At 51.0% G+C, this 70,687-nt stretch overlaps 1 protein-coding gene across 4 annotated transcripts; it reads right to left on the bottom strand.

Moving 5' to 3' along the window:
* Window positions 1–15,684: 15,684 nt before the first annotated feature.
* Window positions 15,685–47,754, bottom strand: AXIN2 (axin 2). 4 transcript variants are annotated; one of them, XM_046676187.1, is made up of 11 exons: window positions 47,707–47,754; window positions 44,071–45,000; window positions 35,294–35,434; window positions 27,496–27,598; window positions 24,684–24,824; window positions 24,056–24,567; window positions 23,603–23,797; window positions 23,063–23,296; window positions 22,394–22,489; window positions 20,701–20,868; window positions 15,685–17,174 (listed from the first exon to the last, which is right to left on the bottom strand). In XM_046676187.1, exons 2-11 carry the CDS (start codon window positions 44,883–44,885, stop codon window positions 17,048–17,050), a joined length of 2,532 nt encoding a protein of 843 aa, XP_046532143.1. In that variant the 5' UTR covers window positions 44,886–45,000; window positions 47,707–47,754; the 3' UTR covers window positions 15,685–17,047. The 4 variants fall into 4 exon arrangements, with proteins under 4 accessions (XP_046532143.1, XP_046532139.1, XP_046532142.1 ...); XM_046676183.1 differs by lacking the exon at window positions 47,707–47,754 and adding an exon at window positions 47,048–47,415; XM_046676186.1 differs by lacking the exon at window positions 47,707–47,754 and adding an exon at window positions 46,745–47,015.
* Between the last annotated feature and the right edge of the window lie 22,933 nt (window positions 47,755–70,687).

The following is a 70,687-nucleotide window of genomic DNA, read 5'->3' as shown; positions in this document are numbered from 1 at the left end:
GACTAACCAAGGGGATAAAAAGAGAGAAAACACAAATTATCATTATCAGAAATGAAAGAGGGGCATCATTACAAATCCTACAGATAATGGAAAGATAATAAGGAAATATCATAAACAACTTTATGTTGATAAATTCAACAATTCAGATAAAATGAACAAATTACTTGAAGGACAAACATGACCAAAACTGACCCAAGAAGGAATAGGAAATCAGAAACAGCCCTAATCTATTAAGGAAATTGAATTTGTAATTGAAAATCTCCAAAGGAAAACTCCAGGCCAAGTGGCTGGACTGGTAAATTCAATCAAACACAAAAGGAAGACGTATGCCAACCTTTCATAAATTCTTTCAGGAAACAGAGCAGAAGGTCCACTTCTCAACTCATCCTCTGAGGCCAGCCACACCTGATACCAAAACCAGACTGACATTACAAGAAAAGAAAACTGTGCGTTAATATTCCTCATGGATGTGGATGTAAAATTACTTAACAAAGTATTAGCATTTCAAATCCAGCAATAATTAAAGTAGATAATACATCATGACTGAGTGGAGTTCATCCCAGGAATAGTGGGATGGCTTAGCATTTAAAAACCAACCAGTGTAAACCATCATTTTAACACAATAAAGGGGGAAAAATCATGTGGTCAAATCTATAGATGTAGAAGAAGTATTTGACAAAGGAAAACTTGCATTCATGATAAAAACTCTGAGGAAATAGAAGGGAACATCTTCATCCTGATATATAGTATCTACAACAAACCTACTATTAGCATCAAAGTTAACGAGGGAAGACTGAGCCCTTTCCGCCAAGACTGGAAATGAGCAAGGAGATCTGATGTCATAACCTTTGTTTAACATTTTACAGCAGGTCCCAGTCAGTGCATAAAATGATTGCGTACATAGAAAATCTTTATGAAACTATTTTAAAAAGCTAATAGAAACGAATTCAGCAAGGGCATATGATACAGGGTCAAAATAAAAAATCAATTATATATCTGTACATTGCCAAAGAACAACTGGAAAATTCCATTGAAAAATGCCATTTATAACAGCATCAAAAAAAAAAAAAACCCATGAAATACTTAGGAATACATTTAACCAAATATATCCAAAATACGTACACTGAAAAAGACAAAGCATTGCTGGGAGAAATTAAAGAAGACCCAAATAAATGGTAAGGTAAGCTGTTTATGGGTTGGAAGACTTGGTGTTGTTAATTTGTTAGTTTTACTCAAATTGATCTGCGGATTCAACTCAGTCCCAATCAAAATCTCAGAGTTTTTTGGTAGAAATTGACAGGCTGGTTATAAAATTTCTAGAAACGCAAAGGCCCTAAACCAGTCAAAAACACTTTTTTAAAGAAGAATAAATTGGGAAGACATACTCTTTGATTCCAAGACTTATTATAAAGCTACAGTAATCAAGACAGTGTGGTACTGGCATAAAGAAAGATAAATTTATCAATGGAACAGATAAAGTCAGGAATAGACCCACACATATATGGTTGATTGATTTTTAGTGAGGGTACTGAAATAATTCAGCAGGGAGAGGATAGTCCTTTCAAAAATGTGGCTGCACAGATAGAGAAGGACAATGTCTGTATGACTCCACTCATATGAGGAATTTAAACATGTGGACAAAGAGAACAGATTAGTGGCTACCAGGGGAAAAGGGGGGTGGGGGTGGGCACAAACGGTGAAGGGGTGCACCTACAACACAACTGACAAACAATAATGTACAACTGAAATTTCACCAGACTGTAAACTATCATAAACTCAATTTAAAAAATGTGGCTGCAAAAACCGGATACGCATATGAGAAAAAAAATGAACCTTAAGTCCTACCTTACACCATAGACAAAAAATAACCCAACATCAATCATAGAGTTAAGCTTTATAGAGGCTAAAACCATTAAAAATTTTGGAGGGAAAACAGAAAAAAATCTTTCTGACCTTGGCATAGGCAATGCTTTTTTGTAGAAAAAACATGAAACACATTATCGGAAAAGAAAAAATGGATAAATTGGATTTCATCAAAATTAAAAATATCTGTTCTTCAAAGACACCATTAAAGAACTGAAAAAGAAAGCCACGGACTGGTGGAAAACGTTTGAAATACAAACATCTGACAAAGAATTTGTATCCAGAACCCATGAAGAACTCTTCTATCTCAACAATAAGAAAAGGAAAGACCAGGGCCAGCCTGGTGGCACAGCAGTTAAGTTCACATGTTCCCCTTCTTGGCGGCCTAGGGTTCGCTGGTTCGGATCCCAGGTGCGGACATGGCACCACTTGGCAAAAGCCATGCTGTGGTAGGTGTCCCACGTATAAAGTAGAGGAAGATGGGCATGGATGTTAGCTCAGGGCCAGTCTTCCTCAGCAAAAAGAGGAGGATTGGCAGTAGTTAGCTCAGGGCTAATCTTCCTCAAAAAAAACCAAAAGACAAAGAAAACAAAAGACTCAATTTTAAAAGTAGGTAAAAGATGTGGTCAGATGTTTCTCAGAAGAAGATATGTTAATGACCAATAAGCACACAAAAAGATGATCAATGTCCTTAGTGGTCAGAGAAATGCAATAAGATCTACTACACAGGCACTGGAAGGCTTAGAACTAAAAACACTAATCATGCCAAATGTTAGAAAGGATGTGGAGCCACTGGAACCCTCATACATTGTTAATGGCAATATAAAATGATAAAACCACTTGGGTAGACAGTTTGGCAGTTTCTTATAAAATTTAAAATATGCTTACATACAACCCAATGATTTCACTCCTTACTTAACAAAAGTGACATTATATGTTCACACAGACTTCTAAACGGATGTTCACAGCAGACTTATTTATAAAGTCCCCATGTTGAAAACAACCCAAATGTCCATCAACAGGTGAATGGATAAACAATTATGGTACATCCATACAATGGACTAATACTCTGCAATAAAAAGGAACAAACTGCTTAGACACACAACCACAGGCGTGAATCCCAAGAACAGTACTAGCAAAAGAAGCTAGACACAAAAGAGTACATGTTGTATGATTCATATGTATAAAATTCTGGAATTCTCAACTGTGGATGATTTTGTCCCTCAGGGGACATTTGGAAATATCTGGAAACATTTTGGGCTTGTCACAAGTTGGTGTATGCTAGTGGCATCTAGTGAGTAGAGACTGGGGATGCTGCTAAACATCCTACACCTCTCAGGTCATCCCTCACAGCACAGAATTATCTGATCCCAAGTGTCCATGGCGCCGAGACTGAGAAACCTGAGCTGACCTAATCTATAGTGACACAAAGGAGATCAGCGATTGCAACTAGTTGGAGGTGGGAAAGCCAGGGTCGACTGCAAAGAAGCACGAGAGTGAAAAATAATGTTTCGTATCTTGATTGCGGTAAAATGAAGCATTTTACTTTATGCTTCAGTCAAATCAAATCAAATTGATTTTTTTAAAAAAGGACTCTGAACATTACCTTGAAATACTTTTTTGTTGTTCCCACGCATCAGGTAACTAAAAGTGCGCGGTTCTAACTGTAAATTACCCTGAGCAAATCTCTCAGTACTGAAACTATTCTTTTTACTGGATGGGACCTGAGATACAGCAATTGGGAAACCTCTCACATCCTACAAAATTGAACCCATATTTACTAATTAGTATCTGTGGAAGGTAGAACCAGGAGGGGAGCAAGAACAAAGAAGTCCCCTTGTCGATCAATCGTGTTATAGTATTATACAATTACATTCTTACATGAACGCATACACACAGCCATTTGCACACATTCCATTTGCATGGTGCCTGACCCAAAGAAAGAATAGAGGAAGTGTTCACAGCCTTTGCCCTAACCCCCCATTATGTATGCTTTTATCTTTGATGTTTTAATAAAGCCAGAAGACTCTTTAACCTTTTAGCTAGGGTGCAGTCTTTTGGAATGGAGGCATTGTAAAGAAAAAGGCAGCTCCTCCTGGGATCATCTCTGAAACCGTACATTTTGGGGCCCTTTGCTGCAATGTCCTAGAGCTAGCTCACACAGGCTTGTGGCAGCTGACCTCAGGTTTCAGTGTGAAGTCGGCCGTGGTGGGAGCATTTACACCATGGAAATTGGCAAACACCGCAACGCACGGCCTATTCCCTGGAGAGCTGCTTGTTAAACGTTTGCTAGCACACCACTGCCTCTGACTCAGAAAGAAATGAAATTCATACCGAAAAGAGAATGCACATGGGTGTGAACATGGACATTGTGGTTTGGAATGTATGAATTTTCCTCTTAGGTCATAAAGACAGTTGCAACTGCCCTGAAGATCCGTCTTCTCATAAAACCAGGGGGGGAGGCGGAGCCTGGATACATTCCACACAGTGGTTTAAGAGAAAATCGCAGTTGGTAGCACAGGGGGCTAAACAAAACAAAATGTTTGTTTTAAAACCCCGTACTTTGTATTGGATTCAAGCTAAATTGGAGTACAGAGTTGAGTGAGATCTTAGCTGTGTCCTCAAAGGAAGGACAGAGAAGCCCCAGTTTAAGGATGGTCAGACCACAGCCACGGGTTGCTGTATTTTCTGATGGTCCCCATCCTGCAGACAGCCCGAGAAGATGGAAGCGCTCCAGGGCCCCAAAGCAAGCTCCAGGCAGAGCTGAAGTGTCCTGCAGGGCCTTGGCTCCTTTGGCTGCTTTTCCAAGCAAGTAAGGACAGGGCGGAAGGAAGGAAAGATCCCCAGAGCAGACATCAGAGTTTCTGGTGAGTTGTGGCTCTACCCTGAGCTGTCTCTAGCTTTCTGGGTGCCAGCCTGGCCCAGGAGGCAAAGTTCCTTTGCTCCTGGCCTGGGGAACATGAGACAGAGGACCAGGTACCCCAAATGCAGCTCAGTCAAGATCAGCAAAACTGAGGCCTTGGAGCGGGGAGCCACAGTGAGTCCTACGGCTTGAGGGCTCTCCTAGAATTTATTTAAATCACCTTTAAAAGGTATTTCTTTTTCCTTATAAGAGAACAGTGTAGGGTCACCAGTAGATACCAGCCCATGTCCCTGGGCTTGGAGATCAGACCTGGAAAGCTGAAGGCCTTCTCTGAGCCCTTTCTGAGGGCAGATGCTGGTGACAGTCCCCCTCCATTACCCTGGGAAACCCGGAGCAGCAGGGAGAGGTGGAAAACCCCACTCCCAGAGCCCCGCTGGGCTGGCCAGAATCTAGGCTGCCGCCCTGGCCTCCCAAAGAACCTTCAGCAACCAGGGTTCCCATGGGAACCTTGAGGGGGTGGGATCATCAGCTGGGGGTGAGGAGGAGTGGGGAGAGGGGGCAGCTTCCCAGCGGGACAGGAGGGCAGGGCAAACTCTCTTCTGGGTGGAACTGGGGGTGGAGACCTCTCTCTCTCTCTCTCTCTCTCTCTCTCTGCTTCCATTTCCCTCTGATAGTGGGATTTTTAAAAACTTGATCAAAAAAATAAAGGAAAAAAAGAAAGCCAGCACAAAAGAGGAGGATGGGGAGGACCCTAGGTAGAAATCAATGAAGGCTTTAAATCTTCCACACTGAAAAAGCCTGCATTTCTCTGTTGTCTTTGGGAACCCACTGAACGGCTGGGAAACTGTTTTTAATAAACAAGAGTTCAAACGCTGAGGCTCCATAGCCAACAGTCACGCCTTAAACTCTAAACTTTACATGAAAACTCTCCCAGTCCCTTTGAACTCGCCTTCCCTCTCCGGCAGAGCATTCCAGTGTTTATGCATTTTTCGAGATTGCTGGCAGGATCCGAGGCGCTTTGAATACTTTCCCTCTCTTTAGCAATCTCCTGCCTTCAGAACCCATTAATGCCCCACTCAGCAACATCAAGGTATTGCTTTGAAGTCCCTTCTGGCTACAGGCCTCTCACACTCTGGTTACTGTGCAATCAAATAATTAAATGGATTCTCAGGGAAAAAAAAATCATTCTTTTCCTTGGTAATTAAACACTCCAGGTTGGACAGGAGTGCTGGGTTGCCAAGGGAGTGAGGATCTATAAAGACTCCGGGCCCAGAAGTCTTTGCTCGTGGCCCCCAGGGGAGAAAAATAATAACAACAGAGTCAGCTTAGTCCTCATTTCCTCTATTCACTTCCCTGGGCCCCAGGCTCTCCTGTCTCAGGACCTCCCTTCTGAAGGGTGGGGGTGAGGGCATCCCCACCACGAGAGCCCCTTTTTGGGGTGGGGGGTGGCCAGAGTTGTAGGAGGGGCATATCTTGGCCAAAGTAGGCCTATGAGAGATGGCAGCTGCTGGAGCAGGGACCAGGGCTCGCCCCAGTCCCAACGTGATTAGGGTCCTAATTTGGCTGAGAGGGGAAGACGGGAAGAGGAGGGCAAGAGAGTGGTGGGAGGGCGTGTAAGAAAGGGGAGGAAGAGGGATAGGAGGAAGGAGAAAGAAGGGGAAAAGAGGGATGAGGAAGAGGAGGAAGAGATTGACAGAAGCAAGGGGGAGATGGACAAAGAAGGGGAGGAGGAAGGGGAGGAGAAGCGATGGAGAGAAAGAGGGAGGTGAAGTGGGGCAGCAGGGGCAGAGGATTGCTTAGGCTTCCGTCTTCCACATCCATCTTCTGTCTTCCACACCTGCACCAGGGTTAACTTCTCCCAAAACAATCGAGGTCAGGGTATAGCCCCAACCTGGAAGAGCCCAAGGTACCTCTCACCACCTGCTCCATCTTTATAGCCTCTACTCCTACCTCTTCTTTCCCACCTTCTTGCCTTGGCCAAAGCAGTTCCCTCTCCCAGGATTGCCCTTCCACTATTCTCTTGATCAATTCCTGGGACCCCTTACGTCTCAGTCCGGAAGGGACCTTCCTCTGGGGAGCCCAAGCAGACGTGGCCCACCTCTGGGTCTCTGGACAATCTTTATTCAGGCAACTTCTAATGCTGAATTATTATCTCTCAACCGGTGTGCCTCTAGGGCGGGGACCATGTCTCCGTCATCTGTGGTCCCCACCCCCACCCCCCAGTACAGGCACATAGTAGCTCTCAGTAGGTGTTGCTGATGTTGGTGATGAGGATGTTCAGCAGAGAAGAGCAAAAGTGGCTTAGGTCCCAAGAGTCACTTTAAATAAAGGCTATTATATACCCTAGGCCTTTGGTTTCAAGCATCTAAACATGGCATTCCCCATAACTTGAACTTGAGGTTTCTCTTCATCACTCCGTCCTGTATTTCAAGAGTCCAGTTTCCATTCTTGAACCTCTCTCCCCATGTGAGACCATGTAATATGTGTACCTGAACCTCCTGGAACTTGGGTTATCTGACATCCAAACTGGTCTGGAGAACAGATCTCCCAACCCTGGGGACAAGAGCTGCATTATTAGTCAGAGTTCTTTTGGTTGAGTATGACAAAAATTCAAGTCAAAATGACTGAAGGAAAAAAGATGAGAGGATTTATTGATTCACAAGGCTGGGCTTCTGGGCAGTTGAATCTAAGGATCCAAGTGACGTCATCAGAACTTGGTCACTCTTTCTCTCTGTTCCCACCCCTCCATCTTGTGGCTCTGAATTCCTCTCTGTTGACTTCAACCCCAGGCAGGTGCTCTCCACACCATGGCCCCCAAAAGCTCCAGGATTTTGTGCTATTATTTTAGGAGTTTCAATAGAAAGAAAACACCTCCTTCTCTGAATTCCTGGCACACGTCCCACAGCTGACTCTCATTGGACCAGCTTAAGTCACATGTCAATCCCTGAACCAATCCTCGTAGCCAAAGTGATAGAATATACAAATTGGCCAGAGCATGTGCCATTTTTGTAGCTGAGGGGTGTTCCCTGAAGGAAAACCAAACTCCTGTTAGCAGCAGATGAGGACGCGGATGCTGGGCCAGCTAAAATAACAGATGACCCCTGTAAGAACAAACCTCACTAGTGTCATTTATGCAGATTCTCAGAGGGAGGTGGCTGAGAAGACACAGTGTGTTGGGGATGAAAGAGTGGAGATAAACCAGAACAAGAAACAAGACCTCATCTGATGTTGTACAAGGGTGGGAGGCGGGGAGCAATGGAACCAGGCAAGTAGCAGATGAATCAAGAGGATGTGATCAAGGAGCAGGACCTCCCAACAGGTAGGGGGCAAGGGGAGGGCAGGCAAGAACTCCAAACTATTCCTTCTTAGTCCAGAAGTGCATTCTATAATTCCTGGGGAGTCAGGAGCCTATCCTGGGCCTAGCCTGCCCCCTGCCTCCAAGTAGCAGATGCTGTGCTATGGCTCCTGTTGAAAAAGGAGGTACCGGTGGAGGAATCGAGGCAGTTCTGCACGATGAACAGGGAAGTTTGCAGAAATGGCCACAAAGTCTGCTTGAAATAATGGAAGTCTTCACACACGTAGGGATTTATCTTAAAAAATTACAAGATGCTCAGGACACTTTACTGAGCAAGAGAGTATGCCTTATATTGGAAGGAAATACACCAAAATACTATCCATTGGTATTTCTGGGTAGTGGGATTATAGATAGATTTCATTGTCTTTTGTGTCATTCTGTGTATTTTTCAAATTTTTTACTGTGAGTATTTATTTGTGTGGTCAGGAAAAGAATCCAAATTAAAGGGAAAAAATCACTAAGCTGCTCACGTCAAACGCTCTACAAGCCAACCTTTTACTGTCATAATCCACTCTTCTATTTAATTCATTTTCTTGCCATCCCTCTGTCCCTTACCCTGGGGACCTGGCTGTCCCTCAGTCCGGATAATTGGCCTCTGGCCGACTGGGAAGCAGGTGGCCCAGGCTGCCCTGTTCCCTAAAGTGAGGTTGGGAGGGTCTCTGCTTCTCAGTGGGGCGGGGCGGAGGGGGGAGGCAGGGTCGGGGGGAGGTTGGGGGGCTGGGTCTGGAAGCCAAAGCCATGGTTCCCACTGAGCCTGGAGCTGCTGAGGGAATCGGGCTCAGATGGACGGCAGCTGTGACCCTCCTCCAGCCTGCCCCCTCCTCCTTCTCTCACCCCCGGGATTTTTCGGGCAGGATGAATGAACAACAAAGGCCTGTGGCCATCTCAGGCATGCCAAGAAGTGGGTGTCATCTGGAGGACGCTTCAGCCCAAACCTTTTATGTTGACAAACCATGCTGATCAGAAGACTAATTGCTTCTTGCTGTCTTCAGCCTGACAAGTGCTCGACAGTGATTCACAAATCATTTATACAATTGATTATCACAAAAGACTTTATCCTCGTGGAAATAGACATCCAGGCACCCACTGCCTGGTTGAGGATGGGAGCTGAGGCTCAGTTTACCAATGAAGGTCCCTGCCAGGACAGAAACCCTACCCTAAAAGTCAGTAAGACGCCCCAGCGACCAGGTAGCTGGACCCTTCCCTTGGGAAAATATGGCGGAATAACCCTCCCAGGCCTGTGCCAAACTCCAAATGGCAAGGGGGAAGAGATTTGGACAGCTTATCTAGCCTGGGATGCAGCCTCCGGGCCAGAAGAGGTCTAAAAGCTACGGGAGGTACATTGGCTTTATATTCTTGACCTGCAAATCCTTGGAGACAGAAATTCCACAGTTTTTCCCCATGACCTATTTCAGGGTTTTATCTCCTGGCAGCCAAGATAGTTTGGGGAGAGACAATTGCATCTCCAGCTTTTCATCCTGTTTTGCCATGAGCGTATAGGGAAAAGGCTCAGATCCCGTCTTCAGCTTCAGATGGGCAAAGACTGGGGCAACCTGGATTTTCAGTTTGACCCAGGCTGGGTGGAAATGAAAACTAGAGATGTGTGGAGAAGTCAGCATAGAGTGTGCCCAGGAAAGACTAGCTTAGTCCATGTGGGTCTGGGAAGGGAGGCTAGCGGGGAGTGGGTAGTTAACTGAGGTGACTGGAGGGCTGGCGGAGTATGGAGGTCTTGCACGTGGTCATTGTAAGTTTCTCCTTGAGGTGATGCTTAAAGTCTTTCTCTTTGAAAGATTGTGCTTTTCTTTTTTTGTTAGGACAGACAAAGGATAGGTGTCCCAATTTTTTCAGTCAGGAGACACACACCACTCTAGTTTTTCGTTATGGGGTTAAATTGTGTCCCCTTCAAAAGTTATGGTGAAATCCTAACACCCAGTACCTCGGAATATGACCTGATTTGGAAATCGGGTCTTTGCAGCTGTAATCAAGTTAAGACCAATCAAGGTCATTAAGGTGGGCCCTAATCCAATTGGACTAGTGTCCTTATAAAAAGGGGGAATTTGGGCAGTCACAGACATGGACAGAGGCAGGACTGTGTGAAAAGACACAGTGAAAAGAACACCCTGGGTAAGCAGCCACAAGCCAAGGACCCCCTGGGGCCACCAAAAGTCAAGAGGCAAGGAAAGTTCCTTCCCCTACAAGTTTCGTGGAGGGAGCATGGCCCTGCCGACATCTTGATTTCAGACTTCCAGCCTCCAGAACTGTGAGATGATAAATTTCTGTTGTTCTAAGCTGGTTTACAGCAGCCCCAAATGAATACAGTTTAACAGAAAGCAAATTAATCCAGGGTATGAGGTGCTTAGCAATTTGTTTAAGGAGTTAACAAATGGAATAGATTGAGCCTTTGGTCATGCCTTCCAAAACCCTACAGAGCTCACCTGCCCAGGGAGTGTATACGGATGCGCTGCCATAGGCATGACCCTGTTATCAGGAAGCAGCCACAGCCACTGCAGATCCAGGAGCTGGTGGCTGGACACCATAATGGGGAGTCTGGCCATCTCTCTCAGCTCCCCGCCCCTCGCAGCCAGGGAGCTAGGAGCGATGCCCACGTGGGTGCACTAAAGCCCTGGGTATCCATGACTTTGCTTGTCGGCAGACAAGAGTCAAAGGAAGACACCTCTGCCTCCCAGTGAGCAAACCTCCATGGTGGAACCCACTTCGCATCTAAACCCAAAGCAGTTGAGGAAATGTAGTGTTTGGCTTTCAATCTCTGCAGAATAAGAGAGCACGTGAGAGGGAAAGAAGGAAGGTTGAGCGGCAATTTACAGCATCCCCCAGAACTAGAGTTGCCAGATTCAACCAGATGCCCAGTTAAGTCTGAATTCCAGATAAACAACAGGTATGTTTCTAGCATAAGTATGCCCCAACTACTGCATGGGACATACTTATACTAAAAAAGTATTCATTGTTTATATGAAATTCACATTTCACTGGGCGTCCTGTATTTTAATTTGCTAAATCTGGCAATCCCAACCACAACACCGTCCAGAGCTGATTTCTAGTTTTTTCTTGTTGAGATCCCTGAGAGAGAGAAGGAGAGAAAGTCAACCCTGAACCCCCATGACCATCAGCTCATCCCCGATCCTCTCCATGTACTGTGTCTGATACGAACAGCATGAAAGGCTCAGTAACAGGGGTTCACAGCAACATCATTTGGACCAAAGTTGAGTTTGGGAAAATGGAGCGAAGTCAGATATTGGGTTACTGAGGGTGGTGTGGTCACGATGTCTGGATGAACTTTACCTGGCACTCCATCATTCAGGGTGATGTTCTATCTGCAATGCTCTTATACATCGAGGTCTGAGCCACAGGCCTTGCTCTCAAAGTGGCTCACAACTCAGGGGAGGAAAAAAAAAGCAGATGTGAGCACAGGCTGAATGCCCAAGAAATGCCAGAGTCCGAGTGAGTTCGGGGGTTCTGAGCAGGAAGCCTGGAGGAGGACAGGGAGGAGAATGGGCGGGGGTAAGCAGGGCCTGGTGTAACTCAGGTGAGGGAGAGGAAGGGACAAGGGCTAGCAAAGTCAGACACGAAGACCAGATGGTGGGGATCAGTGGGCGATAATAGCAGCTGACATGTACAAGGCCCTTGTCATGGGCCAGACTCTCTTCTGAGAACTGTGTGCACTGAGCAACTTTCATCAGCACTGTGAAGGACGTTTATGACTCACCTCATTTTACAAAGAGGCCAAGCCAGGTAGAGCAAAGTTCATTGCTCAAGGATATGCAGCTCGGAAGTGGAGATCGTAACAGAAAGGCTGGATTGGCTCAGATTGAGGAGAACCTTGAATATCCAGGACTGACATTCAAATTGGTGATACAGACATGGCTTGAGTGTCAACCACGGGCAAGGCGCTGGATTCAAAGACAGGTAAGCCGCTGCCTCAGACAGTCAGACAGGATGTGGCCAAAGCTCTAGAAAGGACCTTCGACCCAGAAATTCTACACAAAAAACCTCCATCCTAGTATTAAAGACTCTTTAGCTATGAATACTGAGGGAGTGGTTAGCTATGAAGATTTCATTCCAATGTGACTTAGAACTGAAGAATTTGGAAACTATATAAATGTCCAACCATACGTGATTAGTTAAATAAATGATAGTTCAGCCATCCATTTAAGTCATATTGTAGAAGAATATAGAAAAATATTTATTGATATGGAAATAAGCCAATGATATGTTACTGAGTGAAAAATGCAGATTACAAAATAGTGGATACTTTATGGTCCTATGCAAATATGTGTGTGTGTGTGTATTTTAACTTGGAAAGATAGTGCAAAGTTTTAATAGTGGTTATCTTAATCTTAGGTGATACTACTGTAAATAATTTTTATTTTCCTTTTTTGCTTCTACTGTATGAATATTGAGTGCCTCCTAGGTGCCAAGCACTATGCTGGGTATCACATACACAATGGTGAACAAAAGCATATTTACTCCCCGCCTCATGGATGAATAAGGGGACAATTAAATAATTATGGTATAGTTACAAATTAGAATGTACAATGAAAGAATAAACGAAGTTCTGTGATGGAGAGGATCAGATGAGGACATATGTGGATCCGATGGTCAGGGAAGACTTCTGACATTTAAGTCAAGACCTGAAGGCTGGAAAAGAGACAATCTCAGGAAGGGCTGAGGAAGGAGGTGTGCCCAGCAGAGGGAACAGCATATGCAAAGGCCCTGAGTAGCAGAGCACCTTAGGGAACTAAAAGGTCAGAGAGAATGGAGCACGGGGAATTTGTTTTCAGAACTGGGCCTTGTTGAGCTGGAGGAGCCCTTGTTCAGGGGACACTGTTCTTTCTGTGGCAGATCCCTTCTAAAGCACCACTCCCCCCCCCACAACACACACTCACACACCCAACTGTGTGTGTGTGGTGGTGATGTTTGTGTGTGTGTGGTTTTTTTGTTTGTTTAAACCAACTCAGGACTACCCACTTCCTGGTGCAAGTCATAGAAGACAGCAGAGGCCCGCTCTCATGTCAGATTTTTACAAAATCTGCTTGATAAAGTGAGATAATAATTACTAAGGAAGATATAAACCGCTCTTTTGGATTGTCTATGTAATTTTGGGAGTTTCTGTCTAACCAAATGATTTACTAAAGGTAAAAAAGGAGGAACACTTTTCCAAACACCAACAAGGAAAACAACCAATCTAATTGTTCAAATACACTGGACTATTTTCCTTGGGGCAATTGCCAATTTCCTTCTTTCTGACAGCATGATTAGGGTCCCAACACATTGGTGGGGCAAGTAAACAGGATGCTTTTTCCATAACCCCACGTTTCAAGTCCCTCGGCACGAACTGTCATCCTAGGTGGGTCCACACAGAATCTCCAAGTATTGTGTAAGGTCACAGACTTAATAAAGAAAAATTTAAAGATGCTCAGGGGCCAAAGCTCAGCTCTAGCTGGAAGTCTGTTTCCAAATCTGGCAGTCTGCTGGCCCATTCGCCCACCATCTTCTTGGCTCTGTGCCAGCTCAAGAGAACAGAATGCCAGAGCCCAGCTGTTGCAGCAGGGAGAGGGGGAGAAGGAATTTCCACCCGAGGAGCTAATAACAATACAGGTAGTGAGGATGGAGCTGTGAGTACTCCTGAGACCCTGGGGGAGATCCGAACCCACGCCCCCTCCTTCGCCATCACAGCAACCCCAGAAGGTAAGCACGTGTATTATCTCCATGTAACAGATAAGGAAACCGTGGCCCCCCAGTGTGACAGCCGGAAGAGGACTCAGCCCAGTCTGCACTTCCCCCATGATTAGCTGGCTGACAATCAGAGAAACAAGACCAGAGCACAGGGAAGCACCTAGGAAATGAAGACCAAGTAGGTGAATCCGATTTGCAGCTGGGGTTTAGAAAGGGGAAGATCCCAGCGGATTAGGGCAGCGCAACTCCATCGTGCAATGGGACCACTGAGAGAGGTCCGGACACACAGGACCCGTCCAGGCAGGAGGTCTGGGGAGGGCTGGCTGCATCTCACCAGCTCCCAGGTGAGACCCGAGGGGCTGGAGGAGGGAAGGAGCTGGTTTCTGGAAGAGCTGTGTCTTAAATGATTTGGGGAAGGGGAAGAAAGCGGCTGACAGCCCAAGCCATGGGCTTTAGCTTTTTCTTTTTTCGGGGCATGGATCCCTTTGAGAATCTAATAAAAGTATAGACACTCTCCTCAGAGGAAGGCACAGGTGACTCTGCAAAGTGTCAAGGGTTCATGATCCCAGAAGCCCATCCACGCCAGATGAAGAGCACCTGACTGTTAAAATGAGAGCAGCAGAGAAACAGGCCCCCTTAGAAGAGGTGCTCTCGCACAGACGCCCGCGGTTCCCCAGAAGGTGGTGGCGCCAGGACTGGAGCCCAGGTTTTTCTGAGCCCCAAGCCTGTGTTATATCTCATTATTCTCACTGAATGAATCAAAAGGCCTGAAGATTAAAAGCCATAACCCCCTACCCACCATGCACTACAGGTTGCATCACTTCATCCTTTGGGATTGGAAAGAACCTTATGATGCTGGAAATGGGTTCAGGATACCCCTGCTGTGAACCCCCCCTCCAGGCAGAAGGGGAAGAGTGCAGCAAGCTGCATCATTAGGACCAAGATCAAGGAGTCCTGCATTCCGGTGTCGGACTCCCCCTATCCTCGCCTCCTCTGCCAGCAGCTGCCTGACGCCTCATGATACTGCCCCCACATCCAGGCAGTTCAGTCCAAGCCAGGCCCTAGCGCCACAAGGCCAGGACCCTGGCTTACTTCTGTCCTGTCAGCCTCACGCCAGTTTGCAACAGACAAAAAGCTAGACAGATCCACTGCAGATCCCGCCCATGAAAACTCGGCCCACAAGAAGTCAGACTGCCATCACAGACCCTTTATTCCTAAAAAGCGTTCATCACAGGACTTGTTTAAATAGATCTGCTCTCCCAGATCTAAAATACAGCCCAGCACTCCAAGCGGCCACTGCATGGGGAAGGAACACGTGTTTGTTGAGTGAACAACTGCACACCAGCTTCCATGGCCATACAAGCAAGCTGTCCAGTGAACTGTGCAGTTTTCTTACAGAACCACCTGCTGTTTGTTCCCCACCTTTCCAGCCCAGACCCTCACTGAAGCCAGCAGTTGACGTCTACTCAGCCACTGGGAGGGTAGTTAGCACTGAGCTCAGGATTCATCGGCCCCATTGGATATTCCAGATCCACACAGTTTTCTGAGAGGCTTTGCATCTCTGGGCTGCCTACTGAATCAAGCACTCCTGGGAGGGCCCGCCTCAGCCCCTTATCACCTGCACCTACCTGGCCAGGTTGCAGATGTCTCCCTGGGAGGAGGCTGATGGTAGAGGGAAGTGGACATCGGAGGAAATGTTGTTCATACCTCGCTCCACAGGAAAATCCTCAGCCAGTAACCGAGTGATTTTGAAGAGATTTTCAAAACCCCAGGGCAGGTGCAGACTGGGTAAGAAGAACTCAGGGTTGGTTAGCAGTGGGCTGAGCAAGTTGGGAAATCCAGCAGAGATGTTCACACACAAAGGTGCCTCTGCCCGGCTCCCACCCGGGACTCAAAGACAAGGCCAACGTTTTGAAAAATATAAAATTTTAATAAAGGCTACATCTCTTAATTACAATAATTATTGTACCAAGTAATTTTCCTTAAATGAACTCTTTATAATGCATAATTTACAGTATAAGTAAAACAAAATGCCATGGCAAAAGTCATTGAGTACAAGACTTGTAATAAAAAGGCATAAAATATATTTGTACATAAACCCCTTTCAAAAAACAAGGGAAAGCTTGAGCCCTCAATATAGGGCGACACACGGAGCGGGACACCGTGCAGGTACAGGTACTGTACTGATTTAAGATCAAGCACTAGAGATAGTGGACTAATACTCTTCTGCCGTACAATATATACAGACGTATAGTACAAAGAACAATGGCAAACAGAAGGTACAGATTAACTTAACACAAAAACCCGAACGTCAAAATGAAGGTGTATGGAGGAAAGGGTGCTGCTAGGTCTTCCCACAACTGTCCTTTGCAGGGCGGGGGGCAGGGGGATAATTTCCAGAATGGCTGTGGTCCAAAAACTAATTGAAACAAACAAACAAACTCCAAGGAGCTGTTATTTCAATAAAAGCACAAGTTGAACCATCAGGTTCCAGCAGGCCCCAGCCACTGGGCACCGGCCTTGGTGGGAAGCTACAAGAAGTTACAGGGTGCATCTGGGGTCCCAATGAGGCTCCCCCCTCCTCCGCCATGGATCATCCCATCCAACATGACAACCCCAAAACGGCGGGGACGTTGCAACGTAAGTCAAACCTCAAGACCTTTTATGACGAAACAGAGCAGCATAAGAAATGCACCAATTTCTGTGTGTGTCAATGGCAGGGCACCATTTAAAAAGTCTATCTTCACTTGGAGAAACGCAGGGCAGAGCTTAATTCTTCTTTTAATGAAGAAATCATTAATGCACTCCTGGTTCAACTCCTAAGTTTAGATAGAACAATTAAAACTTCCTCTCTCCCCCTTCCGTGTTTAAAGCAGCATATCCATAAACTGGGGATGGGGGGAATTAATTGTTCAATAAATATCAGTAAGGATTCCTGTTCAGGTAAGCCATACAGTTTCTCAGTTTATGGATTTCAGATCCCTAGGAAGTCATACATTATGTATGGCAGTCTCTCAGATACAGTCAGCATCTTCAATAGCCAAGAGTGGTCATGTTTTTAATAAATAGTTCAGGCTTTTCTTATCTCAGTACCCAGCTCGGGAATAATGACAACCCACCTCCCCCCACCCTCCCGAAGGCCCAGTGGCCAATTCTTCCCTAGACTTTGTCTTCTTCATTGGTTTAGTTTTCCTTCAAAATGCTTCATCGTGGTTGCTCACGTACAAGACCGGTGGCTCGGGCTCAGGCCCCACAGTTCGAGCCCCAAAGGCTCAATCGATCCTCTCCACCTTCCCCAGAATCCTGCCTTCATACATGGGGAGCACTGTCTCATCGTCCCAGATCTCCTCGAAAACTGCTCCACAGGCAAACTCGTCGCTTGCTTTTTTGAAGTAATACCTTAAAAGGAAAACCCAAAAACCATCTTGATGAAATTGCATTTTCTCCTTTGTTTACAAGTATATGAACACTGAGGACTGAGGTGTCGTAAGAATTCTGCAACAGTAGGTGAGCATGGAAACGTCTGTCCATATCGGATCTGGAGGGCAGCCGGGGCCAGTGAGGGCACCACCGGGCGGGTCTTATGTCGCTGGGGAGGAAAGGCAGGCAGGCACCCTGGGAGCAGCCAGCAGCCTGGGTGGCTTCCCTCTTGCAGTCTTCAGCCCAGAACTGCTACTGTCACCCAATACACACATACAGGGAAGAGCAAACTCTGCAGAGCAGAGCTGCTTCTTTGTCCCCTTTTGGGGGGCGGGGTCCCCTCAAAGAGACCCCAGGCTCAGCCACCCTGAACCTACGGAAGTCTGTGGAAGGCTGACCCCTCTTGTCCTTCCCACCCTCCAGTGCCCATGGGCCAACTCTGCCGGCCAGTCTCTGGCACAGCCATGGGACAGACAGGCTGCTCCCTCTGTGGCCCCTGCAGGAGGCAGGCCAGCCTGATCTTGCTTCTCAGGGTAGCAGACAGCCCCGGTGCATGCTACGCTCCCCTCTTCTCCCTCCCTCCTCCTCTCCCACCCCACCCCTCCAGGGTCAAACACGAAAGGTCCTTCTATTATGCCCCTTGATTAAAGGTTCCTTTTATCCCACCCAGCCTTCTTTCTTCTAAGGCTGTTTAATTGTATGTGCAAATGACCGGCCTCTCGCAGGAGAGTCACATTTGGAAACAACTGCGGTCCGTCCTCCTGGGCCAGGCCCACTCCCAGGCCTCTTCTGAGGAAGTGAAGGGGGAGCCTCTCTCTTGCCCATCCCCAGCCAGTGAGACCCCTCAGATGGATTAAACTTGCCCCTGCAAGCGTCATCTTCGGCCAACCAAGGCCACTCACAGGAGAGAGGGTCACAGTCCCCTGGGGGGAGGGGGCAGCCTCTCTAAAAGAATTAAATTGTGTCTCAGGGTTATGGTTGTTTTTTTATTTTTGTCTTTTCTCTTAAAAAAAATTAATTCCCCTTGGTTAGAGCTAAATTTCTTTCCTCTTTGATGAAGGCAAGCCAAATACTTTCCTAAGAGATAAGAAGTAAAGTGAAACAGCTGCGTTTGGTCAGGGCTCTGTTTCCCGCGTTCCCAGCTGAGCTGGAGCGTCCGGGTGAGCAGCACGCACGGCTCTAGTGGGTGAGAACGCTGCATGGAGAGGGGTGTGCATCTCGGGGGGCCCCTGGAGATGGTGCGAAAATGGGAAGGGGCTCTGTGCTCACGAGACCCCGATAGCGGGAAAAAGTCACTTATCCAAATAAGAGGCTCAAATTCCGACGCCCCCTCAGTCACGCCCCTCGGCCGCCAGCTCCAGCCCCACCTCGGGTTTACCAGGCGAGCGGGGCTTTCACGGCATCTCTGAACAAACAGGCAGTGACCTTTTACATAATTGCCACCTCTTCCAGAGAGGAGACATTCCCGTGACCCCACCCCCAAGACTTCAAAAGTGCAGCGCTGCCCTCGTTTTCTCCAAGAAACGGGCTTTTCCACTGCAACATGCTTTATGTGGCAAACTCTGCTTTCTTCTGACATCTGGCACCAATAGCGTCTGGCCCGCCTGGAGGGATTGTTCTCCGGCTGAACCCCTGCCACAGGGAGATTACTCAACGCAGCTCAGGTCCCCCTGCTCCACAGCCCCGTCCTCGCTGGGCTTTTTATTGGGGGCAGAGGGGGTGCAAAGTGAATGTTGGAGCAGCACCCCTGCTGGGAGGGCGAGGCATGGCACCCTGCACTCCCCGACCCAAGAGGGCCGCGAGAGCAAGGAGAAAGAGATAAGGCGGCTGGGAAGGGCCTTGCCACAGCCTGATCCAATCAGGAAAGAATTTGAGAGTCGACCACTTGTGCAAGTCTTTGTGCATTAAAGGAGAGGCCGGGGCTTCAAAGCCAGGCTTATTAAGTGTGCCTTAGAGAAAAAATCAGAGCCAGATGTGGCCAGAGTGGCTGAGCATGGAGCCTCCCCTGCAGCCTCGCTGCTCAGTGCTCCGTGGCCCTTCTCCCCTGAAGGTCACCTGCAGTTCCACTCAAAGTCCAGCCGAGTCAAAGCTGAGATCAAAATGAATCCCTGGAGGGGCACACTTGTGTAATTAGTTTCACCTTGTGTCTGTTCAAGACTAAAAAAAAAAAGGAGAAGCAGCAGCCAGACCTGTTCCCCAAACCCTTTGATACATTTTCAGAATTGTCTCTGCTCAGGTGTAAAAGGGAAAGATCTAAGCCCAGCTCCATGGACTGAGTGTCAGTCACCTACAGCGTCCCAGCCCGAGCCCTGTCCCTTCCCCTAGAAGAGGAACCACTCTGGGCCCCTGCCCCAATCGGCTCCCAGGCAGAGGTGGCTGGTAGAGCTACACAGGGCTGGCGCTGGGAAGGGACCGGGTCTCAGGGCCCTGGAGGTGGGCTCGCCTGAGTCCAGAAGCCAGTGCCCACCCAGCAGGTTGCTAAGTGCTATGAAAGTTCTCCACTCCCATCCCGGCTTGAGGCGGAGTGGTTGGCACCTTCTGTGCCCCTCCTTAAACCACGTGCTGGGCGCCTCGCTTGCCCCTCCCTTGTCCCCGCCCTGCAGCCGAGATATAGTTGGAGCAGGACTCACATATTCCCTTGGGATGAAGGCCATTGAGAAGGGGCAGGCAGGACTCTGGAGTCATCACCTGCCCAGCATTAAGGGGAAAGTAACCACGAAATGGTCCAGGGCTGGTTCTCGAATCTTCTCCAGGGCCCTGGACAGCCAGGGTGGGCACCTCCACTGTGCAGACGGGGAAAGGGAGCCTGGAGGGTGGGAAGCTCCCTTCCCTAAGGCCCCAGCAGGGAGGGAAGGTGGTGAGGCCCTGGCAGGAGAGTGGCCAGCCCTGTCCACCTGGTGCCCACCCACAGGTCCTGCCCTTCTTGGTTATGGACAAAAGAGCATTTCTGCTTCACATGACCCATAAAAGAGTGGCGTGGTGCTTCAGGCAGAAAGGCTGAGGAAGGAGAATGCTGTCTACATCCCCAGGCAGTGGTCTCTGCCCTTCCCCAAGCCTGCAGTGTGGACAGTCTCTCCCAGACCCAAGCCAGCAGAGCAGTCTTCTGGTCTCCTAATCGGCCTGTCTGTCTGTCTGTCTCTTTCCTCCCTCCACATACCTCTCTCTGTCAGGAAGAGCTCCCACAAGGCAGCCCAAGCCCAGCTCTCTGACAAAGCAAACTGCCCCCTTTCTCCTCAGAGTCTTGTTCACCTGGAAAAGCCGTCCAGGTCCCCACAGAGCCCTCCCAGTGGCCTCCCTGATGCTGTGTTATTTCTGTTAGTGGTGAGGGGAGAGAGGAAATGAGGAAGAACTGAAGCGCCGGGCAGCCCACTCCAACGGCCTCCCCGAGCGCTTCCTAACCCGGCTCTCCGGCCCCTCCCAGGTCTGGCCGGGCCAGGGAAGCGACTCTGGCTCTGGGTTCTGAGCAAACAAACTCTGGAGCAGAAAGAAGCCACAGGACTCTTACCTATAATTTCCCTTTTTGCTGAGCTGCTCTTTAAAGTGGCCCAGGGTCAGGCTCTGAGCCTTCAGCATCCTCCTGTATGGGATTTCTTCTCCACAGAAAAAGTAAGTGACGACCAACTCACTGGCCTGGAGCGCGTGGACCCCTGCCAGTTTCTTTGGCTCTTTGTGACTGAAAATAAGATGGAACGCAGCAAGTTCAGTGTTTGAAGGCAGCAAGGAAACACACACACACACACACACACGCAGGCTCTCCAAACACTATTTCCAGAGATGAAGTGAGGCTGTAAGCTCCAGGGGGCCTGGACGTGGGGACCCCATATCACAGAGGCAGCCACCTCTAGTGGAAACACCGTCTAACGCTAGGTCATCTTGTGGGGCACACAGGAAGGGACAATTTCCTTTGGGTTGTACAAATGGCTATTGTTTTCCTCACTGCCAACAAATGGGGGGACAGAGCAGCCTCTTTCAGGTTGGCACAAATGGGGTGCTTACCAGTGAAGATGAGAGAGGAGAAACTATCACAGGGACACGCACCCCAACCAGGGTTTGCTGGGGAGACCCAGAGCACTTTATGGGATGACATGAACTCAGAATGCTAGAGCCCACTGGGGGTTAGCCCATGGTCATTTCAACTTCCCCATTTAGTCCAAATTTTTATAGAGTGGCTTAAAAAAAAAAGCTGCAGGCCCGGACAGCTGGTAGACTTAAGGTCAACCAATTAAAACAAAAGGGTCCAGGGCGGTGGCTTATTCAGGAATTTAAACATTGTTGATTGCTCAAGATGAAGAAGCTAAGAGAGAAACTTTAATTATTTAGACCATTCTAGATTTCTGCAGCAGACTTCTGTTTAAAGGCACCCTCCTATAATTAAACAAAGCCAGGCTCCTCTGCTCACTTTTCAAGAGTGTAAATTTATGAAAAGAATCATGGCACAATTGAGAAAGAAGTCCTGTTTTTCCCAAGCAAAACAACAAAGATCACCCTCTCTCCATCTCTACAATGATGGAGAATCATCTTCCTGCTCAGTGTGACACAAAGATGTTTCCAGGGGCCAGCCCCATGGCCGAGTGATTGAGTTCGCGCACTCCACTTCCGTGGCCCAGGGTTTCACTGGTTTGGATCCTGGCCGCGGACATGGCACCACTCATCAGGCCACGCTGAGGAGGCATCCCACATGCCACAACTAGAAGGACCCACAACTAAAATATACAACTATGTACTGAGGGAACTTGGGGAGAAAAAGCAGAAAAAAAAAAAGAAGATGATTGGCAGCAGTTGTTAGCTCAGGTGCCAATTTTTGGGGGGAAGAAAAGATGTTTCCAACTTGCTAACTTGCAAGCTGAATGGGGATAACACTTCCATCTGGGTTTGGGGTCCCTTTTATCTACCTGCTAACAGCTTCATATCTCAGCTTTGATTACTGTGTACCAGGAACCCTGAGCTGTCCATCGCTTCAGGAAGGAACACCTGTGCACAGGTCACGATGCATTCACAATGTATTTCTCAGTACAGGCAGGGTTTTCAAGATCTTAATTTACGACAGCATCTTTGTTTACTGTTCCTTGTTGCTAACTTTAAAATCAAGGTGATTTTATATACTGAAAAAAGTTTTCAGAAATCACAACTCCAGACAGTGAATACCCTGAAACGTAACCACCAGGCAGATCTCAGCAATGCCAGGTAAAGACACTCACTCCTCAGAAGCCAGGGTTGGGTTGGAGAAGGGCGTGGCTCCTGCTTGACCAGTGGCCGAGTGGTTCCTGTCCCTCTGCTGACTGGCTGTGCAGCACCTGAGGACACGGCCAGAGCGGAGGATTCAGAGGTAAGCCTGATGTCCCCAGGGCAAATGGGGTGACCACCTAAAGAGGCACAGAACTGACTTCCATCCACGGGGAGACCCAACTGAGACCTGGAAGACGTCTCAGGAACAGCCATCTTAAGTGCCGGCCAAACCCCTCCCCCACCGGCACCTGGGACTGGACACTGCCAGCCCAGGCAGGGGCTGAAGGCTCTCAAGTCCCCAGTCATGGCTTCTTATACACTCATCTAACCAGCCTTCAATGATCAGGACGTCAGTAATCAATGGGACTTGTAAGGAATGACTGAAATTCATTCCCCTCCTTCTAGGCACGACTTGCCTAACACACAGATCCCAGTTAGCTCTTCAGAAGCAAGGGAACTAAAAGGAACAATTTCTGGAGATTGGAAGGGAGAATCTCAGGCAGCCAGGAGCAAATCCTCCCCCCCAAGAAGGGATGAGGACCTAGGCAGACAAGGCGGCCGTTCCCTCCAGGGACAGGCCAGGGCACCGCCTCCACCCCCCATCCCTGCCCTCCCCGCGGAGGCCTTCTCCACTCACTCACCGCTGCTTCGGAGGCTTGGACACCTCCGCCAGCCTGCGGCAGGCCTCCTCCAGCTGGGCCAGGGTGTTGGGCGGGGTCAGGGGAGGCATCGCAGGGTCCTGGGCGAACGGGTGGGCTCGGGGGGTGGCGCGGGGGTGCCCGTTGCCGCCCCCCCAAAGGTGGTGCCGACCGGCTCGCTCGGCTGGGGACACACGGGCAGACTCCAAGGGGTAGGCCTTTTTTGCGCTTTGGGCACTGAACAAGAACGAATGAGGCGAGAGAACGCAGAAGGAAAGAAACTGGGTTAGAAAAACTGGAAAATCTGACTTCAATAGAAACTTCTCTATTCTGCCTTCAGAGAGAGAAGAAAAAAATAACCCTACCATAACACGAACAGGGGGCGTTGCCAAAACATGGCATTTTTGTGGTCTGCTCAGTCCAACATTTAATATTAAGATGGCAAGAGCAAACAGTCCCATTTGTTTTCGGCCGACTGCAAAAATAGCCCTCCCCACGACACCTCCGCGGTGGCCGGACCCTCGCGGCGGCCGCGGTGTTTACCTGTGGGGCTTGGGCTTGCTCTGCCGCTCGCTCTCCAGCATCCACTGCCAGACATCCTGCGACCTGTCTCCTTCCTCCCCGGGCAGCTGCGGCACCCCAGCTGCGCCCGGGGCCCCTCCTTCCCTGGCGGACAAGGCCAGGCCCGGCTCCGTGCCTTTCCCACTCCGTTTGGGCAGCGTACTGCCTCTGCTGCCACTGTGGGGAACCAAGAGCCACACCCATCCCAGAGAGCCCGTCACACCTCCAGGACTCGTCCCATCGGGCAGTTCGGCAAGTGCTAGGGTGACACGACAGACCCAGGCACCTGCTCCCCTGCCTTGCCCCACCCTGTACCACCCTCCCGGATGCTAAATGCCTGTGACCTCCAACCACCCCCCACACCCCCCCACCTGCCCAGGGCTCTGGTGGGGAGAGCAGTCCCCGCCGGGACCCTCCAGTCTGCCTCACACTTACCCAAACTGCTCCACTGGCGCGGGCTCCGGAGCCTTGGGGTGGCTCTTGCATTTCGAGTAGCAGTAGTACTCAGGGCCCCCAGGGCAGAAGCAGCGCACCCTCTGGGCGGCCTCCGCCTCAATCTCCTCCTTGGTCTTGGGGACGGCGTGGTGGTGGATGTAGTGGTGATGGACGTGCTTCGTCGTCTGCTTGGTCACGAAGCCCTTGGCCCCAAGGAGGGGGCAGCCGGCCGGCAAGGCTGCGGCGGGGGGCAGCTTGCCCCCGGGCGGGAGGAGGGGGTGGTACTGCTGGTGGTGGTGGTGGTGGTGGTCAGGGGAGCGGGAACGGGGGCTGTAGCGGCCCACACCCGGGGACTGGCAGCCAGGGGTCTTGAGGACCCTGGACAGGTGGTCGTCCAGAATCGTCTGTGGGTCCTCCTCATAGCTGCCAGAGGGTAAGAGGGAGAGGGGGTGCTGGGTGGGCCCCCCCTCCCGCGAGCTGAGCACTAGGTCGGAGCCGTCCTTCTCTTCATCCTGGAAGGGCAGACAGCAGAAGGGGAAGCGACCCAGTAAGTGGGAGGGCCCCCTCGCAGGGCACTGGGTCAAGGGGAGGAGCGGCGCCCCCAGCCCCAGCCCAGGGCCAGTACTACCTCTCGGATCTGCTGCAGTCGCTCCTCCAGGCTGTGGCGGCTCTCCAGCTCCAGCTTCAGCTTCTCCAGCCTGGAGATCAATTCGGCCGCAAAGGTGGCGGGCTCCACGGGGGTCATCTCCTTGGGCAGGCGGTGGGTTCTCTAGAGGACGCAGGGAGGAAGGGGACGAGGCATGTTTAGCAGGCCAGCAAGAGGGGACAGCGGCGGCCCGGCGCCGGGCGTGGTGGCTCTGCGCTGGAGCAGAGAGCGGACGGCGCGGCGGCCCGGGCTGCTCGGCAGTTTTATGCACCAGCACCGCGGCCTCATGGAGAGCCATGGTCCCCACCAGCGTTTGCCTTGGGCAGGAGCAGTTGGTCGCACTCCGAGAGGCCCCGCTTGTTCTCTCTGTAGTACAACCAGCCCATCAGTAGCTACTCTGAAGTAGAAAATCTTCAAAGACTGTTGTCAAACATCAAAAAAAAAAAAAAAAAAAAAAAAAAAAGGCAGCCCTCTGAGGTGGGGAGGGGAGAGAGACCAACTCAAGGAACAGAAAGGCGAGTCTAAACAGAAGGGGAGTTGGAAATTTAAAAAAATAAGATTGGAAGGGAGGTGGGGGAGAGGAAAAGGGGGAAAAAAAAAAGTCACACGGCCAGATCAGAAGAAGCGGTAATTTATTTCCTGGCCGCACACTGCGCACCTTTGAGGTGGTGTTGTCTCAACAGTGTCCTACATGTCCCTCGCTTTCCTGCGACCCCCGCCTCCCCATCTCTTTGTACAGAAAATGAAGAAGGCTGCTGCAGGCTAGTAGCAGAACACTGCTGAGTCTGGCTGCCTGAAGCTGATCTATCAAGGGAAAAGGGAACATCTCCAAACCAAGTACAGAATATAAAAGGCACCGGGCGCGCCTGCCAAAAGCAGCCAACAGAGAGAACCCCCACTGCCAGCTTTCTGTCCTCCTCCTGTCATCTCGCCCCCCACCTCCTCGGTTCTTCTGCCTCCTTCTCCCTCATTCCCTTCTTGCCTTGCCCTTTTCTTTGGGGTGAGGGCAGCAGAAAGCTGACCTGCAAAGGCACACAAGCATCTCCCCAGCACATGAGCCAGGCCTCACCACGGCAACCACTTAGCTGCAGATCCCAGGGCACAGAAAGGCCCCTGGGTAGGAGATGGCCATCCTCACACAGGCTGGCTCCACGCAGCCCCCAGTCAAAGCGCTGCCTTGTGGAGTTGAGTCGATTTGCACACCCCGGGACAAAATCATCTAATTCACAAGCTTGGGTGGTAGAACTTTTCTTTATTAACACACATACCACCCCCACCCCGCCAAAAAAAAAAAATGTGTATCATCAATACTGTTGTATTTGCGGGGGATTGTTACTGAGGAGGGGGAGGCTGGAGGTCCTCAGAAAAGCAATCTTATGTTAATTTTAGGACAAGGTTAAGTCTGTCCTGGACCGCGTGGGGAGCCTGCAGGGGAGGCGCTCTGACAACAATCCGTGCACTAATGCAACAGGGGATTAGCAATTCAATGTGTTAATTTTCTAAATGCAACATAACTAATGGACCAACTGGATCCTCTGAAGCTGGCAGGAAGGATTCACAAACAGAGATGGCGCTCTACACTGGGCACTCTCTTCCTTTCCCTAAGGAACAGCTTCCTTGCAACCTGGAACTCAAGAGTCTGCAAGCAGCACAGCTCCTGAAATGTAATGAGAAGGCTCTCTTGAGTCCAGGGGCCACCTGCTGGCTGCCCTCCAGGACTTGGAACGAGAAGGGGAGGTTCCAGACAAGTTGCTCACACCATGCTGGCATCTCATCTCAATCACAGGAAGGAGCTGCTCATGGGATCCTCACTTCCAACCACCTGATGAAGTTCCAAACACTTCATTCATTCAGCATTTATTAGGTGCAGATTCAATAGCAGGTACTAAGCCAAGTTCTGGGGTTGGAAAGAGACAAGACGGAACAGCTGCCCTCCACGGTTTCAGAAGTCAGCAGGAGAAATGGCCAAGTAAACAGATAAATGGACAACTGAAATGGCCGAGCCGTACAATCAACACAAGGAGAAGGTCCAAGCGATGAAATTTTCCTTCCACAGGGGCAGAGGTTCCTCTCCACGCATTCATTCCATCAACAAGTGCTTATTAGGCACCTATTATTTGCCAGGCATTGTTCTAGTCTCTGTGGATATGGAAGTTAACAGAACAGACAAAACTCCCTGCCCTCAGGGGGCTTCCATTCTAGTGGGAACCCAGTGAGAAGCAGGGAATTATCTCCTACCATTTCTTGGTTCCTGGGAAGGAACTGCTTTGGCTTCTTTCTGATAGAGAATTTTCTTTGTGTGTGTGTGTTCGGTCTTTTTTTGGTGAGGAAGATTGGCCATGAGCTAACATCCATTGCCAATCTTCCTCCTTTTGCTTAAGACTGTCCCTGAGCTAACATCTGTTGCCAATCTTCCTCTATTTTGTATGTGGGATGCTGCCACAGCATGGCTTGATGACTGGTGTGTAGGTCTGCACCCAAGATCCAAACACACCAACCCTGGGCCACTGAAGCAGAGCGTGCAAACTTAAACCAGTATGCCAAGGGCCTGCCCAGAGAATTTTCTTTTTTGAACTGAGAAAATGTAAAGGTTCAAGTAGGTCACCTTGAGTTTCACTCCACTCAGTATCACACCCCAACGACCCATGTGATAGCTCTTGCCTGGTTCTTTCCTTCCCTCCCCCGTAGCAGCCCCCAGGCACTGTTCCTCCTAACTTCCCTACACCTCCCACCCCTTTTCTTCAGGGCGCAACAAGGCTGAAACAGCTGCCTCCCCCCTCCAGACTATACTCACCGGGAAATGAGGTAGAGACACTTGGCCATTGGCCTTCACACTGCGATGCATTTCTCTCTGGAGCTGTTTCTTACTCCCCACACGATAAGGAGGGATTCCGTCTCTAAGGGAAGGGAAAAGACAGAACCCACAGGCTCGTGAGGATGCTTTCAGCACATGGGCTGACTCACAGGCCATCCTGAGATCCTGCCAATGGAGAGGGCCACATGCCTCCATGGGCGTGCACCACCCACCCGGGCACCATGGCTGCTTTCACAGGGAAAGATCAATCCAGGATCAAACTACCAAACTTCCTGCTCATCAATCATCTCTGGAAATTTGGCTCCCTCTTGGATTCAGGATGGTCGACTTGGGAAGAGCTTGGTAAGCTCATCTCTCGGGTTGTTGTCTTAGAACTGGGTTACACTCCAGTGGGCCCAGTCAGAGAGAAGGTGCCCCTATTTTACAGATGCCCCAAGTAGGAGATTTAATTTCTCTTTGGTCCTCCCAACAGTCTGTTACCACTGCAACGTACCACCCCAGATCAGGAAACCGGGGCCTGACAGAGCGTACAGGGCAAAATACCGCAGGATAGGAGGGCCAAGCCAGGCATTAGTGACGGTCTGTGTAATTCCCCAGGAGTCAACCTCCCAGTTGTTTCCAAGTTTCTTCCTTTTATAAATTACCCCAAGGGGATCTTTGGGCTCCTTCTCTCAGCTTCAAACCCTACCACCCCAACCAATGAATTCTCTAAGTCACACGACCAATGTGGGCATAAAGAGAAAGCCCTTACTAGGTGGCATTCTACGCAATTCATTCAAATATCTGAGTACCTACTATGTGCCAGACCTTGTTCTAGGCACTGGGCAAGAGGGCAGGGAAGGAAAGGGATAAAAATGCAGACAACTGCCCTGATGAAGCTTATACTTAATGGGGGGCACTTAATGGGGGTCACAGGCAATAAGCAAAAATAAAAGAGTAAAATCTAAGGTATGTTAGAAGGTGGTAAATACGATGATGAAATACACTGCAGGAGATGGGGAGAGAGGACTGCTGATGAGCAGGGAAGCACGAGGGAGCTGGAATTTTAAACAGCAGGGGGTAGGTCACTGAAGTCCTTGCTGCAAAGGTGACCTTTGAGCAAATACGTGAAGGCAGTAGGGGCCCCTATGTCCTTCATCATTATATTTTTTAAAAAGGCAAGAGGAAGCCGTAAGAAATGCCTCCACTCCAGCCAGTCTTCGCTAGAAACATGACCTGGAGTTGCCATGATTTTTTAAAAAGAATTTTGTTCTTGAAAGCAGTTGAATGGTCAAGGTGTGACCGTTTTCCCCTGGCTGTCCCTCCTGGAGGCCACCCATTCACAAACGCCTCAGGGTTCCAACATTGCCATACTGAACCATGCTTGAAGGCTGTAAATACTGAAATTAGGCATTTGGTTATTTCCCTTTCCCTGGTGTATTGTTCATCATGGGGTGAGAGGAAGAAAAACATCTTCGGCTCATCAGCAGTGGGGGAAAACCAGGGGTGCCTAAAAATACCCATGCGCAGCCAAGGGTCACTGGTTGACCTCTAGCTCCTTATCTGGAATGCCCTAGAATTCTAAGGCATTTTCTGGAAGTCTGCTGACCTAGGCCAGAGAACAGGACCACTGTGGAATGATGCAGATCACAGCAGATCAACAGTCCAATGATCTGTATTAGCCAAACCTTGGCTAAGAAGCACATCAAGGATAATCGTTTTGAGGGCGCAGGGGGAGAAGAGAGATCAATATAAAGCACGGACTTACCCACAGTGTGAGTCCTGTCCCAGAGAAAGGCCAGGGGGGGCAGACACGGGGTGCACTGTGGGGAGGGTCAGAGCCAGATGACCAGTGCCAGCCAAGTCTCCCAGACAGCCCCCTACTCACTGAGGCCTGGGACTTGACTGGGCCTCTAAGGCCAAGTAGGATAAAAGGTTCTAAGTCCAGAAACTTACTGAACCACCTGGAACTTATTTACCAAAACTCAATGTTTTCACCTTGGGATTGTTTACAAGACATGGGAGAAAACTGGGTTCTCACAAGCATGCCTGGCTTGTCCAGTAACCAAATTCCACACCAGGGGATTGATTCCAACCCAAGGCCGGCAGGCCCCATGTACTGAGTTCCTACTGTGGGTCAGACACATCTGACATATAATCCAACTTCATTCTCACAAACACCCTAATTCACCACATCTTACAGATGACCACAGATGCTCCGTAACTCGCTTGGAGTCAGTCAGTAGCGGTTAGATCCAGGATCCGGAGCCATGCCCTGTTGGACTCTGGAACAGGTGTCCTCAACTCAACAACCTATACTCTCAGCCCCAACTGGAGGAGCCAAGCTTCCTGACTGTCTGAACATGGGGGCGGGGGGAGAGGGGTCATTTCCTAAGCCCCACAAAGCCATCTGACATTCTCAAGGGGTGAATGGGAGATTTGGGGAACATTCTGGAAAGTCTTCCCCCACCACTTAGTACTCACTGGCTACGGGACATGCGAGGTGGCTTCCAAAGCACAGTGAATATCTACCTAAAATCCCTTGTGGGGTGGGGATGACAGGGGGGTTCCCACAGATTGGGTCTCATGCTGGCCCAACCAACTTCTGCTGCCCCAGGGTTGTAAGACACTGTCCACGCCTTCTGACCAGCGACTCTTCCACGGGCTTTCTAAGAGTGGATGGCTCTGCTCCAGGCCTCTGCCTGACAATCTTGGGGGGCAGAAGCCAAGCACCCCATGAACTCCACTGTGACACACACAGGCTTCAGGTGTCCCAGAGGAGGCCCCCATCCATCTACTCCAATACTCTGTCCTTGAGTAGCCTTTGATCTTTTCTCTTTCTTCCCAGATGGAAATTAGTGGCAAGGCTTTTATATCTCTTTTTCTTTATCCATTAAGGTAGAAGAAAAAAAGATAAACGGGGGAGGTGGGTATGGAAGGGGTCGCAGGGGAAGCAGGTCACTGCCCGACTGAAGGCAAGAGAAACAAATGATTCTTTAAGCACCCCCAACCAACACACACCCCCTCTTCACCCAGGGCAGGTGAAGGATCCAACTGCAGGAAAGGAAACTTCTGACCAGACAAAAAAGGGAGATTTCAACTTGCAGAGGCTCAAAGAGGCTTAACAGGCACCTTCAAGGAAATGTGGCTTGAATTCCCCCCCAAGCCAAGACTCTTCTTCCAGAACAGCCCCTCATTCCAGAAGTGGGCCTCTCTTCTTTTGATTCAGGCTCTAAAAGTCTAGGATCGGCTTCCTGGCTACTCACAACTGTGAGCTGAAGAGTGCCCAAGTTTTGGTCCCTGCACAGTCTACTTTAATTATAAACATTTTAGCTAACGAGCCCGCTGCCGGGCCCAGCTGTTTCTGGGGAGCACTGGTTTTGAAGTGTGGACTCCACTTAGCTGCCATTTAAGCTGAGCCAATTAGCTTAGCCTTTTGACTCCCCCGTGCCCGGCCTAACCTGAAGGTCGGTTTTCCGGCGGCTTTGAAAGAGCAGACTCAGGCGCACGTGCGTCCACCCGCATTTTCATTTGGCAACCGCTCGGAAGGCGGCCTCTGATCACAGCCAACATCAAAAGCCTGGTTTGTAAGATAAGGTAATATTTGAAGTTCACTCAGATGCCTTCCCTGGTGTCCAAAGTAAACCCATAAATAAGATATAAGGAAATAAAAATAAATAAATAAAGTGCCCGGTGCCCCCCTCGGCGTGAAAGGCGAGGAGAACGACTTGCACTGATTTTGTGACATGGCACCAGCAACCTCCACATCGAGTGGATCCTGATTTGAAGAGCAGCTCTGCACAGAAAGCAAAGCCCGAGTCACCTCCCCACCCTCGCTGTAGCTCAGAAGCACCTTGGGCGGCATGGAAGCTGCTGTTTCTGCTGTTTCCAGCCCCGGGGCTGCGTCCTCCCAGGCCTGATGCCCTGGATTCGCCCTGCCTCCTTCTGCCCTCAATGCTCCTAGGACCAGGACTTAGGACTTCGCTGGCAGTCTGGCAGCCAACTCCCCCCGCCCTCAAAAAAAATTAAAAATCCATTTCTTCCGAGAAGGTGGGTTTCAGAGTAACAGGCTCGTAAAACAGCTTTCCCAGAGACCTCCCCTGAAGACCCAAATCGCCCGCCATCTTTAACAGGGCTTTTTACTGAGCGGGAAAACAAGTCGTCAGCGGGCTTGGGGAGAGGCAACGCTTTCTGGAACGCCCCTGTCCGCTCTGCCCCTCCAGGCCCGGGCCGCCGCTCTGGAAGCACCAAGGGCGCGGCCCTGCCCAATTCCATCCAGGCCTCTCGCAAAGGCCCCCGGGACTTAATTGGTTCTGTCGCAAATGAGACAATTGCCTCCCTGGGCTTGTGTCTAATGAACTCCAACCTTCTGGAGTCTATTGAAGGCCGCCTGTGACCCCCTCTCCACTCTCCCCAGCCGCATCCCCTCCCCAACTCCCAGCAGGGCAGCCGCCCCGCTCCCCAGCCCCACTCCCCAGCCCCTCGCAGCCTGGCCAGCCATTGTGACCAGGAGAAACAGCCAGGGCTTTTCATGCTTTATGGGGCGCTCCTATTCACTTGTTCAAGGAAATTTCAAAGGGGCCTGCTACCCTCTTATCCCCTCTAAGCTTCCCCAGAGGAACAATGGGCTGAAAGCGATTCAGTGCAGCTTTTCATCCCCCACACACTTTATTTCTCGCTCGGCGCTCTCATCTGCGCCAGGCCCACAATTGGCAGAGCGCTGAAGAGGGGTCTGATCCCAGCCCTGGGAATCCCGGGCGACCCGCCCGACGCTGGGCAGATCACACCCACCCGGCCAGGCAGCCAGAAAGCACCTCGCACAGCCCGGCTTTCAGGGCACGCCAAGTCTGCCAGGCAGGAGCGGGAGGCCCCAGGGACCCCCAGGGCCTGGCAGCTCAAGACCCACAGGAACCTGTAAGCCCAATGGGCTCTTGTTCCAGAGGCCCCTTTGTCCCCTTCCATAGGCCACATGAGGCAAACAGCCCTGGACAGAGGACTCCTGAGAGAAGAGGATCCCGCACTGATGAGAAACACGCTCTTGGTTGGTATAAACACCCCCAAGTGGGTGCAGCTGCAGTGGCCGCATCTGATAACTTCCCACTTGGTGGCAAGGAGGCTCAGAGCCCCAACGTGGACATCAGATCAGATCCAATGCCGTGGAGCCCCCAGGTCTCCGAGCCTCCAGGTACATCTCTTGGCATTGGCATCCTGGTTTACTCATCACCAACCCAAGGGAGCTACACTACAGGAGGGGCTCACAACACCCTGAGGTCCTCCCACTGGGACCCAAGGGTATCTACTGTGCCCCCAAGAGAAACCCGCTAAGTGAGGGACAAACCCCTGCCACCTAGAACAGCTGACTCACAAAGGTAGCTTCTCTGATCCCTGAAAGTGGCTTCAAGTCGACAAGTGCTTTTGCTAGAGGAGAGAAGGGGAGAGCTTTAAAGTCACATGTAAATAAAAATGGAGAGTCTTCCTTCTGGAAAGGAGACCAAAGAAGGGTGAAGGCAGAGGGTGCAGGGGAGAAACCAGGACTTGCTCCCTCGCAGTCCCCCAACCCATTAAAAAAGCAAGCAGTGTGGTCACTAATAAACAAAAGTAAGGGAAACTCGAAGTGGCATAACGGTCTCCTTATCAACTGGTCCTAATAACATAGCGCACGTGGGAAATTTTCGTGCTTGGTGGGAGGAGTCTAACAGGCAAAGGCCAGGGGCCGTGTCTGGCCTGGAGTTGAGTTCTGTCTCTGACATGAGTGCCTATGGCAACAGTGGGCCTTTCTTCTTCCTCATCTGTAAAGTCACAAGTGACTGCCGACCTTTTCGACTAGGTCTTGTGAGGCTCAGATAGGCATGGGGACTACGGCCAGTTATCTCCTCCCGAAGCCAGGATAACACCTCAATGATGGGGACCGACATGCAGGCGAGCAGCAGGAAGCAAGCCAAAATAGTCTCTACAGAACTAAACAGAAGCCTTACAGTCTTAAAGAAACTATATCTGACGTAGGAGAGTCACTCAATGCCCGCATTCAAATCCCACTTACTCTTACTTCACACATAACGCTAAGACTCCCACGCAATCCACAAATTAATAAAAGCTGAAGGAGTAATGCTGCTGGAAGCAAGTACACAGACGGGAGCAAGAAATGACAGCAGGGAGAATGACAGAGAAAAAACCCTATTTTTAAAATGGGGGGCTGCCAACATGTATAGAGGCAGATAGCTTTATACAATCTTGTATTCTCTGAGAAAATACTACAACATAGTATGAAAACATCTTGATATTATTTGGATCAAGAAATAAATTATGCCTTGTCTAATACTATTCCATAAAGACAGATCAAAAACATACTATTTTAAGAACTATGTCCATCAAAGGATAATTTTTTTCAAGTATGGATACCTAAAGAGTTCAGTCAACATGGAAAATTTACTTCTGTGGAACCCCCTCATTTCTCCATGTTGCATGAAAGATGTGTAGCTTTATTCTATTTTCACTCATGCCAAAATCTGTTCTTATACTAACATGGAGCCTTTCACCTTAAGGATCTCTCTCACTTTAATAACAGGGGAATCTGAGGTGACACAATAAAAAGTCAGTGGGAAAATCAATAGTAAAGTACCAAGCCAGCCTCATCAACTTTCCTTCCAACTGGTTCCATGCCACAGGCCAACCAACAAGACACTGGCCAATAGAAACCAGATAATTCCAAGCAAACTAGAAGAATAGATGGTCCAGTTTTAAGAAGCTAAAAGGAACAAACCCTAGTATGTACACCAGAATTTACAACAGCTCAATGGGTTTGCCTTTCCAAACTGTTCCCTTGGCAAGAGAAACTCCTATTCCAAAACATTGTGGAAAAGCCTTCAAAGATCATTTCTAGAACAGTGGTTCTCAGCTGCGTGTTGGGAGACAAGACAAGCTCTTGGGGAGTTTCACCCAAGCCCAGGCTCCACCTCCCTCAGGTCTCTGGAATCAGAAAGAATCTCAAAGGAGCTCAGGAGATGGGGATACCCAGCCCACCACACACACACCTCTATGAGTCTCACCGAGAACTGCTGTCCTCCATCTACAGAGATCACCACTGCATGACCTCAAATGACCTCAGACTCAAAGCATGACCCTGCCTGATGGGCTGCTGACCTCATCAGACCACCCCAAGGACTTGGATTGCTTTCAGAAATCAAAGCCGTCCATCTGCAAAGATCCGGGATCAGACAGAACTTTGGGCAGAACTGCTGCCTGACAGAGTAGGTGCTTGAATGATGTCCACTTGGACACATCCATGAGGGGACATTACACACCGTGGCCATTTAGAGAGCTCTGGCTTTCTGACTCCCATCTTCAACGTCTTTTCCTTCGAAAACAATGAAGACCTAAACACAAACCCTTCTAATGCCACCCTGTCTCCCACCTGTTGGTTCTGCAAGTGGGATAATTGGGTTTCAAGACCAGCCGAGCACTTCTGCCCACAGGGAAGGCAGAAAAAATGACAACCGGAAGATGGGTTTTTAAACTCAAGGAATTTATAGATATTCATCTTAACCTTCTATCTCACTTCAGTTTTCCTCTGTTAAGATCCCATCCAACTTTCCTTTCCAGGCTCTAAGCTTAACACTCCCCAGACTACCATGTCACCCTCCTAAGCCAGCACGGCACCCCTGGCACACTCCCCTCCCACCAAACAAAAGTCTACACACAGATGGGATCTGTAAAGCCAGGTGAGAATGGCTGAGGACTCCGCCCAGCTGGTAGGTCACACTGCTAACCATGTACATGATGGGGATACTGGAATACTTACACGCTACTGTCCGTCATGGACATGGAATCATCAGTCAGTGCGTCACTGGATATCTCACTATCATTGGCGCTGGTGGCTGGCGCAAAGACATAGCCAGAACCTACATGGTATGGATTCACAGGCTCGCTCCTCTTGAAGGACCTGCAGGAAAAGTACAACAGCAGTGCATCACTGATTCTCTCCAGAAACCCAGGTAACCAGGTGACCAGGATGACAGAGTGCACAATCCTACAATCTGTTCAATGCCAACCTGCTGCCCAGGGCCAGCTGATCACAGACTGAGAGCAGGGGTCACAAAAGGAGCCTGCTGAGCCACTGACTTGCCCTGGGGAGAAAGCAGGTTGGATTCCTCTGTCCCCAGAGGTGAGCCCTACCAGGGGACAGAGGAGGACCCCAGAGGCAGCCAGGGGATCCTACAAAGTTCTAAATACACACATACATAGAGGAGGGAACAGGACTCCGCTCTAGGAGGCGAGGCTATGGAGCGAAAGGGGAATAAGTCAGTGGACACAGTGTCTCCCTCTCCCCATCCCCACATCCAAGCCTGCACCAGAAGCATACACTTTGAGGGTCCCAAGACATCTTAAGCTTCCAAACTCCCCGCCTGGGCTCTATCAGCATAGCTCCAAGATGCAAACACCTAGATGTCTGTCCTAGCCTTCTCTTTTCAACCCTGGACACAGTGAGCTGCACAGATAGGACAGAAAAGTTCAGGACAATGTTTAGGACTTCTATCCCACCCTGAGCTGGGCCTCTGCCATGCCCTTCCCCCAGCCTGGCCTTCCTTCTCCCAGGGCTGGCTAAGGCCAGCAGGATTAAAATGAGCAGCACAGCTGTTTCAAAGGAAGGTCCAGGCCCCTCCTCTGGTGTCTCCTGCCCTTTTGTTGCAGTGGCCTCTGCCTCCCCATTTTGCCCTCTTGATCTCCTCCCAGAACAACCAGTGTGCCTGTCCCCTGCTGGGCTGCATTCCTCTTGTGTCACCAGTGAGGAACTGAAGTGGGGGGAGAAGGAGGAAGGGGCCACTGTGGTTGGCGGGCTGCAGGAAGGGGCCTGTGAAGCCTGAAGTTGCAAGACACCTCGTATACAAAGACCCTGGCATACTCCACTGGGCCCACCACGTCTAGGGCAACAGCAGAGAAATCAACTGGAGGAGAAGGGAAAGGCTAGAAAAGAGAACATGTTCTTTCAGACCACCGCGGCCGGTCCATACAGCCAGCTTTGGAGTTGACAGATGAAAGGAACCCAGGAGAGGTCAAAGCAGTCTTCGGCATGTGTTCACCAAGCTCCTAGTCACTGACAATGTGTCCACTGCTACACTGGACTCTGGGTGTTCCCAGCCCCGGTCTCTGCTCTCCTGGCACCCATGGCCTGGTAGGGGTGTGTCACCATAATGTGAGGGGGCACCACGAGGGAGGCAGACACAGTGTTAACACGGGTCCACAAAGAGGGGCTCACCTTCATACACATCAATCGCTTTTACTCCTCGCAGCCACCTGGGGGAGAAGCAGCACTGTGCCCATTTTACAGATGTGTCCTTGGTGGTCCCACAAGAATAGCAGCCTGCCCTAGATCACAGAGCTGGAACTGGTGGGCAAGGGATTGATTTGTTGGGTTCTCTCTCAACCTCTTTTTCTGCCTCCTAATACAAAGACTAGCCTCAATATTTTAAAAAATTCTTCTAGAATCAAAAGCAGGATGAGTGGCCTGGGAGAGGTAACCCTGGCAGAGCTAACGATGGAGAGGATGCTTCTAGCTGGGATGGCCGGGGATGGCTCCCTGGGACAGGTGGGAGAAAGGTCAACCTTAACGGATGAGCACGAATTCGAGGAGATGACACCCAAGACCTGGGAAGGGAAAAGCAGTTAAAACACCCCCCCAGACTGGGGAGGAAGGGAGTGGGGCTAGTCAGGGCAGGAAGAGGAGGGGGGGGCCTGAGGTGTTGCCAGCGGCACCTGTGATCCAGCGGGTGTGCCACCAGGTTGGACTGGAAGGTGGGGTGGGGGTGGACAAGGAGTTGTTGCCACAGTTTGGTGTAACGGCCTCAACAGGGGGCACTGGGCAGGGAAAAGAAGGTGGAAGAGACGGTCCCTGTCTTTAAGGAGTCTGTACCCTAGTGGCTGGAGTGACAAAACAAATAAGAAAAGTTAGCTTCAGAGTCAGAACATTTTAGAGCCAGAATGAACCTTAGAAATGATCTAACCCAACCCCCTCAGTTTAGAAATGTTAATAAAAGCCAAGAGCTACCAGTGATGGAGCACTTCGTATGGGCGGGGTCTTTGTTTTTGTCACTGCTGTACCCCCAGCAGTAGTGCTCAATGAACGTCCGCCCAATCATCTTTCATCCTCACTACCACCCAAGGAGGTAATGCAGCCCAAGGTGGGGGTGTCAAAAGCCTTGTTGGAGGGCCACCCGTCTGAAGAGTCAGCCACATGGAACCAGTATCCAGACTCCCAGAGGAACCCAACATTAGCAGGGACCTTGATTCTGTTCTAGTGAGCTAGGCTGGAACATAAAGCCAGATCTTAGAAATGTTACATAGGTGTGGAATTGACTGGAAAGTGCAAATGAGGAATGTCACACCTGAACCCGTCAAACACCTTGGATCAAGTGACCTTGAACTGTCATTTGGACACTCTAACCCTGTTCTGATATCTGTATAGGGCAATAAGGCTCAACGCCTCCCAGGACATTTTATGATGATTAAATGAGGACAGTAAGATCTTCCATGCCTTAGAACTGGTCCCCATGTCCTCACTCTGGGATTTCCAGATCCCAGGTCTAGAGAGGAGGAAAGGCAGTTGGTTTTTCTGGAGAAGAGAAGAGATGAGGGATGATTCAGTAAAAGAGTCTCCCAGTTGATAAGGGAACTCAAGAGGTGGAAGAGGATGATTCTGTTTGGCTTTGCCACTAAAGGCAGAACAAGAGGAAATAGACTTTCCTATAAGATAGAATGAAGAAACACTTCTTAATCCTCAGAGTGGACCCATGGAGTGGATGGGGGCAGGCTATGGAATCACCCAAGTCTTATCTTTATTTTTTTTTTAAGATTGGCCCTGAGCTAATATCTGTTGCCAATCTTCCTCTTTTTTTTTTTCCTCCCAAAGCCCCAGTACATAGTTGTATATCATAGTTACAAGTTATTCTGGTTCTCCATGTGGGATCCCATCACAGCACGGCTTGATGACAGTGTGTAGGTCCATAACCGGGATCCAAACCAGCGAACCCTGGGCTGCCGAAGTGGAGCATGTGCTCTTAACCACTCGGCCATGGGGCGGGTCCCAATCCAAGTCTTTAAAATAGCCCAAAATTCCGGGGCTGGCCCCGTGGCCGAGTGGTTAAGTTCGCGCGCTCCGCTGCAGGCGGCCCAGTGTTTCGTTAGTTCGAATCCTGGGTGCGGACACGGCACTGCTCATCAGACCACGCTGAGGCAGCGTCCCACATGCCACAACTAGAAGAACCCACAACGAAGAATACACAACTATGTACCGGGGGGCATTGGGGAGAAAAAGGAAAAAAATTAAAAAAAATCTTTAAAAAAAAAAAAATAGCCCAAAATTCCAAGGTATCTGGGGTCCTTGGACTGGGCTACTGCCTCAAAGCAGGATGGACAAGATAACTTCTTCAGGGCCCCATCCTATCTTCAGGACCCCATAATAAGTAACTTCTGTAAGCCCTTGATTGGGACCAGAAATCAAGAGGCCAAGAGCTGGTGCTGGCTTAGCTCCCAGCCAGCTGGGCAACCACAGGTGAGTCACAGCCTCCACGGAGGACAAAGTAGGCAGCTCAGGGCTGGCCTGGTGGCACAGTGGTTAGGTTCGTGTGCTCCGCTTCGGCAGCCTGGAGTTTGCAGGTTCAGACCCCAGGCATGGACCTACATACCACTCATCAAGCCGTGTGTGGCAGCATCCCACATACAAGGTAGAGGAAGAGTGACACAGATGTTAGCTTGGTGACAATCTTCCTCAAACAAAAAGAGGAAGATTGGCAACAGATCTTAGCTCAGGACCAATCTTCCGCACCAAAAACAAAAAAAAAACAAAAAGAGGCAGTTCAAACATGGCCATCTGCATGAAGTTCTTATATCCGCTGAAAGGCCCAACAAGGGCACTGTAATTTGGGAGGATCATGGTTAAATAGTCCAAAAACCAACCGCCAACAGAGTGCCCCTGTAGCTTGTCTTCCTTCCATGGCATTTATCATGACTTATAATTACAGAGCACGGTGTGTTGACATGCTGAATGCCTGTCCTGTGCAGCTTGACTAGAAGCCCCATGAGGACAAGGACCAGCTCTGTCTTCTTCACATGTGTCTCCCCGAAGCTGCCAGCAATTTGTGGCATGTGGCAGCAGCTCAAAGCTTTGTTGAACCTCCTTAAGAGACTCAGGACCATTAAATGGGTTGCTGAAAAGTTTTTTAGTCTAAGAGGCATGGTACAAGATCAAAAAAGCCCAAACAGCCTTAAATAGCCTTCAAACCCTCTTTCCTTCCCTGAGCGTTACTATCTTTGTGGTATTAACACATCGACAATGCCCCAAATGTAAGGGTTGTAATTCAGCCTCATACAGGGAGAAAATGACTCAATAGACGTTCCTCCCTCCCCAAGAAAAAAGGCAGCTAACTCCAACCCATGTGTGCTCACAGCTTTGCGCTCCTTGTTGAACACATGGATCCCAAAATAAACTCGTTTCCCTTCACTTCCAAAATAGAGGGCTACTGTGTGACCAGTAATTAAAAATGGAATATACTGCTCTTAGCTCAGTTGACTGCAATAAAGTATTTGGATTTTCCTACAATCATAACAAGACGAGGCAGAGGAAGGAGGCAGAGCTTTGGGGAGAGACAGAAACTCAATTTTTCAGAACCCAGAACTTTGTCACAATCGCCACATAATTTTAAGAAAACGGATTAGAGCTGTTTTCTTGTGATTACTTAAAGAAAAAAAAAAAAAAACGGAAAGAAACTCGACCATGCTACAGTAATTGTACCCAGATGCTTTGATTATTTCTTCAGGACTGTTGTGCTCCCAGTTGCCGCAGGATTTTAAATTCCTACAGAGTGGCCTATGGTACAGATTTTTGCACTGGGCTACAGAGGCTCCTGGGACCTGAAGGGAAAGGAGACATCGGCTGCTATTTTTCTCCCTCAGCCTATTCTTATCTCTTATCTTGATGAGGTGCTGTGGTCCTGCCCCCTCCCCATACACGAGGGCAAAGCTGGCCTAGAGAGAGCACAACAGAACTGACCTTCGGGGTCTCTCCCCGCTCAAAACAACGCAACTTCAAAAGTGTTTGCCTAGTTTAGGGCTTTCCAAAAGCCCTCTGACAATTTACTCACAAACTCACTGCCCAAAAGGCAACACTCTCTTCCACAAGCATTTTCTAAGGCAAGAATAAGGGACACTAAGCGAGTGGCCTGGCACTCAGATGACACTGGGCAACTGGGCCTTTTGACAACACGCAAACTTTTACAAGTGTATCTTAGCAAACTGCCTTCATCAGAGCTTCCATCCTCTAATTGTGGGCTACTGCTTCCAGCATATCTTTCCTATGGCATCATTTTCTTTGATAGTTGAAGCCAAGCTTGATTCCAATGGCTTCTCACAAAAACGGGCCTCATCAGTGAGTTCTTTCAGAGAACAGGAAGCACTTGGGGCCAGCAGAGGGCCATCTGCTGGGCCCGGCTTATTTTAAGTGATTCTAGAGCACAGGGTCCCATGGGAGACAGAGGAGAGCCGCCTTGGGCAGGAACACTCAAGGGCCAGTGCAGAAAGGGAAGGACACACGCAGCGTTCTGTGCACCCCACACTGTCTTCTCCTTCCCAAAATAAATGCTGGGCTGAGCTCCTAATCCCACAGCCCCCTTCACACACACCTCGACACTCTGTGTGTGTGTTTGTGTCCTGGGCTTTTTACACGTTCTTCTACCAACAGGCCACTCTCGCCCTCAGTTATTTATAGAGACCATCAAAAGCCCAGGCATCCCACTCAAGCACTCGCAAACCAGAGTCCTGCCCTCCGAGGATAATTCCTGCTCTTCCGTTCCAACTATTTATATTAAACCTGACACCAAATCAGTAAGGACACAAACAAGTCATTAAAAATGAGGCTCCTTCGAGTGCCCAAGGTAAACACACTGCTTGGAAGACCAGCCACTGCTCTGGGCATCCAGTGGCCCAGACTGCTCCTCAACAGCGGGTGAAGGGAGACCCTCAGCAGGACGTGTTTTCGGTTTCATTCATTTTGCTAACTTATTGAGCCCATCCCATAGGCCAGGTGTCTTGCGTGCTGAGTGAGTGTATGAGGAGGGGGAGTTAGGATCCTTACATCCCAAGAACTAGCTGGAAAGACAGACTTAAGTTCAACAGAGAAGGCTGAGGAGTGGCAAGGGGGAACACTCTAAAACTTTCCAGTGAACATGGACTAGAACCCAAGAGTCACTCTTTGAAAGTGACATCCTAACCTGGCTGCCCTTTTCACATACCCATTTATTATCATTATTAAATTATACTAACTATAACGCTTTACATCTGTTCAAAACACTTCCCTTTACAAAGGGCTTTCGTGCTTATTATGTGGATCCTAATAGCAACACATGACATAAGCAGAAGGGATGGGGCCCATTTGTTTCACAGATGGGCACAGGAGTTCAGAATGGATTCAGCCCAGGTAGAAAGCGGTGCACAGGGCTGGAACCCAGGCCTCTGACACCGTTCAGGACACCTCCCAATACACCGTATGCACACTTGAATATCTTGTAGGTTAAAATGAAATTGGATGTCTTAAATTATCTTTGGCAATGCCCAGTTAAGACTTATGGGCACATGCAGTCCAGATAAAATACTTCACTTCAACCCAACAGTGGAAGAAAGCACATACAATTAGTATGGAAACTCAAGAGGCTGAGGAAAAGGTGTCATCTATCTATCAATGACGCCCACAGTTCACAACCAAGAAGGCAAGCACTGAAAACACAAAGGACCTTTGGCCCCTGGCCCAGAATCTCAAAAGCTTCATCACCAAAATGTTGAATCCTGGTAATATCCCAGCTGAGGCCTTTGGAAAGGGGAGGGGCACACCGAGGCTGGGTGTCTACCGCCCACCCACAAAGGGAAGGGGTCACAGCAGGGTCCTGCCAGGGTGCTTTCTTACTGATGACATCCAAAACCACACACGGTGCTACTGTATTTACAAAAGTGACACTCTGGGTCCTGACACCGGGAGGAACAGAAGCCCCACTGTCAGGAGGGCCCTGGAGACGCAGCCTTCCCACAGGCCTTAAGTAGTCTGAGCTACAGCTGCCAAACTGGAGAGCAAGGAGGCCAGCAGGTTTACCCAAATGTTCACGTACAGGAACGGGGCAGCAACGGCAGGTGCCCAGTGACTGCCCTGCCACCAAAGCCAGATCCAGTATCTGCCTCCGAAACAACCTGAAACCACAAGCTTAAAGATGCTGAACTCCTTTCACGTGATCATTTGCTTCCTTGCAAAAGCCAATCCGTTTCCACTTAGGTGTAGACCAGATGTCTGAGTGTGGGTAAACAGGCTCCCAAGGCTGTAAGGGTGCCCCCTGGTGGCTGGAGAACAAGCCCTTCCCTCCCTGTGAAGAGTCAACTCACTTGGCCACCCCTAAATCACCGTGCGCCTAGGCTCAGACCTGGCTACCCTGCCCCTCCTCCAGCTGCCAGATGCTGGAGGCCCTACCCTAGAGAGAGCAAGTCTCCACAGAGGCAACCCCCAGACTGCATCCCTGGTCCCCAGCACAGGGGGAAATACGCAACGGATAGTGAGAGAAGCCGCTCAGACAGCAACCACCCTCCCTTCCCCTGCATGCCATCAGCGGCAACCTAGAATTAAGAGGCTCACTCTCTTTTTGGACGTTTGGAAGGGGAGGGAGAGAGAGAGAAACAGAAAAACTCGTTCTAACAGGAGGTCTGAAGTTGCCTCCAAAGGTCAAGAATCTTAAGACTTGGCCATTCTGTAAAGGACTGTTTGTCTTGAAGCCTCAAAGAGAAAGGACTCCAGGGAACCCCCCCCCCCCCCCCCCCCCGCGGTCCTCACTGGCCAAGACAATTTCCCCATTAGCACTAAGCCACAAAATCATCACCCAAGATCTGACCCTCAGGCTGCAAGCATTGAAAACCCAGATGAATATACCAGCAGACTTGAAAGCTAGAGGTCTTCAGTGGGGAAAGTCGCCGGGGCCCTCCCCAGTCAGGAGTTTCTTGCCAGGTAAATACCTAATGCTACAAACAGACCCACAAGCTCGGTTGTTAAGCCAGCTGCTGCTCTTATCTTAACATAAGTTCAAAATATCCCACTTACCCCCACGTCCAATGGGTGCACACGTTATTTCCTGTGCCTCCACCACAACCCAACTGCCTCCCTAGCCACAGTAAATCCACTCTCTACAGATTAGTGGTGAATGACCCCTTCCAAAACCGGTGCTTAGTGTATCTGGTGACTCAGAGGCATCAAGGCTGCTGTCCTCTCCCTCCCTCTCTCAAGCCCTTCTAAGACCAGCCCAGGATAATAAGTAACCCGCATTAATGAATACTGCATTGGAAGACTGCAGGTATTCAGCTGTGTGCATCACTCCCCCCCCAACAACAAAAAGCAACATCAAAGAGTTCATGGCCAGTGGTCCTAGCTCTCAACAGCCCTTTGTCAGCCTCAGCAGCACATCCATCCAACCATCCACCCTCCTTAACTCAAAACATCTGCCAAGTCCATAGCATCCTCCAACACCCCAACCCCCTCCTCACCCCGCCAAGTCTTACCTGTATCCATTTTCAACAGTTTCTGTGGACCTCACACTCGCTGTAGCCCTCAGGGTTTTGCTGGACAAGCCAACCACAGTGGGGGCAAGTTTGCACTTGAAGTCGGCACAAGTCCATTCCTCTTCTTCATTCAGGGTAGGGAGATAGCCACACACGACCTTTAGGCTCCCCAGTCCCCCAGTACTCATGTAAGCTGTGTTTTCTCCCCCACTCCTCACGTATTCGAGGTATATATCAGAAGTCAGAAACATCTGGTAGGCATTTTCCTCCATCACCGACTGGATCTCGGTCTGTGCCTGGTCAAACATGATGGAATCAATCTGCTGCTTCTTGATGCCATCCCTTATGTAGGTCTTGGTGGCAGGTTTCAGCTGCTTGGAGACAATGCTGTTGTTCTCGATGTACCTTTTGTAGATCGCTTTGGCTACTCGTAAAGTTTTGGTATCCTTCAGGTTCATCTGCCTGAATCCATTGCAGGCAAACCAAAAGTCTAGGGTATCCACGCATTTCTCCCTCTCCAGGAAAGTCCGGAAGAGATAAGCACCATCCTGATCGCCCAACAAGGAGTGCAACGACTTGGTCCACCTGGTCAGAGGGGAGTCCGGAGATGCCCGCCCCTCGGGCTCCCCCAACCCATCCTCATTCCGCCTGGCGTTGGAAGAGACAGGCATGGGTTTGGTGACCTGGCCCTTTCCCACCCCGGTCTGGCACGGTGGGGTCTCCCCTTCTTCCCCTGGAACCGGGGGTCGGGGGGCATCCTCGCGGAAGCTGCTGCTGGGATCTGGGAGGCGAGTCACCAACACAGCGCTACTCATGGTGAGGGAGTTCTCACTGAGTTTGGGAATTTTTTTATTCTTCCAGTTCCTCTCAGCAATCAGCGTGGTCTCTCTTTCTCTCTCAAGTCAGCAGGGGCTCATCTGAGCCTCCTTTCTGGAAAGAAAAGGAAGGGGGAGGTAGGGAGAGAGAAAAGGGTATTGATCTAATCAAAACCAGATCTACCCAACATCAAAGCAAGAAAGTAAACAGGCTTTTCAACTCCTCAAATTCAAATCAAGCAACCCAGCTATCTGCGAGGTGCTCATCTAAAGTATCAGACGCCGCTTTTTCAAAGGCGAAATCTGAGCTCCCAGCACACTTGGGGGGGAGGGGCGGGGAAGGTGAGAGGGGAGCCCCGAGGGTGGGAGGCGGGGACAGAGGGGCAGGGGAGGTGTGAGACGTAACCTCCCCAAAACCCACTCGGCCCCGGCACACGCAGGGCAGTCCCGCCCGCGCCTCCCCGCTCTGCTCCCCCCTCTCCCCTCCCCCCGACAGCACTGACTCCAAAGACGCGCACTCCCAGCCGCTGGGCTGGGTGCAGGTGAAACCAATTTCGGTAGATTTCCCCGCTCGGCTCTCCGTACAGATAACTCGAGCTCCAAACGTGCCCTTCCCCAGCATCTGGTTCCCATTCCCCCCACCCCACCCCTTCCCCCGTCCCACTCCTTAAAAATTCAGAAGATCCTCGACCGAGAAAGAAGCCCGCCCAGCACAGGGCTGAATGGGCTCCCGGACTCCCAGCTGGAAAACGCCCCCCCCAACCCAGATGTACTTGTTCACTGCGCCCCGCCTCCCGCCAAGAATCCGACTCAGTCTACACTTCTGTCTCCCCTGCTCCCCCAAACCAGAAATCAACTAACTAAGACGAGACTTTGATCTTCAAACTTTGCAAGAGAGCAGAGAAGCCTCAGGACCCGCCGCCCTCGTCCCCCCAACCACCTCCCGGAGCCTCAAACCCTACAAAACCGGACCAGAAACCGTCTCACGCTACCACTGCCTGTGCCAAGAATCCCAAACTCTACTGATCTCAAGCCTGTCTCTTTTTTCCAAAAGAAAAAACTCTTATCTAACCAATAAACGAGCCGCTTTCCCCAGCACGGGAAGGATCAAACTAAGGAGGGCCAGGGCGCGCCAGGGGTGTGGGGCGCGACCCCGAACGAGGGGCTGGGACCCGGGGCCTGGGGTGGATGCGCACGGCCCCCGCCTGGGGCTTCAGGCCGCCAGGCTAGGCAACTCAGTCGGCGGAGTGGCGGGGCCGCCGGTAGCGCCGCGTTACCCGGGCGGAGGGGAGGTGGGGCGGCCCCGTTACCTGGAAGACGAAGGCGGCCCGAGACCGGGCTCTCATCTCCGCCGAGACCCCCAGGCCCGCCCCCCGGCCCAAATCCAACCGAACACGTCCAGAGCCCCGGCGAGCGGGCCGCCGAGCGCGGGGCCGGAGCCCGGGAGGCACTCGCAGCACCCCGAGCCCGGACGCGGGTCAGTCCCCCGCGCCGCCGCTCGCACAGGCGCCCACAGAAAAAGCACGGAAAGCAGCAGCCTCGTCCAGAAATGGCGACGCGCGGAGTCTCTGCCTCTCCGCAAAAGGGGGCCGGGGGCGCGAGGCCCGGGCGGGGAGGAGAGACGCGGGGGACGCGGGCGCCCCGGGCTCGGGCAGCTCCTGCGCGCAGACTAAGCCTGGGCCAGCGCTCCGGGCCCCTAGGCGCGGACCAGTAGCTGGGAGGGGAGGGGGGGCGGAGAGGCGGGAGGGAAGGATGGGGCGGGGGGAGAGGGGGCGGAGGGGAGGGCCAGCGGGGGGCGCCGCCACCCTTTCATCCCACCTTCCAAAGACACTCCCGCGCACACTCACACCCCGACTCACATCCATAACAACGACAGCGATGCGCCCTCCGGGGGGGATCTGCCCCCTCTCCGCCCCCACTGCAGCCGCCACTTGCAGAAGTCCCTCCGCCCGGGCCCCCGCCACCCCGCTGGGGAGGGGGTTCGGGCGCCGGACGCGCAGGGCGGCCCGGCCAAGCCCCCCGGAGCGCTGGGCGCCGGGCCCGCCGCTCCCCTCCGCGCCCGCCCGGAGCGCGCCCCGAAATAGCCGGCCTGCCAACTTCAAAGGGCCGCCCGGCACATCAAAGCGCACGGGCCGCCCAGCCGCCGCGGCCTCGGCACTCACCATTGATCCGCGCGCGCGCTCCGCAGCGAGACCTCGCAGGCGCCCAGGGCAGGGCCCTGGCCCCGGCCCCCGGATCTGCTCGCAGCGGCAGCCCCGGGCCCCCCCGGGCCGGTCCCGGCGTCGGGGAACATGGGGAGTCGCGCGGCAGGGGAGGGGGTGCGGGGAAGCAACAATCCCGGGATTAGAGCGAGATCCACCGGCCAGAGAGGGGGAAAGCGGCGCTCCCCGCCGCCCCTTTTATGCAAAAGATCCGAGTGGGCCTCCGCCCCCGCCGCGGCCGCCCCCGGCTCCTTCGGCCCCCGCCCGGCCCGGCTTTCAACACAGGTCCTGTTTCCAGCAGTCACTCCGCGCACCAAATGTCCTCCGGGCGCTTCCAACAAAAACTGCGCTGTGGATTTAACTGTGCACTTCAAAGGCGCGAGCCGAGCGCACGGTCCTGAAAGGGAGGTACGCACCAGCCGCGCCCCGGGCCGCCCCCCCCGGCCCCCGCCGCGCCTCCTCGGGGCCGTCCGGCTCGCACCGCCCCTCCCGGGCCAGGCTCGGCCGGCGGACCCCCTCTCGCCCCCGGCGCCCGCGACGCGGCTTGGCGCGACCTCGCCCCGGGCCCGAGGGGGGCTTCCTTTGAAGCAGCTCTGCTGTGGCCGCGCCTCCACCCCCACCTTTTACAGCAGGGCCTTCGGCAGGGGAGACGGGCGCCTCGGACGCCGGGCGGCCCCTAAATCCAGGGCTACGAGGGGTTATTTTTATTTCGCGGCTCTCGGGTTGTTACTGAGTTGCCAGGACCTTATCAAAGCGCAGCCGGCTCCAGCCGACTCCCCCGGGCCGGGCCGGGGAGCCAGTGATCCCGCCGCGCCAATCACAGCCGCGCTCGGCCGGCCCGCGCCGCCCGCTTAAAGGGACAGCGCCCCGCGCCCTCCCCGGCCGGCCCGGCCCGCCCCCGCCGCACGCTCGGCTCCCGCGTTAACCCTTCCCCGGCCCTCCTCCGCCCCCTGCCTGGCCCCCGCGGCCCCAGAGGCTCTCCCAGCCTGAGTTCTGATTCCGTCTTTCAAGTTCTCTGGGCTCTGCTCCGACTTCTTCCCGCTGCCTGCCCTCGCCCTCCCCAGCTCTGGAAAGCAACAGTTTATTGTAGCATTCTGGCCGTCGCAAGAACTGCAAGCAAGCAAAATTCTTTTTTTCTATCATCAAACACTTTTCTACCTCTTTTCAAGTTTCCCTGGGAATTTGGGCTTGGAGGATTCTAGTCTTGGGATCGACTGACCAAGTGTCATAGGGCAAACGCGGGCCTGGATGCAGCAGGCATGTGCGTGCCTGTGCGCGCATGTATCTGAGTGTGGGTTAGAACCACCGTGCGTTTGTGCGTGGATGTGTGAAGATGGGGATGTGAATCTGCCAGCACAGGCCTGAGTGCTGGGGATGAGCCCTGACGCCTCGTGAAGAAGCATCCCTCAGTTTCCTTAAAGTTTGACCCCAACTTCCCAACGTGGCCATCAGAACCCTCCTTGCACACACATGGACCATCTTTCTTGTAACAACTGCGTACCCAACACTCTCGCAAGAATCCCCCATCCTCCCATATGTTACATATTAAAGAGACATGGAATGTCTTTTTTCCTCTCCACCCTCGGTTTTAATGTACTGAAAACTCCTCTCCCCAATGTCACCTTTCAATTCCTCCGCACGTTCCCCCAATAATGTTTACGAGGTACAACCTTCTCTTTGCACTTAAGAAAACATGCCACAAATCTAGAACATTATTCATTTACTCATCACTTGCTAGAAAATGATGCCTCATATGATAAGCTAATAATTAACTTTTCCTCCTGTTAAAAAACATACAAGTGTAAACCAGATTTCTTCAAGAAGGGAAAGGGAGAGCCCAGCATCGTGGGAGCTGTGCGAGCGTCTGGCTGTCCAACTCTATTCCCTTTTCCTTTATTTACTTTCTTGTTGAACTTGATGGATGACAAACCCTCTTCAGTACAGAGGTGCCTCTAACCTGTCATGCGGCCTTCAGAACTTTGAAACATGCAAGTAACGTGTCTGTCTGTTTAGGTTTCCATAGGAAAAAAGAAGGAAGATACACCACCCATGCTCTGCTGGAAAAGGGCAGGCATCACAGGCACTGCTCCACCCCCAGCCTATGGGGCTGTGACAAGGGACTAGAGTCCTTGCAGCCCATGCTGCCAGACTTTTCAGCTCCTGGGTGCCAAGGCAGGTGGCATTGCCCTCCCCAATACCTGACTCTTTGTGCCCATGGTCTGCCCCTCTGGGCTCAGCACTCCAGGCAGCCAGGCTGGCATAAAGCCAGCAGTCCAGGCTATGAAATACAGCCACCTCGGGGCACACCAGGAAGGCCAGTGAAAGAGTGTGGCCCGATGACTCATCTCTGCCTTGGGACAGACAACTGCTGGGTGTGAGGAAACTGGAAGCCAGTCTGCTTCAGGTTGGCTCCTCTAACAGCCCTGCCTTCCGGAGTGCTGGCATGTGGGACCCATGGCCAAGGGCACACCCACCCCCTTCGGCGACCCCAGGAGAACCAGGGGCAAAGCTGTCCTTGTGGTTCCGGGGAGTCTATAGGCCACAGAGGGTGTTATTACAGGAACGAAAGTGTATATGGAGGGGAATGAATTGCCATAGAAGCGTTTACAATGTAAACAGCAGCAGCGCGTGCAATTGCATGCATGCACACACACACACACAATGTGGGGGAGGGGAGATAAAAAATCAAAACATCCAAAATCAAAATAAACAATGATCAGAAAGAGGACGCTTTAAAAAGGAAGTGGAAACTTGGTCTTCATGGGTGGTTCCTCCCCCCACAGCTGTCCCCATTGACCCTTCACTGCCCCCCAGCCAGCCCTAATCATCCCTGGCTTGGCTTTAACCGAAGGACTCTCCTTCTGCTCCCTCATTCTCCCAGGGCTGCAGCGGCAGGAAGGAGAGACCGGGGATGAGGACACAGGAGCACGGTCTGGCTCAGTTTGGATTTTCTCAGTAATGACCCTTCTGAGAGCCTGGTTTCCAGAACAGGTGCTCAGTCACCTTGGGCCAATGACTCCCCTTCATCCCACCCCTGCACACCCCCCTCCCCTTCATATCTGCTGGTACATTTCCCATCCAGCAGGAGGCTGGGCCAAGTGCTGAGGAGCCGGGGCCCTCTTGAGCCTCCAGGTCTTTGACTACTTGTTGATAATGTTTCTGGAGGAGAATCCAAAGTCCTTGCCTATACCCTTTCTCAAGATAGCACAGTTTTCCATTTTCCCCTTCTCCCTGGCAGCAGCGATATCATGTGACTGGTTGTAATCCTGCACGGTTGCCTGGAAACTGGAAGGCAAGGTGATGGATTTCCGCACATGCTCACTCTCCTTGCTCCTTTAAAGAAAAACCCTGCAGAGGATCAACAGCCCACTTTGCCTAAGTGCAGACAAGTTTAATAAAGCAGAGAGTAATTCTCTTCTGGAATTATGTACCAGGCTGAAATCCTAGAATCCCAGAAAATGAGGATTCAGGGCTCCCTGAGAGGCAGCTGGCCAGATCTCCAAGCTTAGTCAGCCCCACAATAGCCCTCTGGAGGGGAAGGCACACCAGCTGTGACTTCAGAGGAGCTCAGACTCAGGCTACCACTCTCTAGGATTCAGTGACTTTGTCTTTATTTCTTTGAAGAAGAGCCACCTTAGATGGTGTACCTTTGTTTAGGGAGGGAGGTGGAGAGACACAGGTAACCTTTCCTAAGACTGCAGGTCACCTAATGGCTCTGAGTTCCGGTGTGTTCACCTGTAGATTGGAGGAAACACCCTTCAAAAGCTGTTGCGAGGATAAGCAATGAGGTAAATGTCCAGCGTGATGTGTGACACACAGTAGGTGCTCAAAACATGTGGTTATTTCTGGGTAGTCACCCTGTCTGCTCAACAGCCTGTTCCTGTTCTGGGAAGAAACTCCCCAACTTCAAAGGAAAGATGCCCTCCAGATAGGAGCCACGCTCCTGGGGCTGGGGGCCTGGAAGCGACCCAGGAGGCAGGGGTGAGTTAGTGCCCCCCACAAAAGAAATATCAAAATTTTCTAGCCAGGGGGCCCTTAAATTAGTGTCATCGAATAGAACCCATCATTTAAGAAATGAGGAAAATTAAGAAAAGAGGTGAAGAGATTTTCCAAGAGATTTTTCCATGTCGGAGCTAAGCTAGAATCTCCTGGGGTCCTGACTCCTGTTCATCCTCTTCTTCCATACCATGGTGAGAAGACGCAGGGCAGAGCTGGCTTCCACGGCAGGGCTAACAAATGTGATTTGAGATGATTTCCTAGGAGAATCATCACAGGGCTTCAGCCTGAAATTCCCCTGAAGCCCACTTCATTCATCCCTACTTCTGTACAGGCTTGACCCCCAGAACTCCGCTGTGCTGAGCCGGCCCCTGGGCGGTTCCACCAAGTCTTTTATAGCAGCAGATGTCTCCCAGGGCATCTCGGTAGGGTTGGTCCACCTGACGGAGAACTGACTTTAACAGAGCCGGAGAAAAAGGAGGCCTTGACTTCCGGCTTGCTCTCTCTCCCTACTTCCCCTCTACAGGGGGCGGACCTTGAATGTCAAGGTGGAGATTTTGAAGCCCCAAGCAAAAAAAGAAAGGTTTTCCTAAGAAATCCTATCCATAGAAGTGTTGGGGAAACTTATTTGTTAATAAAATTATCATCTTTGGTATGTTAAATGTAAAACACAGTTAAATGAAACAATAATTTGAAATTTCCTAATCTGATTTATTTTCAAGTGCTTTTCATATTTCCTTCAAATGGAGCTACAAACTGCTGGGTTTTTCAGCATCTCACCATTCATCATCTCGGAGTTTGGCTTTAGGTGTGGGACTGAGCCGGTAACCGGAAGAAACCATCAATATTAAAGCAAATCCAGAAAGAGGTTTTGATTTTTGAAGTTATCTTCTCCGTAACGTCAAGCAGACACACACAAAAAAGGTTGCTTTCAGAAAAGGATGTGAAAAATAGATAGCAGAAAGAATCACTAAGTCTGTCCTGCAACTGGCAACACGTGGAACTTTGCTAATAAATAGGTCTGAGTTCCTAAGCTCTCTCCACTGACTTTTTTCCCACTCCTGATGTTTCATCCTGCTCATTTAAGACAACTTCTGGAAACTGAAGTTTTGCCAAGTTTGAAATCAGTTCCTTTATTCTCTCATGTCAGTGTTTCTTGATTTGCTTTGAGCATTTCCACAAGCTGTCTGAGCGCTTTCCCGGGCTCTACGGGACTCTCGCGGCGGTGGGCCAGGATGCTTGGCAGAGTGTCAGGCTGCCCGGAACACCTGGGGAGGGTCTGGATTCTGCCTCCTGTTGAAGAAACTCCCCTACATCAAGTTCTCAACGGGTTGCTTTATTATGTGAACTGTTGATGCTGCAGCTGTGTCCTCGTCCCCTGCCTGGGCTTTGGGGCACTCAGGTAGCATAAGATGGCTGGCAAACTTCTTTCAAGCGGATTCTACACTTTCCTCCCCTCTCATTGTTTCCTCAACCCATGGCAGTCTCTCCTCCTCAAACACCATTCTCAGCCAGGTAAAAGACATCCTAATTGTGAAGTCCCATGGGCCCCTTTCGATCTGCATCTGGCCCGGCTTTTCTGCAGCTCTCTCTCCTTCTCGAGTCCTTGTTACTTATCTGTCAGGACTTTCTAACAATGACCACCTCCCCCTCCTGCTGCCCTTCGGGACACCTCTGCCTCCTCCCCATCCCCAACCTGCGGCTCTTTCTCTGGGTTCTTTCCCCCTAAAATGTTTTCTGGGCAATCTTCTGTTCCCACCCATCGTTCCAAACTCCGCTCTCTAGAGACCAGGGCCTCTCAGACCTGTAGCCTTGGCCTCTATCACTACTTTCCTTCATCATCCCCTCCTTGGATAGGACAGCCACAGGCTCCTTGAATTTAGCACTCTTAAAATGGAACCTACTTTGTGCCTCATTGAAACCAGCCATCCTCCTGTTAGGCAGTGACCTCACCACCTCCAGCTGCCTCACTGAGAAACCTGGGCTGTGTCTAGACTCCTTCCTCTCCCTCATACATCTCCATTCAGTCACCCAACCCTATCGATTCTGCCTCCTAAACACCTAAAATCATTGCCTTCTCCCCATATCCATACCACCACCATGGCTCTAGCTCTTCTCATCTCTTGCCAGGAACAGCAGAATGTTCTCACTGTTTTCCCTGCCTGTAGTTTATAGCCACCTGCTCCTGGGCCCCCTGACATGTTCCTACCATAGAGAGCGGTCTGCAATCTGAAATTGAGCATTTCGTTCTCAGCTTCAAATCCTCTTCTGGCTGCACAGAACCTTCAGGATAAGGCCTCAAGCATGGCGCACAAGGTGGCTGGCGCAGGCTGATCTCCAGCTCCCTCTCCTGCTGTTTCCCCCTACCCCTCCTGTCAAGGGCAGTTCCACGTGGTTGCTCCCATCTTCAGTGCCTTTATCCTCAAGATTCCCCTGGCTGGCTGGCCATGCTCTTTGCCCACTTCACTCCTCCTCTGTCTCAAACCCCCTGGACTGGGAGAGGCACCCACCCTCCATACACACATAGCACCTGGGCCTCACCTCTGCGGTCGATCTGCTTGTCTGTCCCACCCTCTCAACTGTGAACTCTCTGAGGAAGGGGCCGTGTCTTATGATCCTCACATCCTTTAGCCTAGTCCCTGGCATAAGGTGAGGACTCTCTAAATGGTTGAACTGCTCTGTGGACAGGGGTGATACGTGAAATATTTAACAACTGGTGAAACATGTACAGGGGCCAATCAGCACAAGGCCAGCCTGGGTCCTGGAGCTGGGTCTTAGAAGCCCCCTCAGAGTCAAGCCTTTAGTTGTTGTGTCATGGGGAGCAGTGGTTGGCATCCTCTAGGTTGGCCCCTAATGATCCCTGCTTCCTGGCATTTGTACCATGTGTAACTCCCTCCCCTTGAGTGTGGGTGGGACTTACTGAGTCACTTCTAACAAATAGACAACGGCAGACATGACAGGATGTCCCTTCTGAGATGAAGTTATAAAAAGACTGTGGCTTCTATTTTAGGTGCCTCTTTAAGATCATGAGGCAGCCCTGTGGAGTGGAGAGGCTCGTGTGGCGAGGGACGAGGCCTGCCACCAACCAAGTGAGTGATCTTAGAAGCCGATTTCTACCCAGCCAAGCCATGAGATGCCTGTAGGCCCAGCTGATAGCTTGCCTGCAACTTCATGGAAGACCTTGAGCCAGAGGCACCCAGCTAAGCCATGCCCAGGGTCTGGACCCACAGATTAAGGTGCATCCTTTGAGAAGTGGAATGGCAAAAACAGACCTGTTGATAAGGCTTTTCTCCTATCAACTAATATTGCTAATGCTAAAAATCAAGTTGCAATACATACGGGTTACATGAAGCTTTTCTGCACTTTATTAGATAAAGGCACATTGATGAGGAATGGTAACAAGCAATAAAGTGGCAATCATTACAACATGTTTGAAGTTCTTCAAAGGTTACTGGGAGTTTCTATAAAGATATATCAAATTTCTCCAAATAGGTTATGAATTGAAAACCAAAGTCATTTTGAGATTTTACTGAGTTATAGGATAGAGACATTTGATCGCATTCAAAACAGCATTGACTTTGCCGCCACCTTTTCCCGAGATGGTTTTTTTTTTCCCTAAATGGAGAGAGAGAATTTATTGATCCAGAGGGTAAACATGAATATTATTTGTTAGTTATTGCATTCAAATTCAGAAGAGGGAAAATGAATCTTTGGAGTGACAGGGAACCTGGAAGACAGATGCTAAGGAGAGTACTTTGGGGATTAAAATGTGGTACCACAAGTAGCAGGGGCTTGGGGCTAACTCCTTGAAGGATAATGGTCTTTGTAAGCAAGTCCTCGGATTTCCTGTCAATGAACTTAGATGGGGGGAAAATTCCCGAATGGCATGGTCCAGAAAGACTTTGGAGAAGTCTTCTTGTTCCTTGATGACCATTTTAATGACAGTCTGTGAGAGCGTGTCCCCTGGACAGACAAGGAGAAATCGTCTGCACAGGAGATACGCTGAACATGCTTAATGGTTTTCTTAGCAAAAACGTTAATATCCCAGACGTGAACTAAAATGTATCAGTGCCTTGAACCTCGCTTCCTGGTACTAATGTTCTCTTGATAAATACTTCCCCAGTAACTTTTGAGCACAGAAAAAGACAGAAATTATTGAAACTGCAAAATCTCTCTTGATAATCTCAATGAATCACCCCAGCACTTAAGGGATGTGAGAAAAAATTAAGTGGAATAAACGGGTCTTGAGTTAGGCCAGCTCTTCAGACAAGGAAGCCTGGAGCCAGAGGCCACCAACTTCAACAGATGACGAGGTGAGAAAGCCAGACTTTTAGGTGACAATAAATATCACTTCCCTTCCCCCTGAACTGAGCATTTCTTTTTCGCAGAATTGAAATTTTTTTCAAGAAGATCAATTTGGCCGATGCATTTAATCTGTCAACCTTCGTAAAACTTTTCACATGAATCCATTAATTCACAAATCAGAAAATGATCAAGACCTGGTGGCCTGACTTTGGGGTCAGAAAATAGGGTCACAAAAAGTGAGCGAGTGAAGGCTTCCTCCCCTTCCCTTTCTCCATTCCCAGCTCGGAGAAGACCCGAGAGCAGTGAGTGAGGTGTGGCGGGCAGGTGTGAGACGGCTGCCTGCCGAGTGGAGATGGGGTCAGTGCCTTGGGGGTTGGGGGGGACCAGGAGAAGCCCCCAGCTGCAGGATGGCTTCCAGAAGCCAAGACCAAGAAACACGCCAGAGCAAGCTCTGCCACCCAGGCCGGGTGCACCGGGCGTGGGAGGGCCGCGAGGCCTGTCTGCCATTTCGGCTTTCTCAGGCGGCCACCCACTTCGTGTAGGTCGAGCAGCTGCTTCACCCGAACTTGGCTCTTCTGTAACTGACGTGACCCTCCCCATCCCCCACGTTGAGCTTTGACCTTTTCTACTCCCACAAAGGCTGCCTTCCTTTCCCCTCTCCAGCCATCCCCAGGGGGTCCCTGCTCTTAATTTCCCTGTGAAAAGGTGTGAACCTTAAGCTCTACAAGACAATGGAGGGTCCTGCATGCCCGGAGGACAGCAGCTTGCCCGAGCAGAAGGGGCCTTTTCCCAGGGAGCCAGGATGGGAAGAGAAAGGCGGGCATCCAATGCAGTGGGCACCGGGGTCCCAAAGTGGAACTGAAAGCCGGAGTGCCTGCCCTCAGCAGCCTGCCATCCGGGGGAGGCCGGGGAGAAAGACATCAATAACCTGCTGGCTAATCTGACATTTTTTGTGCCAGGAGCTGGGCAAGAGAGGTCGGACAGACAGACTAGGAGGGCACAAGATGGGAGCTCTAATCGCCTGGGGCGAGGAAGCCGGGCAGTTGCTGTGGGCAGCTGGGAACAGGACCTGCACAGGCCACAGGCAGGAGGAAGCTGTGCCTTTTCCAGAAAGCCACAGAAGCTGAGAGCCAGGGAGAAAGGCGAGGAGGGGCAGACTGGCCTAGGTGGGCTTGTCAGAGCCTATGGGCCACAGGAAGGAGGTGTTTTCTTTATCCTAAAGTGTAATTACGAGCCGGGGAGTGCAGTTCATTGGTTAAACATGGAGGGTCTGAAAAGAGACGGTCTCCTATGAGGAGTCTGTCACTTCTCTGTGCCTCAGTTTCCCCAAGGTAAGATGGGAGGAAGCAAAGTATCACAGGGGTTGTTGTGAGGAGTAAATGAGGAGATAGAGTAAAGCGGCTGGAACTCTGCCTGGTGACCAGTGAGCAGTGGGGAAAGATTAGCCATTTTGGGGAAAAAAACTAAGGAGAACAGCCTGGGCTGGGGCCTGGCTCCCCGCTAACGGCAGGCTTTCGGGCTGTTTGAGACCCTCTTCCCTTAACTGTAACATGAGGATAAAGTAATGGCATATTTAGGGTGGAGCTTGAGTGGAAACATCCTAGCCAGTGAACATCGTTTCCAGAAGGAGTACTCGCTCAGCTTTCTGGCACCAGCGGTTTCCCACGGCCAGCAGCCGTCCCGGCGTCCATCTCGTCCTGTCGATGCTCACTGCTAGACCTCAGCGAGGGCGAGGGGCTGCAGCCAGCCGACTTCATCGTGGGTCTGCCTCACAGTGCACCCCCACCCCCAAGCCTTGCTTCCATGACAGCGAGACTTCTAGGCAGCTGCAAACGGCCATGAACCCTTGTACAGCATTGGCACCCCAGCCTGCTGGCTCCCCGTCACCACCGCCACCTCCCACCCTCCAGGCCTTTCCCTGGGCTCCGATTGAACAGCATTGACGTCTGTTTTATAATTCTTGCTGCTCCTCCCAAGAGCCATAAGATGGGTCCCAGGGGGTGAGGTCAAGAGAGCCAGGGGCCCAACCCTGGCCCCACTTATCTTCAAACCTCTCAGCAGGGCCCTGCTTCTCAGAGACTTCCACAGAGCTTGGCATAATTGGCAACAGGTACACACCACAGCATGCTGCTGCTCTTTTTGTTTTAATAATTTTTTAACGATCCCGGTGTGACTACCGAGTTTATGATGCCTTACTCCTCACATTTGTGCCTCTCTTTGTAAATCCTGCAAGATGCTGTGTCTCATCGATTCTTTGCGGTATAGATCCCATTCCTTATTCATATTCTGTGTCAGAAAAAGGCTCATTCAAAGAGAATCCTCGGGGCAAGTGTTATGATGGCCACAGACGGGGCAAGCCTTCCTGCCAGTGTGCATTTTCCGTGGCTGGCCAGGGGTTGCCGGCCAGTGTGTGAGATACGGCGGGTCTTACCCATCAACAGGGCCTCTGTGTGTCCTTCAGATACGGCTGGCTGTAATGTCTTGGTGTTGCAGTGGTGTCGGGGCAACCCCTGGGGGATGGCATGTTTGGAGGATGACAATAGAGTCCAGGATAGGGCCTCTCCTCTCCTCTCGGGCCCTGTGGCGCTCCGCACGCTGGACTCAACCTTCAGCACGCTGTGCCCCTGCCCGGGCTGTCCTCTTGCTGTGTGTGCCTGGCATGGGTCTGCATGCCTGGAGGCCACTCGTCCTGGGTTCTCAGAGCCCTCTGGCAGAGATTCATCAAAGGACACTAAAGGGGCATGCAAGCCCACCTGTGTCTTCTAGGGACTTTGAAGCCAGCACAGTGCCCTGCATAGCAGGCATGTAGTGCTGCTTAAAGGCAGGAGGAAGGGAGGCAGAGAGGGGGAGGTGAGTACGGTCATTCTGGAAGTATTGGACACCGAGTTTGGCTGGTCTGCATTGTATCAGTTTTCCGATTTTGTTTCCCCCCGGGGGGTCTGGTGAGGGAGGGTGGATGACCTCCTGGGTGCAGTGGACCCAGCACAGGGATTGTGGATCTTGTTTGCCCGATGCTGGATGAATGTGCAGAGGCAGGAGAGGGCAAGGGGAACACTTTGGGGCTTCCCAGCTGGACCTTCCATCCTTGGCCTTGCCCACTTCAGTAAAGTGAACAGAGCCTCCAAGGACTTTGGGGATGGAGGACGCTGGACATGTCTCATCATTGACCACATCTTCTGACCACCCTTCCAGGATATAAGCCTGTTCCATCCTTGGCTGGCCAGCTAGGGGGCTGCGTCCTTACCCGCTGGCTCTGCATGGGAGCATGCTTGCCCTCCACTCCTTTGGCTTCCATGTCAGGGAGGGATGCCTGGCCCCAGAAGAGGAGGAGTTGAACCAGAGTATACATAACTCTGCCCAACCTGCTTTGGGGTTGGCCTGCAGAGTCTCCCGCTTTGCCTCTGCCCCTCTACGCCCTAAGTCTCATAAGGCAGGCCCCACTGGGAAGATCCAAGGTTGTCCCTCGAAGCTAATGTCAAGTGGTAAGTAGGCCTAATTTGGGATCCTGCTCTAGGAAGCCAATTGTTGCTGATGATTGCCATGCACTTACTTGACCAGCAACAAACTAGACGTTTCATCTCCACCTGCCTGACTCCTGTGTCTGCTTTCAATTCACTCTGCACTTGGGCAGAGAAAAGGGGTGCTATTTATTGGCCCCCTAGAACCTCAACACCCAGTTTAGAAGTTGTTTCCTCTATAAATGTACTTTCTGAGATGGGCCTTACCCACAGCACCCAAGGTGGGATGAGAAGGGACAAAGGAGGGACACACAGAGGCAGGAAGCTACAGTCACCCCCATCCCACAAGCATTTTTTCCTACCCTCTGCATGCCGCCTCAGCTGGGCTGTTGGTCTTACATGTAGAAGGTGCTGGATTCGTCCAGCGATGCTTGTCCGGACAACGTGACCCCATGAAGCTATCAAAGTTGTCAGAACAAAGCCTTCCACTTCTGTATCCAGTGTAATGAAGAAATGAGCAGAGGAATTAACGAATGAGAAGAAACTCTACATTTTGGACTTTGGAGTCAGAGAGATAAACGGACTAACTGTGACCTTGACTAAGCTGTGTATCCTTTTTAACCTTAATTTCCCCATCCATAAAAATGGAGCTAAGGATAAATAAGTACCTTGTAGGGTTGTTTATGACTGAAATGATTTTCAAGCTCTCCCTTTTATACGTTCCCCACATACCAGTTTGGGTACCTAACAGGCCCAGGATGCTGTGGGTATCAAGATAATGTCTGGGCCATGCCTCCTGGAGTTGCTGGCACAGAGAAAGCAAAATGACTGCTATTGCTGTTAGGATTATTTTCCTACTCAGGGGTACATTAGGGCCAGGAGGCCAAGTGGTGACCTGGGCAGGGGGATCACACGCAGTCCTGTAAGTGTGGCCAAGGCAGGCGTTCCCATAGTCCCCTACAGGCTGACCCTGCCCGTCCACAGGGAATCCAAGGCCTGTCCCCAGAGGGAAGGTGGGTCTGTGGCTCACTGGCCACAACCACCAGTGATGCCTCCCTCCTTGGCGCCATCTTCCCTCACAAAGAGCGGCCCTGTCTGAAGCCCCAGGGCCGAAGGCAGTTAAAGAGCCATAAAGACAGCGGAGCTGCCATAAACCAGAGACAGTCGTTAGCAGTTTCCTCTCTGATAAGGGCTTCAAGGGTTCCGAGGAGACTGCTGTGATTTCCAAGTCTGGGTCCTTGTGCCTTAGATATTTGAATCCTTGGTTCAGAGTCCAACGAGGGAGACAAAATGGAGGAGGAGAAACCCTCTGAGGGGACAGGAAGGAACGGGAGGTGCATCTGGCCCAGGGCAAGAGGCAGGCGGCAGAGGGCTTCAGGTAATAAAGAGACACTTATTGTGGACCAGGCCGTCTGCGAAGGGGATCAGCTCATTTACTCCCCCGCCCAACCACTCCTTGAGGTAGACACCACCATCATCAACCTACTTTACAGGAAACGCAGGCCGGCGGGCAGGACCAGCTACAGAATTTGCAGGGCACAGTGCCAAACGAGAACGCGGGCCCCCTTGCTCAACAATTATCAGGAATTTGAAGATGGCAACGGCAGAACACTGAACCCAGCATGGGGCCCTCTGAACTTGGGCGACTGCGTGAATGTACTGATGGCACGTCCATGAAGTCAACCCATCCAGAGGGCTCAAGACGCTTGACGGAAGTCACACGGTAGTAAGTAGTGGTGGGGCTGGGTGTGGACACAGGGAAGTAGGAAAGAACAAGGCTCTGACTTGTCTCTCCGTTCCTCCCAGCCCGTCTCCAACATAGGAGAGTGTTGCACCAGCCACAGGCGAATGCTCAGAGAGGGTAAGTAAACAGTTCAAGGTCATCGAGCTCCCTGAGAGGTGGGTTCTCCTGACAAGGCATGGAATTCAAGGTGGGCCATTGCCTTGGAAGATGTCAACCTCCACTTGCTTAGACGCCCTTCTGGGACAGTGGATGCACCCCGGCTAGAAAGGACTGCCGAGTAAACATCCCACTGGGATGGATATGTGGGCTCTGCCACCAGAAACTCGCCTCCCTCGGAGCCCAGGGCTCAGGCCTGGCTCTTTAGCAGATGGGAAACTTCCTGAAAACCCTGGTCCAGTGTTAGTTTCCCAGTCTCTGAATGATAGGGGTCGGTCTCCCTAGGCCTAAATATCTGAAGGCAACTAGTCTGAACCGCTAATCTGAAGGACAAGAGCCAGCCAACTGAAGAGGCATTTTATTAATTTCCCATTGGCTATGTGTTCTTACTAACTGAATGCATCATCAGGGAGGGTTAGTGGCGAGCGCCCAGGCCTGCATCCCAGGGAAGGCTCTGGCTCCAACTCGTTCTGTAACCCAGGCCACTCTGGGCCACCTAGGGCCCTCACCTGCACAAGGAGATGCTTGGACACCAGCGTGTCTGACTCTTACATTCGCGGCCCTTCTATTCCATTCTCCCTCCTCATCCACAGGAGGCAGCTCAGCCCCACCTTGGATGTGGCCAAACTCATCAGATAGGAGGAATGAAGACTTCAAGAGCAGCAGGCTGTCACCTACTTGCTCCTCCTCTCTTTGCACAGCCTGGGCGAGGAGCGCGTCTGTCTGGGCCTCCCCGGAGGGAGCGGGGAGGTGCCGGTCTGTGGCCTTTGGTCTCGACCACAGGTCCAACATTCAAGAACAATAACATGGGTACAGGCAGATGCTGAGTCTTTAGAACCCACTTCTTCCTTCTGTTCCTGGGGCCTGTTCCAAGAAGCCATCATACCTCTGCCTCAGGAGAAAGGGCCAGGTTTCCAAAACACTCCTAGAATGAGGCTAGGGTGTCATCTTTGTGCATTCTTTTTTTTTTTTTTTTTGGTGAGGAAGATTGGTCCTGAGCTAACATCTGTTCCCAATTTCCTCTTTTTGCTTGAGGAAGATTGTTGCTGAGCTAACATCTGTGCCAATCTTCCTATATTTTGTATGTGGGATGCTGCCACAGCATGGCTTGATGAGTGGTGTGTAGGTCTGTGCCCGGGATCCGAACCTGCAAAGCCCAGGCTGCTGAAGTAGAGTGCACAAACTCAACAACTATGCCACTGGGCTGGCCCCATCTTGTGCATTCTTAATGCTATTCCCAATATTCAGGATTATGTATAATCATAGCAATTTGGAAATAGCATTCATGTCTGTGGAGGATTGATTAAGTAAATCATACACACTATATGGGCAGAACATAGGAACATTATATAGTCATTTAAAAGGTAATAGAGTTGTAATGATGTTGGAAATGCTTATAACATGAAGTTAACTCCAAAAGGCAAGATGCAAAAATTGCATAGACTATGTATTCAGCTAGGTAAAATGTATAGAAAAAAGACATGATTAGTAGATGGTGGGATTGGGGTTCATTTTTCTCTTGCTTTTTTATACTTGTGTTAGCATGCTTGAGTTGCTGGCCACCTCAGCCACTTCTTGAGGGGCAGGACTGGATGGTGACATTTTGTACCATGTGACCCCATCCCCTTCCTGGGTACAGCAGATTGGACTACATTTGGCCATGTCATTCACAGGCAGCCATTCATAGGCTGGCCGGCGCCAAATGACTTGAGGAGTTGGGTCTAGAAAGATGAGCTGGGTTGTTCAGGTTTTCCCTTAAGCTCAGAAATTTGAACTGAAAAACAAAAGAAAAATTGTGTACCATGGGAGCCAAAGCTGTGGAAGGGGGCCAGAGTGAGGCTGGGGGAATGGCTGCCAGGGGCCAGGGACTTACTGAAGTTATGAGGAAGCAGGGGCCAGAGGAAGGGGCCATGCCCTGAGGGATAGAGAAGGCCCCCAAACCCCTCGTGTTCTTGCAACACACCCTCATTTTCCCTTGAGGTCAGTTGAATGGGTCTCTGATCCTTGCAACTGAACAATATTAGCTTGTATTTTCCAAAATTTCTACAATGACTTTATATTACTTTTAATAAAATAATTAACCACCAAAAGGGGGTTTCATAGCATTTTTGGGTGAGCCTGCCATTTTGGAATGCCTTTTTATATGGGGTCAAATATTTTAAAGAAGCTTGGTCCTGCATCATTTCATCAGGGTTATGAAGAGCTGTAGGTCAAGGCCGTTGGGATGACGTGCAATCCAGGAGCTCCATTTGGGGGCTTTGGCATCAGACACTTCTAGCCAGGCCTGTTGGGGACAACCTGACAGGCCAAAGAGCCTTGTCCCTCTCAGCAGTGTCATCTTTGAGAGGCAGTGTGGCATCTTTTCTTTCATGCTGACCACATTCTTAGATTGCGGATGGGTCTCTATACTGTCCTGTGCAGACTCTCGCACTCATAGACACACAAACCAGAAAATGAGTGGCCTGGAAATACCAGGCAAGAAAATGGAAGAAAACATGTGATTAGTTCTATAGAACTTGAAGTCCACTTCTTCAGCGAGGGGACTTTGTTAGCGAGTCTGAACAGACAAGGATGTTACATTTCCTGGCCCTCTAACCCCGGTAGCATTTCCTTTCCCCTCACAGGCTTCTCCCCTTGAAGATTCCACTCCCCACACTTCCAGACTCTTGGCCAGATCTGCAGACTTGAAAGGGGCAGGATAGTGGCCTCAAACATTCTCTCCTCCTGGATAAAACGCAACCCCCCCACACTCATCTGTCTATTAACTTTCGTGAACTTTCTTCCTTCCTACTGGCTTGAAATGCGGATTACTGGGCAGAGAAGACGCAGAGTGGGTGAAGCGGGGAAGGGGAGGATAGCGAAGTGTATGGGCTCTTCTCGAAGCAGCCAAGCAGGCAGTATGGTGTCGTGCCCCTGCCCCCACCCTGGGCTGCCGGGAAGAGGACAGGTATGATGCAGCCAGAAGACAACTCCTTGGGAGACCTCAGCCTGGGCTCATATCCCAATTTCACCACTTAAAAGCTGTGTGGCTTGGGCACATTTTTTTGCCTTTCCGGAGACTGAATTTTCTCAGCTGCGAAATGGGAATAAACCACTCGGTTATAGAGTGAAATGAGAAAATGGACATGATGTAATCGACACAGAAATGGAAACATAAAGGTGTACACCTGAAATTGATATAATGTTATAAACCCATGTTACTGCAATAAAAAAAAAAAAAGAAAACGGACATAAAGGTCCATGTATACAGTAAATGCCCTGTAAATGTTCCCCTCCCTTCCTCTTACGGAGCCAGGCTGCGGCTGCCCTTTCCCTCCCTCCCCCACGCCTCCCCATGGGAAAATGTCCAAGATCTTCTGGAGAGTGTGGTGGGGGCTGGCACACTGAGCACAGGGCAGTCACCCCAGGCCAGGCGGGCAGCCACCTTTGAGACTCTTCCCCGAGCAGACCAATTGCTCGCTTTGCGGACTGTGTCAACAGGCAGTGCTGTCCCGGCCCAGGGAAGGGTGAGTGGCTGCAACCAGGTTTAGAAACACGTGTCAAGCCCAATTCCAACCAGATGAGGCTGGCCTGTTTCCAATGGCCACTTTCCATCTGAGTCCTGGCCAGAGGGAGCCCTGCCGGGTCCCATCCCCAGGCAGCCAGGCCGTTTGTTCCCCAGAGCCCTTGGATCCAGACTGACGAGCTCATCCCAGTTCTGGAGGCTCCAGTCAGAAGGTCCAAGCCCTGAGTCATGGAGCTCAAGGACGAAATAACCTCAAGGAGTGCCCATCTGCACATCCTGTAGTTACGCGGGCCAGTCCTCTCCCTAACAGCAGAGGAAGCAGCTGGGCAAAGGGAGAGGTTGGGAGATGCTGTTCAACCACCACCCCACGGGGGTTGGATGAGCCATTGCCCTCCCCGCCGCGACTGAAGCATCCCTTAGGTAGCAGATGGGCCTGAGACAACTGGCCAGGAAGCCACTGGCCTATCTTTGCTGGGTTAAAAATGGTGGCTGAAAAACATACACCACCGCCACCCAAAACACCAGCCCACCAGAGAATGCACATACCAGCAAAGAGTCAAGAAGGAAAGGAAATCCAAATGTTTTGAGTTTAGCTATTAAGCATAGTTTCCAGCGAGTGTACTCATGTCTTGAAATGAAACAGATGAAAGCAACATGTGTCAATGGTTGTAGGAAGGCAATAATGTCATCAACAGGAAATAAAGAAATTGAACACTGAAGCCTCAGCCCAGAACTTAACTCTTCTCCTGCCCTCGTCCCAAAGGCTTTTTGCATGGAAGGCTGAGGAAGTTTCCTGCATGACTGGGTCTCCGCCCCTGGGGGGGTCCTGCAGGAACCCCCAGCAAGGATCACGAGCACCAGGGAGGGACTTGCTGTGTTTCTTAACAGCTGGTGGCCTTATAAAGAAGGAGGCTCACGGGCCCTGGGTCCGCTGAAGGGGAAGCTGCACAGCCTCTCTCTCCATGAGGAGCTACAAAGCTTTGGCCGTGGGACCACAGTTAAGAGCTCCTGGCAACGGCATGCTGGCTGCTGGCAGAGGCGGCAAAGCCAAGGCCAGTGTGCTGGCACTGAAAGGGCGGGCGGTGCCACCCAGGAGTCCTGCAGACCCCAGGAGGCGCTGAGTGCTGCTCGGGGGCCGGGGATGCAGAAGGAGCAGGCTGGGGTCTAGGAGACCCCTTCTCACCCAGTCTCTGCACCCAAGACAGCATAAAGGAAGTGCACACCCACCCCTCTGGCCAACCCTCAGAGAACCAGAAAAACGGTGACTTTGGGCCCAGGAGGGTGAATCTAAAGTCCACCCGCCTCAAGAGTGGTCCGACGGCTCCTGCAGGCCAGCCTCCCTGCTTTCATCTCTGATGGAGTGACACGATTTGGCTTTGGGGACACCTGCCTTGCTGTTGACCCTGTATATCACATGCAAATAATACCTAAAATTTGAAAATAAAACAGAAAAAGTGGGATAACATAGATGAGGTGGAATCACAGAGCGAGAGCATCTGTCTGTCCTGTTTTAGACCTGGCTTTAGCTCATGTGTGGCCCAGGGGGCCAGACAGGGCTGCAGGGTGCACCTGTCACTTGAATGAGATCCTTGGGGAGGTCCAGAGCTCTGCCTGGGAGAACCTGGAGGCCAGGTTCAGGGGTCAGTGAGGTAGTCCACTGATTTTCAGACTAGCCCAGGACAAGATACTCTAAAACAAACGGCTGGTAGCATTGTCATTACATGCAGATAATGGACAGAAATGCCTTAATTCCTTCTCCCATCATTAAAAAAAACTTCGAGCAGGCCTCGCTGCCAGATTCCAGTATAGGCGCCTTGGTATTCACTCAGAAAGGTACATATTTGGGTTTACTGTGCCTGTGTATATTAGCTCGGGCTGCCATAACAAAAATCCAGAGACTGGGTGGCTTCATCAACAGAAATCTGTTTCTCATGGTCCTGGAGGCTGGAAGTCCAAGATCAAGGTGCCAGCCAGTTCGGTTCTTGATAAGAACTCTCTTCCTGGCTTATGGACAGCCACTTTCTCACTATGGCCTCCGCATAGCAGAGAGTGAGCTCTGGTCTCCTCTTCTTATAAGGGCACCAATCCCATTATGCGGACCCCACCCTCATGACCCCACCTAACCCTAATTACCTCCTGAAGGCCACATCTCCAAATACCATCACCTCAGAGGTTAGGGCTTCAGCATGCGAATTTGAGGGGAACACAATTCAGTCCACGGCACTATGCTTTAAAGAGTGTCACCGGGTCAATCTGAACCACATCTGTAGGTACCTGCCATGTGCTCAGGGAGAGCATCAGTGACGGTCAGACACAGGCCTTCTCTCAGAGCCCTCATTGTGTGAGAGAGAATGACAGAAGCAGACGACGTACCAATGATAGGATAGAGATCAAAGGAGAGATGCACACGGGGTGCTGGGGGTGAGGAGGTCACTGAGCCCCCAGGATGAGATAACAAAGGGCAGAGCCAGTCCGAGGAAGCTGAGAAGGGCAGCTCGGGAAGGTGGAACAGCATGAGCAAAGGCTCAGAAGCTAGACACAGAGTTGGGAGTGGGGACAGCTCCCTGCAGGATCCCACCATCCCAGCACATGACGAGTGAGGCAGGCGGGTGTCCAGAGTGGAGCTGGCGTGGCCGGAACAAGGGGAAACCCAATGCTCTGCTAGAGTGTGGTCTCGAATTTATACAGAAACTACTTCAAACTGGCTAGTGGGGGAGCTATGTAATCGAGCTGTGTTTTAGGAAGTGCCTTCTTGTGGGAGTGTTGGGGGCTGGATTTAATGAGCGGTGGGATTCAGGAAGCAGGGACCCCAATGGGAGTCCATTAGAATCTAGGAGATCGGATTTGGCTAGATATTCACATTTTATTTCAGCAGCTGTTCTGGGTTGGGCTCCTTGAGATGGGAATTCATGTGCATTCTTAGGAAACAGTCTCAGGGAAACCTGTAAGGGAATGAGGAAGTGCCCAGGAAGGGAAGGAAGCCAGCAAGGGCGTGATGTCCACAGTGTCCCGCAAAAGCTAACTCTGGTTCACTCCAAAGGCAATCCTATGACAGCGTAGGCCACCCTTCACCATCATCCTGGCTTGGGGACAAGGGAGCTGGAGTATTTATGCCCCAGCATCTGTCAGTCACTGGTTAAGGGCTGGGGGAAGATACTAGGGGACACAGACGTTTCCTGCTCTCCGAGCTTGCAGGTAAAGTGAGTTCTAGCAGCTTCCACTAGAGATGCAGGAGGGGAAAGGGGAGTGAAAGCAGGAAAAGACTGGTGCCCGAGGGAGGTGAGGGGGTCAGGGAGCAGAGCTAGTTAGTTATCTGCCACAGTTATGAGACTGCCCAAGGACTCCCAGTGCATCCCAGAGCATCGGTCTCAGCCAGGCTTGGCCAGGAATTAGTGCTTGGGAAGAACTTATGTGGTTCAGATCTAGGAGGTCAAGAAGAGTCCAAAACAGGATTGCAGCATCAGCTCCATTTCCAGGATTATGTGGACCTTGTGGCTCTAAAACATTCCTTCCAGCTGTGAAAGGGGCAAGAAACATGTCAGAGACAGGAATGCTGGCCCCACATTGAGCTCAGAGCCACTGCAAACCACACAGAGGCTCCGACAGGGCTGCACAGTGAGAACCGGGGCTGGGCTTCCGGAGCTTGGACCCGTCCGACAGCTGCCACTGACTGGTTATCTGAATGTGGGGCAAAGGTGAGTCCCCATCCATGGGTGACTCAGTGCCCTTTGTCCCCACAACCAGGATGGCTCTACCTGCCCTGCCCATCTCTAAGATTGCTATAGGGATAAAAATGGGATTCCAGCTGGGAAGTTCTCCAAGAACATTCAAGTGTACTCCACTTCCAGAGGGGTGACTAACGTCAGACGTGAGCAGGCAGAGAGGAAAGTGCCATTTACTGAACATCCCCTACAGGCCGGTGGCTGCCCTTACAGGCTTCATGCAAATGATGAGAAGGCACACAGGGTGGAACTTTGACCCCCAGGCTGGATACTGACAGAGAACTTGGTCTGTCCCTACAAGCCGCAGATACCACTGAGTCATGTGATCTCCACCCAAACACAATTAATCACTGAGGATCTGAGTTACCTCTTCAGACTTGAGGATAGAGATCAAAGCCGGCCAGTCAATGAGACTTTGATAAGCCTTGAACCAGGCCCAGAGCCAGCACCTCGCCCTCCCTCCAGGTCCAGACAGACAGACTCAGCCAGCCGCATGTCAACCCTGAGTCTTGTCCTCTACCCTCCAGAGCCAGGCCAGCCTTCCACAGTGCTCCAGAGTCATTTAACCCTGAAGTTAACCTCTTCCCCTTTACACTGAGGCAAGGAAGCCTTTGCCTTTCCTCTGGAAAATCAGCACTGTGGATGAACTGGCAAAAAGGACCCCATCCTTTGCCCCTCCCCTCAACCCCGTCCCCTTGGCAGCCCCTCCGCCTGCTCTCCCTGGTAGATCCACAAGCTTGCAACACATTAAAATCTGCACCCCAGCACCATTTACAGAGCCTACTTGTCTTGGACCCTCCAGGTCACAAGAAAAAGATCAAAACTATGACGGTAACATTTGAACTGTCAGGGAACACCTGTATAACCACGGAGAGCTTCTCCCTCAGCGTCTGTGCTCCACCTCACTGTGGGGACTCCGGTGCTGCAGAGATGGGACTGAGAGTGAGGGGCGGAGAGTCTACGGTTTACTCCAGGGTGGCCAGGCTCTCCTAGACCCCGTGTCTACATCCAAGTCCCCGTTCCACTGGGCAGCAAGGGAGCCTCTACCCATAGCTCTGGACCCTAAGCTCCTCAGGGGCAAGGACGAGATTCACCCCCTTTTACATTCCCAGAACTTCACACGAGGCAGGTGCCCAGCATGGGTATTGGCCTTGAGGACTGACTAACGAGTCACTATATTTCATCATGTGTCACGAGAGAAACTGAGCATCTGAGAGCTCTGGGACTGGCCCAAGCTAAGCTGGTCAGTAAAGGCAGAATCTGAACTTGAACACGTCTGTCTGACTTCAAAGTTTGGGCTCGTTCCAATACACCACACATGTGTCTAAACTAAGACATCTGGGTTACAACATCATAAAAATCAAAGGTTGGCAATACTCACATTCCCAGCCTCCAGTTTCACACATGGACTCGTTCTGTCCCAGAGGCCAGGACTTGTGACCCTGACCTTGGGCACGTCTTTGCTGACAAGCGGTTCTGGGTAAGAGAATGCAGAAGGTGTCCATGCTGCTCCAAGGGCAGGAAGGATAGGCCATACTAAGGATGTTTCCAGTTACCTCCACGTTCTCTCTTCTACAGGAGCATGTAGGCTGCAGTGTGTAATATCCAAATTAGCAGATGATTTTTAAAGAAATTTTGGATTGGATTCTGGAATAGATCATAGGCATCAGATTCCCATTGGGCTACACTGAAAATTCATCATAGTTTTCCAAGAACAAACCAAATGCAAAGAACTGACTGAGCAATCCTCAGTGGCGTAATTCGGAGGGTGCACAACCTGTATGTGATCAAGGAGAGACTATGATGGACCATCTGATTAGATCACAGGTGTTAAAGGCACTGAAACCAAGGGACCGGCTGGCTGCCGGCCACAGTCAGCTCCCTGCCTGGTCCCACTTGCGGCTCCATCTCCCCAAGGCAGTCACTCTGCAAGTGACAAGTAGGCCACTGCACAAGTGGTGTGAATACGGAGGTTCCAGGGGGCTCCCCAGCTCTCTTCCGGCCTCCCCTGTTTCTTCCACCCAATGCCCAAGTAAGCAATTCCTTCCAGGAGTTTGGGTCACAGCTTGAGATGTTGCAAACTCTTTCGCTAGGGTAGCAGTCACATAGACCTCTTGAGAGAAGGCTTTTGCAAGGACTGGAGTGAGGGCTGCAGATGGATGGGACTGCATCAGGTGGTCTTCTCAGGCCTGCTAGTGACCCATGCCCCCCGGGACCAGGGCAGAGCCCTTTGCACTCTCCACTCACTCAGGGACCATTTATGGAGCACAATTGGTGGCGAGCACTGTGCTGGCCCTGGTGGCCTGGGCTGCATTTTCTGGCCCTTTGGGGACATGGGTGGCTCTCTGTAGAAGCCTGGGGGGAGACGTGTTTGTGGGGCTGAGGCGTGCTGGCAGGGTGAAGGTATTCTAGCAACCTCCCCAGCCCCCAGCCACCCCACTGGACGGGCCCAGGAATGCGGTTGGTAGGAGAGGCCTGCCCTGCAGTCTGCAGAGAGAGGCTATAGCTGCCCTGGCAGCTGTTCAAGTGTTGATCCATTTCAAAGGCCTTTTGTTAAACTTCTAACGGCCAAAAGGACAGCCTGAAGCCATGCACAGGGAAGGGCCTCGCAATGTCAGTGACCTGGAAGGCTATCAAGCTCCCCTCCAACGCAGGAGAATGGAGACAGGAGCTGGACAATCAGCGCAATAAATCAGGGGAAGGGGCCAAAGGGGC

The sequence above is a fragment of the Equus quagga genome, chromosome 11 (assembly GCF_021613505.1).
Source record: "Equus quagga isolate Etosha38 chromosome 11, UCLA_HA_Equagga_1.0, whole genome shotgun sequence".
Lineage (NCBI taxonomy): Eukaryota > Metazoa > Chordata > Mammalia > Perissodactyla > Equidae > Equus > Equus quagga.
The sequence above is the reverse complement of the archived record's forward strand: the minus strand, read 5'-3'. Positions and strand labels throughout refer to the sequence as shown.

Coding starts and splice junctions, on each gene's coding strand:
- AXIN2 (XM_046676187.1), bottom strand. CDS start 44,885: ATGAGTAGCGCTGTGTTGGTGACTCGCCTCCCAGATCCCAGCAGCAGC. Junction 27,599..35,293: donor TCCATGACGGACAGTAGCGT/GTAAGTATTCCA, acceptor CCCTTCCCTTAG/AGACGGAATCCCTCCTTATC. Junction 24,825..27,495: donor TGTCTCTACCTCATTTCCCG/GTGAGTATAGTC, acceptor TGCGTCCTCTAG/AGAACCCACCGCCTGCCCAA.